General features: G+C 43.1%; 2 protein-coding genes across 9 annotated transcripts; one reads left to right on the top strand and one right to left on the bottom strand.

Moving 5' to 3' along the window:
- The first annotated feature begins 4,271 nt into the window (after positions 1-4,271).
- Positions 4,272-22,941, top strand: khk (ketohexokinase). Of its 7 annotated transcripts, none has more exons than XM_063473254.1 (9): positions 4,272-4,482; positions 5,357-5,473; positions 6,632-6,766; positions 6,919-7,053; positions 20,716-20,788; positions 21,123-21,269; positions 21,385-21,473; positions 21,549-21,706; positions 22,603-22,941. In XM_063473254.1, exons 1-9 carry the CDS (start codon positions 4,388-4,390, stop codon positions 22,722-22,724), a joined length of 1,071 nt encoding a protein of 356 aa, XP_063329324.1. In that variant the 5' UTR covers positions 4,272-4,387; the 3' UTR covers positions 22,725-22,941. The 7 variants fall into 7 exon arrangements, with proteins under 7 accessions (XP_063329324.1, XP_063329326.1, XP_063329325.1 ...); XM_063473257.1 differs by having other exon boundaries at positions 4,430-4,540; positions 22,603-22,935; XM_063473256.1 differs by lacking the exon at positions 6,632-6,766 and having other exon boundaries at positions 22,603-22,934.
- Positions 22,942-28,581: 5,640 nt separating this feature from the next.
- Positions 28,582-60,678, bottom strand: pltp (phospholipid transfer protein). Of its 2 annotated transcripts, none has more exons than XM_063473262.1 (15): positions 60,582-60,678; positions 57,541-57,670; positions 54,459-54,558; positions 54,241-54,369; positions 53,959-54,114; positions 53,794-53,857; positions 53,437-53,592; positions 53,186-53,362; positions 53,006-53,065; positions 49,008-49,172; positions 47,580-47,647; positions 32,362-32,404; positions 32,150-32,213; positions 31,988-32,064; positions 28,582-29,569 (listed from the first exon to the last, which is right to left on the bottom strand). In XM_063473262.1, the coding sequence occupies exons 2-15, from the start codon at positions 57,647-57,649 to the stop codon at positions 29,450-29,452; spliced, it is 1,488 nt and encodes a 495-aa protein (XP_063329332.1). In that variant the 5' UTR covers positions 57,650-57,670; positions 60,582-60,678; the 3' UTR covers positions 28,582-29,449. The 2 variants fall into 2 exon arrangements, with proteins under 2 accessions (XP_063329332.1, XP_063329331.1); XM_063473261.1 differs by lacking the exon at positions 60,582-60,678 and adding an exon at positions 60,409-60,547.
- Between the last annotated feature and the right edge of the window lie 270 nt (positions 60,679-60,948).

Genomic DNA, 60,948 nt, shown 5'->3' on the forward strand with positions numbered 1-60,948 from the left:
TCAGTTGCTCTTACGATGTGCTGTTTTATGATCTTCTCCATGGCCTTCATCACCAGGGAGGTGAGGGCCACAGGACGAAGATCATTCACAGACTTTGGGTTGTTTCTTTTGGGGATGACTGTGGAGTGTTTCCACAGCTGGGGGACGGTGTGACTGTCGACTGAGTGTTGAAATAGAGTCCGGACACACTTCCTAGTTGCCCTGCACAGTGCCTCAGAGCTCGACTGCTGATGTTGTCAGGGCCGGGTGAGCTCCTCTCCCTGGTCCTCCTGAGGGCTCTCACCACGTCCTCAGTCCTGAAGGTGAGTGCAGAGCTGCCAGGTTTGAGTGAGGATCTGGACTCCTCAAGCTGGGTGATGTTGTCCATCTCAAACCTGGTGTAGAAAGCGTTGAGGTCATCAGGGAGGGAGGAGGGGTTGCTGCCCTCCACCTCAATGGTTCTGGAGGTGATGACCACAGTATTCACAGTATTTTTTCAACAGTGTATTTATACTCCAGTTTAGCAGTTTTTATGGCCCTCTTGACCTCCCTGTTGACCTCATTTTTATCCAGTGCAGAGCCAGTAAAGAAAATCCTCTTTTTTTTTTTATTAAGGATTTCCTTGAGTTCCTAACCCAGGGTTTGTTGTTGGGGTAGATGGAGACTGTTTTTGAGAGGATAATGTTGTCAACACAGAAGGAGATGTATGATGTCACCATGTTGACTTGTTCATCGATGTCATCAGAGGGAGAAAGAAGGCTGTCCCAGTCAGTGGCTTCGAAACATCCTTGTAGGGTGAGGATACTTTCCGCTGTCCACTGCTTGATGTTTTTGGTGATGTAAACCAAGATGATGAAAAGCTGTGGGAATTCTCTGGGAGGTAGTAGGGGCGCAGGGAAACAGCCAGAAGCTCGATGTCTGTAGTGCACAGCTTCTCCCTCACAGTGACTGTAGAGCACCAGCTGTTGTTTACATACAGACACACGCCGCCGCCATGTTGCTTCCCGGTGCATTCGCAGTCTCTGTCCAGACGAAGAGATGGTGAAAAGCCATCAATGTGCAGCGTGCTGCAGTCGTCACTGTTGTTTAACCACAATTCCGTGAATGCCAGAACGGAGGCAATTCTGTACTCATGCAGGTGGTTGACGCAGGCTTGCAGCTCGTCCAGCTTGGAGCGGAGAGACCGCACATTAGCAAGGATAATGCACGGGAGCGCTCGTTGTTTGTGTGTCTCCCTCTTGAGTCTGGCTCTCACCCCACTCTTCTTTAATTCCCTCCTGGTTACTTTGTTTTTGTGAGTTTTTCGATTTCCGTGTCCACTGAGTATTTACTCGGGAAAGTAGTCCGTGGAAGCGGAGCGGAAAAGCTGGAGGCCGGGCTGCAGCTGCAGCCGCAGCTGAATGAGGAAGTCTCTGGTGTAGGTGAGCCTTGGGGTCATGTCGAAGTGTCGGGAACAAGTCAGAAAATCAAAGAAATGAGGAAAAGGAGAAGAATACAAAGTTTCCCGAGTAGACGGCGAAAACAACAACAAAAAAGAGCATTAAAGTTAGAAAAAGAACGTAAAACTGCTCAACTGTTTCAGCATGCAGGTGTCATCCTTTGGGGAGTGTTGGGTCATGTGATCAGCTAACAGGAACTTGTGAATGTGACAAAATGGCGGGTGGACCGCTGTGTGATCAGTGTCCGGTAGGCCACATCTCTAAAATAAGTGATTTACACTTTAGCTTCCTTTCATCCTCACTAAATTTAATTGACAATGGAGCTGGGGAATAATTCAAACCAAATAATAATCCCAACCTGAGTAACATAGTGTACGCTGTTAAGTGCTGATTTATACAACCAAACAACCTCTGGCTGAGCAGATGCCACAACACAGAGGAGCTACCTGGTCAGCCCAGGACTCTGCAGTCTATTTACACCTACAGGCCAGTGGACACTCTTTCAATGATGAGGATCAAAACATCCTGGACGGAGAGGAGCGCTGAGTCAAGGAGGAAATTTACAAAACTGACCTCACAGCCCATTGTTCATTTGGTGCTGCTGGTTTCGGTCATTGTGCAGATGAACTGTTTATAAGGTTGGAGACCTGCAGTCAGCTGAGACTGAAGAAGTCACCTGATGATGACGAAATGTTTCTCCCACTGAAAACATCCATATAAACAGAATCAAATTTCTGGATTTCTAGAGTTGGTGGGCCCCATGAGATTTTCTGGGGTCACAGCTCTCTTGACCTTGGAAATGGCAGTCATACAAAATAGATTGATTGCTGTTGAAACTGCCCCCTAGTCTTAAAAAGAGAACTGTGATACACAGCATCAACAGGCGCTGGCAGTTAAAGACTGCACAAAATTTTTAATATACAATATTCAACCCAGTATTTAGTTTCCTCATCAGGTCCGCAACAAAAGTACTAAAATATCAGTTTTCATCTAAGCAGATACTGAAGAACTAATATCATTAGTTACTGTCTTCCAGTGAGAGTATTTTCCATCCAGGTGACACGGATGTAGGAAGTGATAACGATGGAAAATCAAAAACCTGAATCACATTAAAACTATTTAAAACTACCTGAAGTCCATCGAGCAGGTTGGGGAGGAGAGGATGTTTTCTAACATCCATCATGGACAACACCTCCCACCCCCTGCATTTTACACTTTTACACCCACAGTGTAGGAAGGAGTGCTACCGCAGGTCATTCTTACCAGCAGCTGTCAGACTCTATAATGCAGCGTAATATTCTCTGTAACACCAAAATTTCTCATCCGTGGGATAATAAAGGTTTATTCTATTCTATTCTATTCTATTTAATTAATATAATCCTTTGGCCATTCCTGAAGCAGCAAGAAGAGGAAGAACATAAACTGTATGATTTGAAAGCACAATAAACTTCTCTGTTCATAAAAACTCTGCAAACAGAGTCTGAATTTTCAAAATACCATCGCAGTCGCGCCCCTTGCATCTTCTCTGTGATTGGTGCAATGCCCAGCCGCTTTTGGATGTTGATGTTTGTGACGTGGTCCCATCGTGTCAGGCCCAGGCACCATCCGCATTTCTATTATGTGAAGGTCCTGTTCGTGCTTTGTGGTGGCTGGCCAACACTCTGATCCGTAAAGGGCCACAGGGCGCACTACGCTCTTGTAGATCTTCGCCTTGAGGCAGGTGGGCCTTCTTTAAAGCTAACAGGAGTAAAAATCTGATCATTTCAGGTTTTTAAAGCTGAATATGATCCCGATGAAGATGAATGAGTTTTAAAGGATAAAACAGTGTTTCAGTAAAATATATTTTGTCACTGTGTTTAAACTGATCGCCTGAACACAGTGATCATAAAGCAAATATCAGGAACATTTTAGCCACTCTGAGTGAAAAAAATAGTCTGATTTTAATGTCTTATAATGTGTTTGTGTTCAGCCAGGTTTCTGGGGTTTGGAAAACTCAGTGTTCAGATGCTCACCTTGTAACTGTGATATTGGCAGAGCTCACGGCAACACATATGTTTTCTTTCTGTCTTTATTTTGTGTTTGTGCGTGACATAATAAAAAGTACTGAATAAAGATCGACAAACAGTTTGATCGATTCAATCCAATTCAATTTTATTTATACAGCGCCAAATCACAACAACAGTCGCCTCAAGGCGCTTCATACTGTGCAGTCGATACTACCTACAATGCAGGCACTACAATAATACATTCAGAGAAAAACCCAACAATCATATGACCCCCTATGAGCAAGCACTTTGGCGACAGCGGGAAGGAAAAACTCCCTTTTGACAGGAAGAAACCTCCAACAGAACCAGGCTCAGGGAGGGGCGGGGCCATCTGCTGTGATTGGTTGGGGTGAGAGAAGGAAGACAGGATAAAGACATGCTGTGGAGGAGAGACAGAGATTAATAACAAGTGTGATTCAATGCAGAGAGGTCTATTAACACATAGAGCCTGTTTTGGAAAGCCGGAGGAACTCTCATCTATACAGTTTTATATATAAGGCAATACTTGGGTTGCTGCCTTCTTATATATGTTCCCTGCTTGCAATGAAACCTGGTCCGTATTCTCTTCGTCCGCATGGTTACTTGTTGCTTTCTGTTCCATTTGCCTGAACTGAATTTGATAATAGACCTTTTGTTCATTTAGCACCCTCGGCTTGGAACAAACTGCAGAACGATGGGAAAATGACTGAATTCATTTCATTAAGTGCTTTTAAATTCAGTCCACACTCCACACCAGTTGGTGGCGGTAATGCTGTTTGCCAACCACCAATAAACAATATGAAGAAGAAGAAGTGACGCAGTTTGTTGCTGTGACTTCACTCTGAGGGAATCATGGGAGGAAGTGTTTCAAAGTCCACTTGAGTGTGCGTTTCTAACACCCTCGGATCACAGAGAGTGTGTGTGTCTGTCTTTGTGTGAACCAGCATGGAACAGCAGAAGAAGATTCTGTGCGTGGGGCTGGTGTGTCTCGACATAATCAACGTGGTGAACAAATACCCTGAAGAAGACACTGACAGCAGGTTAGCATCCAGGCTAACTCTGACAGCAGGTTAGCCTGTAGGCTAACTCTGACAGCAGGTTAGCATCCAGGCTAGTTCTGACAGCATTTTAGGATCCAGGCTAATTATGACAGCAGGTTAGCCTGCAGGCTAAAGCTGAGAGCAGGTTAATATACAAGCTAACTCTCCAGGTTGGTACAGCTTATATTGAACCAGCTGTTTAGAGAAGTGGCTCTCTAAAAATTGATTGACTGTGACATTGTATACAGTCAGGATTAGGGGTTTACGGGTAAGGGTTTTTGGTGATGTTTAGGGGTCTGGGTTGGCAGTTTTTTTAGGTCAATGTGTGGGCAAAGGTCACACTTTCATTACGTAACAGATTTCAGTGCAACAATATCGACATTTGATACTCAGTTTAGTTTTTTATTTTAAAAAAAAAGCGTGGTCGATAACTGTAGCAAGGATCCCAGGCTGAAAGTTTCTCCAGCACATGAATGTTTTTATACGTGTAAAAGAGCATACTGAGTGGCAGGCTTTTCAGCCCCACTCTCTCGAGCTCAGTGCTCCTCACTTCTCCTGTATAGCACACACCTCACTTCTCTGAGATCCTACTCACAGGGGCGACATGATTAGGCTATGGGGAACAGCTGTGTGCGTGAGGCTCCCCTGACACTGTGAACCCACTGCTCCGCCACAATGACTTTGTCCGTGATGCACTGGTGCTTGTTTCTCATTGGGGATGAGAAACACACTCCTTTGATCTTAACGTTAGCAGCTTCTTTTTGTTTCTGTGTGTAATGTTTGACTCCATGAAGCCTTTCATCACTCCTGCCATCAGTGTTGAAAATTAATGATTGCCCCTCTGATGGATGATGTCATCACTTTGTACCTGCAGATGTCTGTCGCAGCGTTGGCAGCGGGGAGGAAATGCTTCAAACTCATGCACAGTGCTGTCGCTGCTCGGAGCGCCCTGCGCCTTCATGGGCTCCCTGTCAGCTGGTCCTGTAGCCAAGTGAGTCCTTTTCAAATGCTCATCAATAAATCCATTTGTTCAGAAATACACAGTCATCAATGTTTGAGGGCAGAATCCAGAATGTTAATACCACAGTTTTTTACTGAAACTGTGGTATTTTGAAGATTCTACACACACACATACACAGAAATGAACATTATCAACCTACTGAAATAAAAGACTTTCTGCTACTTAACTGAGCAGATAAATATCCCAGATGTTTAACTGACTATATTCTGATTAAAAAGTATTTCTTTAATTTTTGAGCAGTATAAATAAAAAGGATACTGGCAGCCTTAATTAGGTGTTTGTATGATGACATTTTAAAAATTCAAAGTTGATTCCTCCTTATTGCATTGACAAAATTCATTAAACTTCACCTCATACTTTAACCTCCATATCAAGTCGGTGAGACTGGAAAGCGTTCACGATGTTTAATAACTGCACCAGTGGCATCAGTTTGAGAGTGACTTCCCTTTTTATTACATTCATGAGGAAACTTGACCTCGTACCTTAACCTGAGATTCAAACTTGTTAGAGAATTTTAGCAAATGCACGCGAGATATGAATTTTAAAATCTTACGATGCCTGATTCTCAAATTATCACGTTAGCAGACCTGGGCGCCCGTGCTGCCAGCCTGGCAGGGTGACAACAATACCCCATCAGCCTTTAATGGCTGAGGAGTAAAACCTGTAAACATCTGTAAACCATAAATTCTGTTATTTTACCAAAATATTTTTAGGTTATATTTTTAAGTTTCGAGTTCACATTCTATCACAGGAAGGTTGGACGAAAATATTGTAGCTGCCAAGAAATCAGTCATTTTTGCGCAAAGTAGTAATAAAGTAAATGAAGCAGGTTAAAGGTGTGGAGATGGTTCTTGATGTTTGAAGCTGTGGTGAAGCACAAAGGGGGAAACCTCTGGTGCTCACATTTACAAAGTGCTCTTCAAAGGGTAAAAAAAAAAGCCAGCTCTTTGTTCACCATCAGTTTCACCTGAGCACTAAAAAGAGATTTCTCATCTTTATTTAACATACAGTCAGAAAGTGCATTGCTAACATACTTGTTACCACCTCTGACTTTAATTATTCTGTCTGCCATGTGGAGGATCTGTGTTTCAGGAAGCCAAGTCAGTGTAAACAGTTACCTGTCTGTAGTTTTATTTTGGAAGATTTTCAGAAGTACTGCATCGATGTATCTCTGCTGTCTGAGCACCCTCAGTGCTTCCTTCCAGCCTCCATGGTCATCAGCAACATCAGCACAGGAAGTCGCACCATCCTGCACATGAACAGGTGTGTTTGTGTGTCTGTGTCACTAACGGCATCTGTTTCAGGGTCATCGTAGAGGAGCTCCCCCCCCTCCCGTTCTGCCAGTCAGAGTTTGGGTTTCTGTCAGAGTTTTATTTTAGAGGGGACATGATCTTTCCTGTCTGTCTTTCTGTCAGTTTCATCATGGCTGACTTCTCGCAGCGGGCCATCGACGTGTCAGCGGTGGTTTTGCAGGTCGAAGGTCAAACTCCATGTGCTTGTTGTGTGGTTTGTCCATCCACTGGAACTCGAACCGTCGTTCTCTCCGATACGTAAGGCGTCAGACCGTCGAAGAGCTGCGATTTTCACAGCTCACGTTAGATATTAATTAATAATAATTATTACAATGATCGAGCCTGTTTGATCAGTGTGTTATTTCTCACATCATGCCCGGCTAATCAGCACTGCAGTGAAATAATCAATCTTCCCTTTGTCAAAAATACATTTTTAAATGAAATTCTGCAGAATCTTTCCCGTTTCTTTTGATTCTCTTTCTGGTCACCTGAACAAACCCATCAGTGGTTCAGGTGAGGCTTTACTGATTGGATTGCACCACGTCCTCTCAGACTCTAAGCTCCACCCATTGGCCGCTGGAGGTGGATGAAACAAATACACTGATGAGTTCAGTGAATCTGCCATCAGGAAGCATGAAAACCTAAATGTCAGCCTAAATCTGGTCTAATGACAACTGGGCACATGAGCCACTGCAGAGCAATGGCTCCACCAATCAGATGAGGTGAATATCAGATGACTTTTTATCAGGTCAGAGGCGAAGTTGGAAAAAGTGGACCAAACTCTTTAAAGGAGTTTCCTAGAGCAGTTTGTGTGAAGGTCGTGTAGAGGAAACTGATGACGTTGGTATTCTTTTCGTTTTGACCTCAGCAACCACTGTAGCTCATTCATTTCCAGTTTCTGTTAAAAAACGTCCTGGATTGTTGAGATATCCACATCGAATGTTAGGTGAGCAAAAGAAAAGCATGAAGCAGTCAGTAAAACCTTCAGGTAGGTAAACTGTTTATAAAGCAGCTTTCTGTTTGCTCGCTGAGCCTTGTCACAAACTTCTCTGTTAGCTCTGCAGTGGTTTCTGGGGATAATTCATCATAAATTATTTAATTTCTGCCAAGTATAAACAAGTTTATTAATCAAAAGTCAGTCTGTATGCGTTTTCTTCCACTATGAATAGAATAAGCAAAGATAAGCAAAACTGTGCAGGTGTTGTTGATCACACTTGAAGCCTAATATGGCGCCTTGTTACAATAAACACCAAAGTTTGCTTTTCTACAGTGGGCACCAGAGATGGGCAGTAACGCGTTACTGTAATCCGATTACTTTTTTCAAGTAACGAGTAAAGTAAGGGATTACTATTGCAAGAAAGGTAATTAGATTACCGATACTTTCCCGTAAGCACGCTGCTTTACTGCGTTACTAAAACCGTGATTTTTTTTGTGAGTGTCTCATGACAGTGACGTAAGCGAGTGCGACGTTCGTGGCAACAGCTGTGTGCAGATCAACAATGGATACTATATCAAGTGCGGGAGCAATTATGAGCGTGCAGCGTTTAAAGCGTGGAAGTACTGACCTTATTTGAGTTTAATTCCGTAAAAAGTGACAAAAACATTAGCGTCCGCTGTTCACTGCGTGGGAAGAAAACTTCTTTTTACAGCGAAAAATACCCAAAAAGTACGCTGCCACGGGAATGGGAAGGAAATTCACAGACAAACTCGCGGATTCTTCCACTGACCGCTGCGACACACCTGCACCAGGACAAACCTCCGCCTGCCCCACTCCTGCTATACAGGTGAAAATAGAGCAACAGGACCGCTAGTCTTTGATTTTATTTATTTTTTGCTGTGTTTTACTTGCATCTATTTAAAAGACTGAGTGTAAACACAAAAACCTATTTTATTTTATGTGCAGGAATGTGCAGAAAATAGGTTTAAATGTTAAACAAGTTTCTTCCAGTCAGAAAGTGTTGCATATAATTTAATGTTTGCTTGATGCATAAAGTTAAAAGATTAAAACTAATAAAACAAGTTTTAAAAAGAGACTTTTCCATTTGATTACATTTTATATGATGGATTAGGCAGAAAGTAGAATTGGGCTGAAAGATCTATCGCTTTATCACCTATTCAGGTTGTAAATCATGTTTTTAAAAAGTAACTAAGTAACTAATTACTTTTGAAAATAAGTAATAAGTAAAGTAACAGGATTACTTTTGGGGGGAATTAATCAGTAATTAGTTACTGATTACTTTTTTCAAGTAACTTGACCAACACTGGTGGGCACTGAGGGACAAAGGCCTGAATATAAGAGATATTAATGGTTTAATGGTGAAATTTCTTTACATTGTTGTAGGAAAATACGAAAAGAGTGGATTGATTTATTGAAACCTGTGCAAACATATCCACGATTCCACTGAGTTTTCCTATCCAGGTATAATTTTATTGAACTGCCAGTGTGTTTGGGCAGATATTACTGCATGCTGGATCAAGATTCAAGATTCTTTATTTGTCACATGCATAGTTATACGAGTACAACACGCAGTGAAATGTGTCCTGAAAACGCTCCTGGACTGTGCAAAAAGAAAACATTATACACAGTAGGTAAATATGTGCAAGGAGGACCTTATGTGCAGTAAGTGAGTGAATTATATACATTAAGTAAATTTAAATAAAATAAAACAATCTGGAAATTTAAGTTGAAAAACTGAGAATGTACATTGTGTGAGAGGGATGCTGAAGTGTTTGCCGTAGTGTGGCAAGAAAAATCAGGCATGATATGAGGATGTGGTAAGAAAAAGTCCTGTCTCAGTCACTTATGGATGCTGTGAGTGGGGGGGCATGTCCTGATTTAACACCCGGATGGCTTGGGGAAAGAAGCTCCTCTTGAGTCTCTGTTTTTGCCTGGATGGTGTGGAACCTTCTGCCTGATTGCAGAAGTTGGAACTGTTCCTGGGATGGGACGAGTCCTTCAGTATCTGAGCTGCTCTGGACCAGCATCTCCTTGTGTAAATGTCCTGTAAGGAGGGGACAGCAGCCTTGCAGCAGCGTTTTGCCATACGGCTCACTCTCTGAAGAGCTTTTTGGCCTTGACAAAGCGGTTCCCATACCAGGATGTGATGTTCTGTGTGAGGATGCTCTCCACAGCGCCTGTGTAGAAAGTCCTGAGGATCACTGGAGAGACTCTGAACTCCTTCAGTTGTCGTAGGTGGTACAGGCGCTGCCTAGCCTTTTTGGACTCGACTTGAATGTGGGCAGACCATGTCAGGTCTGAGGAGATAATGATAATGAACTTTAATGAACTTTATTTATAAAGCACACTAAAAAAACCAAGGGTATACCAAGGTGCTTGACAAAAATAAAATAGGAAAAGGGAGATGGGAGGGAAAAGAGAAAGGACCTGGCACGTATTAATTATAAAACCTTGACAATCATAAGATATAAAAGTAGTTCACAAGCATAACGGATAAAAAATGTACCAACGCACACCAAGTGTTAACTAGGAGGAAAGGCAAGATTAAACAAATAAGTCTTCAGCCGTGATTTAAACAGAGGCAGAGAGTCAGACGCCCGGATAGACACAGGAAGGTTGTTCCATAAGACCGGGGCAGCTACAGCAAACGCGCGGTCACCGCGAGACTTCAGCCGAGAACGAGGTTGCTCCAGAAGAATTTGGGTAGCAGATCTAAGTGCTCTGACAGGAGTGTGTAACCTGAGAAGCTCATTGAGGTAGCTCGGCACCAAATTATTAATGGTTTTGTAGGTGAAAAGTAATATTTTAAATTGAATACGGTATTTAATTGGAAGCCAGTGCAAGCCAGCAAGAACAGGAGTGATGGAAGAAAACTTCCTGCTACCTGTCAAAAGGCGTGCCGCTGCATTCTGGACAGTCTGCAATCTAACGAGAAGGGTGGAGGAAAGGCCAATGTAAAGAGAGTTGCAGTAGTCCAACCTGGAAGTCACGAATGCGTGAATGAGTTTTTCGAGGTCATCGTGCGGAATGTAACGCTTAGCCTTAGAAATGAGGCGCAGCTGATTAAAACTAGACCTCACAACAGCAGACACTTGCTTGTCAAATTTAAGCGAGCTATCCAGTAGTATGCCCAAATTACTGGCACAATCAGAAGGAGAGCTAGCAAAAGGCATCAGAGCAGCACACAGTTGGTCGCGGGGGATTTTACTATCAAACACCACGATCTCCGTTTTCTTTTCGTTCAGGACAAGAGAATTACTCTTGAACCAATCTTTAACCTCACACATGCATTCACGAAAATAGTGAAAAGACATAGCAAGATTGTCAGTAATCTCAAAATAAATCTGTATATCATCAGCATAGCAATGAAAGGCAATATTATACTTCTCAAAAATTGCTCCAAGAGGGAGCAGATATAGCGAAAAGAGAATAGGGCCTAATACAGATCCTTGAGGCACACCACAGCGTACAGGTACCGAGGAAGATGAGAAGTTGCCCAAATTAACCGAAAAAGACCTGTCAGCAAGATAAGATTTAAACCAGTTGAGGGCAGTGCCTCTTATACCCACAGTATGCTCAAGTCTTAGTAGAAGAATGTTATGATCAACCATATCAAAAGCAGAGGAAAGGTCCAATAAACCAGGACCACAGAGCGTCCAGAGTCAGTGCTTACAAATAGGTCATTGAGAACTCTAAGCAAGGCCGTTTCAGTGCTGTGCCGTGGCTTAAAGGCAGACTGAAATTTCTCTGCAATGTTGTTCGCGTCTAGGTACGCCTGAAGCTGAGAGAGAACTAGTCGCTCCAGGATCTTGGACAGAAACGGAAGCTTAGAGATTGGTCGATAGTTCGAAAGATCATAACAATCAAGATTCTTTTTTTTCAGTATAGGCTGGACTACAGCATGCTTAAAGGCCAGTGGGACAGATCCAGAGAGTAGAGAAAAATTCATTAAGAATAAAATGCTCGGTCCAATTACATCAAAGCAGCCCTTAACAATGCGTGATGGGAGAGTATCAAACACAGCATTAGTGTTTTTCAGTTGATCAACCAGCTGCTTCAGATTCGAAAGCGACACGGGCTCAAATTGATGAAAAGTTGAATTACACTCAGAGGAAAAGACCGGATAAGAGGCAGACGAAGAGGAAAGCTTAAGGGATGAAACCTTATCTAAAAAAAGAATTTGAAAACGCTCACAAAGAGCTTGTGAATACAGTAAAGGCATATCAGGACAGGGATTAACAACAGAATTAAAAATTTTAAATAGCATACGGGGGTTGTGACCATTAGCCAAAATGACTTTGGAAAGAAAAGATGCCTTAGCCATTCTAGCAGCAGTTTGAAACTGTGAGCGGCTAGTCCGTAAAATATCATAAGAAACCTGAAGTTTATCTTTTTTCCACCTCCTCTCATCACGGCGACAGACACGTCGTAAGGCACGTGTAGTATCATTTAGCCAGCAATGAGAGTAGGTTCTAGGGCGCTTCATTTTGATGGGAGCAACAGAATCAAGAATAAAAGAACAAACAGATAACAGTATATTAGCACAACCATCAACCGAACAGAGAGAACAGTCGTCAGGTACAGCCAAATCAGAGGTAGATGAAAATAATGATAGCAAAGTATCCGCATAACCATCAGATGAGCGAACTGAGCAACAGTCAGGAATTATAGGCGCCAAATCTAAAAAAGACACAGCAAACTTTGACACAGCTTCAGAGCTGAGTACGCGTAGCGGACGAGAAAGAGCTCCAGGGTGCAGTCCAGCGGCAGATAAGCCAATATCAAAGGAAATTAGAAAATGATCTGAAATCCCAGCGTCATTTATATCCTTAATACAAATATCCAGGCCATACGTAAAAACCAAGTCCAAAGTGTGGCCTTTAACGTGGGTTGGTTCATTTACCCATTGAAGGAGGTTAAAAGAGTCCATTAAAGCAAGAAAGTCTTTAGCAAGCAGGTCATCCTTACAACAGATGTGTATGTTAAAATCACCAAGAATAAGAACAGAATCATATTTAAAAAGAACGGAACCCAAGAAGTCGGCAAAGTCCGAGATAAAACACTTGTTATATTTGGGCGGTCGATAGACCAACACACATAAAGTGGTCGAGGAAGCAGTCATCTCCAATAACTGAACTTCAAAACTAGCAAAGTTAGGTGAGGAAAGTTGCCGAACATTATATACGTTTTTAAAAACCGAGGCTAAACCACCTCCCCTACCAGAAAGCCTCGGTGAACTAAAAAAGGCACAGTCCAAAGGAAGAAGTTCAGAGAAAGGAATGAGCTCACCAGGGCGAATCCAGGTTTCTGTAAGGAATAAAACATCAAGGCCACTAGTAGAGAATAAGTCATTTAAAACAAAGGTCTTATTTACCAGCGACCTGACATTAAGCAGTGCCATCCGTGGCCAGGGTACTAAGTCACCTCTAGAAGCACGACGCAGAGTGCATAGATTGCTTCGACAAACTCCCCGTCGGCGCGATGTTATCCAAATCCGAGTAGGAAAGCGTGTCGCAGAGCGGACAGATGCTTGGTGATCAGCCGGGTAAATCCAGCGACAAGTAAGCAGTTTAGCGTCCGGGCAATCCAGGGAGGAGGGAAAAAATGATGGCGTATCCAGATTAACATGTACATGGTCCGTAATTCTGGCTCTGAGAAAGGCCCTGAGACGGACGCGACGGCCACTCCGTCTTCCCCGCTTCCTGTAGCGTTTCTTGTGGAGACTAGGAAGCGGTAGGTAGGAGAAGCCGCAGGACGAATCCAGTTGTGGTAAGTTAGCGCTGCCCACACTCCAGCAGGGGTCGGCCCGAAACGAATGGAAAGTACGAAGATTTAAAAGTGTTTGCCTGTCATATGTTATCAGTCCACAACCACTAGATAAACATAAGACTAGAAAAATAAAGATAAAAAACACAGTGCCGAGGTCCATAAGGGAAGGTAAGGGAAAAAGGGAGGGTAAAAAGCGGCGAGACGGACGGCAAGCCAAGTACACCGGCGCCATCTTGAAGGCGCCGGTGTACTTGAGATGTGGAGACCAAGATACTTGAAGGACTGCACCCTCTCCACTGGAGCTCCTGATGATAATGGGCTTATAGTCTCTGTGCTGACTCCTGAAATCCACCACCAGCTCCTTGGTTGAGCTGGAGATGGTTGTCCCGGCACCATGATGCCAGATTCTTCACTTCATCCATGTAGGCCGCCTCATCGTTGTTGGAGATGGCGCCCAACACCACTGTGTCGTCAGCAAACTTCACAATGGTGTTGGAGCCGTGGGAGGCCACACAGTCTGAAGTGTAGAGGGAGTAGAGCAGTGGCGAGAGGACACACCCCTGTGGTGCTCCTGTGTTGATGGTGATGTTGTCAGAGACACACCTACCCACCCTCACCACCTGAGTTCTGCCGGTGAGGAAGTCCAACACCCATGCACACAGACGGCTGTTGAGTCCTGGATCACTCAGCTTTGTGAACAGTCTGCTGGCCACTATTGTGTTAAACACTGAGCTGTAATCAACAAGCAGCATTCTCACATAGTTACCCTGTTTCTTGTCCACGTGGCTGAGAGTGGTGTGCAGGACTTGGGCGATGGCGTCCTCCGTGGATCTGTTGGGTCGGTAGGCGAACTGGAGCTGATCTGTGGTGTCTGGGATGGAGGAGGAGATGATGTTCTTCAGCAGCCTCTCGAACACCTTCATAACCACCGAGGTCAGTGCAACTGGCCGGTAGTCATTCAGGAATGAGGGCTTGTTGTTCTTGGGGACAGGGAGGATGGTGGATCTCTTGAAGCATGTGGGGACCACTGACTTAGCCAGGGACTCGTTGAAGATGGAAGTGAACACACCTGCTAGCTGGTCAGCGCAGCAGACGGCCAGTGATGCCGTCTGGCCCCGCTGCTTTCCTTGTGTGTTCACGCTCTTCAGCCCCACTCAGATGCTCCGCAATGCTGATCACTGGTCTCTCTCTCTCTCTCTGATGATGTCACCGTCCTCAGTTGTCAGGCAGTAGTTAGCATTAGCCACCTGGCAAACCTCGAAGCGGGTGTAGAACTCATTCGGCTCGTTGGTGAATGCAGAGTCAGCATTGATCGGTGCAGTATCTATGGCTTTGTAGTCCGTGCCACATGATTCTTGTGTTGCCCTGGTGAAAGCGAGATTCCACGTGCTCCCGCTACCAGCATTTGGCATCCCTCACCACGTGCCGCACACCATATGAAGCAGCTTTGTAGGCGCTCATATCCCCAGTGGTGAGACTGGTGTTGTAGGTGGCGGTCCTGGTGTTTACTGTTGTGCAGATCGATCTGCCCACCCATGGTCTCTGGTTCAGGAATGACACAACTCTTGCAGTGGGGGATGATCTCCTCCGCTAGTATGCTAGCGAAGCTAACTGCTACTTCCGTCAACTCGTTGATGTGGACTGCGCATGCTCTGAACATGTTCCAGTCTACGTCGTTGAGTGCGTCCTGTAGCGTAGCTTCTGATTGGGCAGACCAGCGTTTCACCTTCTTCGTGGTTACTTCATCCCTCCATATGTTTTGTTTATACTGAGGAATGAGGAAGATGGCGTTGTGGTCAGACTTTCCAAAGGCCAGGTGTGAAACAGCTTTTTAGTCCCCACCTGTATGGCGTGTAGCAACGGTCCAAGATAATATTAGGACATAACATGCTGGTAAAAGTTCGGCATGACTTGTCCGAGGTTTGATTTGTTAAAGTCTTCTGCTACAATGAGGTCCTTGTTTTGAAATGCACTCAGCACATCATGTAGTTCAAACAGAGCCATACCTGTGCCCGCTTGGGGTGGGATGCCGACTACTGTGGCCCTTTTTACTTGCCCCGTGAGGGGCAAGTAAAGAGGGCCACACTTAATGCTCAGGTATTCCAGATGTGGCGAGCAGCCGATGGAGAGAGTAGAAATGCTCCTGGCATCGCACCACTTTCTGTTTACCATGAGACACACTCCTCCACCTTTGGTTTTGTTTGACTCTGCCGTTCTGTCCGTGCGGAGCACAGAGACCGAGTTATGGCACAGTCTGGCACGGTGGGGGTCAGCCATGTCTTAGTGAAGCACAGAATGTTGCAGTCCCTCATGTCTTGTTGGAAGGTAATCCTTGCTCTCAGGTCGCCCAGTTTGTTCTCCAGTGATTGTATGTTAGCAAGCAGGATACTGGACAGTGGTGCGAAGTGCACCTGCTGTCTTAGACTGTTTCGGACGCCAGCACATTTCCTCCAGCGCTTCTTTGTTCTTCGACTCGGGTGAGCATCCTGTCCATTGTTGTTTCACGCGCCGCGTAGTATCTCGGTCAGCCAGGACTACATGTGCAAACTTGTTACAGATGTTGAGGAGCGATCTGCTGTCGTAAACTATAAAACCAGAAGATTTTGGAATGTAAAACAAAGCAATAAATAATTAAGCAGCTAAAAAAGTGCATAGTCTGTGTGGAGCAGTCAGGAAGGCGTCTGGACGTGGCCACGCCATCTTCCATCTGTCTCTGATGGAACTTTTCTAAGTTTATAACTCATCAGTTTATCAAAGATCTGAAACACCACTGACTAACCTGCAGCTGAAACCATGACAGAGCCTCCTTCATGCCTCAGATGGCTGCAGACTCTGACTGTCGGACCTCCTGACCACCTCGTACATACTGACCATGATGTGGATCCATCACTACATCAGACCTGTTCCTCTGATTTTCAGTCCAGCTCTTGTGTAATTTTCATGCCTTGGCCATTCCTCCTGAGTCCCTTCATTAAGAATAATTTCCTGACAGTTGCCCTTCCACTGAGACCATTTCTAATGAGACTTTAATGACAGTAGATGATCAGCTGAAGTTCCAGATTATCTGTCAGGTCTTTGCTTTTTTCCCCTTACTTAAGGACGTGACTTTCAGATACTGTTCATCTTCTCTGAACAGCCTTCTTTTGTCCTCCAAGTTTCCTCAGCTTTTTAACACTAGTTATTTTCACTCTGTCCTGCAACAGCAAGGGCAACAGGCCTTTTTTTTTAAAGAGACTGAGTTCTCAGTATATTTTTATTTTGACAACATTTTGAAACTGACCTTACACCTGCAACAAAACTAATGAATTAATTATTGTGACATGATAGGGTGGGGCAAGGTCTCACAATGGGTTCACCCAAAACCTTGGCTGATGGTGACCCATGCTCATTTTTCACCTTGGCTCATGTGATTGCATAGATGATCAACAGTGGGTCCATCACCCTTTTAGGGACACTACCAATAGGTCTTAAAAATCTGGGATTCCACCAATTGCTCTTAGAACTGAAGAGGCATCTCGGATGAGAGGTGAGACGTGTTGAGAAACGTAAAGAAGTCCACACGGTTTTCTTTCCAAGCTCTTTAAATTATTGTAAATGTACAAGAGTGAAAGTTTATCACACCATCCACCTCTGCCTGTAATCCAGCATTCCCCTCAGCTCAGCCTCAGTCTGCAGCCGCACCTACTCAGCTCTGATTTTTAGGACTTAACCCTCACCCTCCCAAAATAAAATATTTGATGAATAAACTCATTTTTAAGTCAAAGACATGAAAGTTGGGGTAAAAATGTGAGTTTAAATTTAACACATACTTGATTTTTAAAATGCAAAGGGGTCAAAATGACCCTGTAGCAGAGATGGCAAGTTTTCAGCTTGGTAGCAGAGTTAGTCCCTGTTGACTCCCATGTTAACATTTTCCAGCAGATATAAACATGTTTACAGACAAATACAAAAATTGTTTTGGTATATTTTGTCTTCCAGGGGCCAGAGCAGGCAACATTTAAAACTGCTGGCTAAGCATAAACATGAATTCAGTAAAATTGTAATTCACTTCAGCAGTAATGACACCCGGTTACGTCGTTCGGAGGTCACCAAAATCAATATTGAATCGGTGCGTAACTTTGCCAAAACAATGTCAGACTACAGACTGTAGTTTTCTCTGGTCCCCTCCCCAATCAGACCAGGAGTGACATGTTTAGCCGCATGTTCTCCTTAAATTGCTGGCTGTCTGAGTGGTGTCCAAAAAAAGATGTGAGCTTAATAGATAATTGGCAAACCTTCTGGAGGAAACCTGGTCTTGTTAGGAGAGACGGCATCCATCCCACTTTGGATGGCGCACCTCTCATTTCTAGAAATCTGCCCAAATTTATTAAACCCCCCAAAATATGACGATCCAGAGTTGGGACCAGGAAGCAGAGTTGCAGTCTTACACGCCTCTCTGCTAGACCCCAGTGCAGCCATTAAAGCACACTGTCGGTATTACAGGTACTGCGCTGCAGTGGTTTGTATCATATCTATCTAATAGACTCAAATTTGTGCATGTAAATGGAGAGTCCTCTTCACACACTGAGGTTAATTATGGAGTTCCACAGGGTTCAGTGCTAGGCCTTCAAGGCAGGAGATCAGACAGAGTATAAGAGAGCCCACTACGAACTGCAGAAGTCCATCAGAGTAGCAAAGTGAGCCCACTCAAAAAACAAACAAACATTATCTTGTCTTTATCTTGTAAAAAGTGTAACTTAACCTGGAGAGCTCTGCACAAGAATTGCAATGTGCATGGACTGTTAGTCCTGTGCGCAAATGGCAAATAAAAATCTTGAATCTTGAATCCTAGAGTATTTAAAAGTAGAATGGGAGGCAGAGCCTTCAGTTTTCAGGCCCCTCTTCTGTGGAACCAGCTTCCAGTTTGGATTCAGGAGACAGACACTATCTCTACTTTTAAGATTAGGCTTCAAACTTTCCTTTTTGCTAAAGCATATAGTTAGGGCTGGACCAGATGACCCTGAATCCTCCCTTAGTTATGCTGCAATAGACGTAGGCTGCTGGGGGATTCCCATGATGCACTGGGTGTTTCTTCTTCACTCACTATGCGTTAATAGACCTTTCTGCACTGAATCATACCTGTTATTACAGTTTTTCTCGATTGCTTAAACACTATAACCAATCTTTTGAACTAAAATTTCAAAACCATAATGCTATTTTTCAAAAACCACACCCGTTTCCCTGAACTATAAACACTATTCCCCTGCTTTAACACATGAGTCAGATGTGGTGAACTGTTACTGCAAAACTCTACACACAAATCCCTACATTTTCAGTGCTTACACCATGTGGCCATTCAGAAAGCACTTGCATTCAATAATGTTAACTTAAGTCAGCACAGCTTGAGCTCAATTAGCACACAATTAACCAAGTGGAAACACTACGAGTCAAAATTTATCACACATCAATCAGAAACTCATTCAGGTTTGAAACAATGGATTCAAAGAGATGCAAAGGAAGAGGTTGAGGAGGAAAAGGAGGTCTAGGACACCAAGGAGGAGGTGGAGGAACATAATTGGCCATTGGGCTATTGTAAATGTCCCTGGTCAGCGTGGAGGGAATGTCACTCTGTGCGCAGCCATCAGCCAACGAGGGGTACTCCACCGCCATGCCATTCTAGGACCCTATAACACTATGCTTCTCCTTGCTTTTCTTGATGGTCTAAGACAACATATGTTCCAGCGGGACTACAGTGAACCAGCACAGCCAGAGCAGCCTCACTATGCTGTTGTTTGGTGTAATGTCAGCTTCCATCACACTGCTCTGGTTCATGACTGGTTTACCAATAACCCAAGGTTTTCTAACATCTTTCTGCCTGCATACTCTCCCTTTCTAAACCCAATAGAGGAGTTATTTTCGGCGTGGCGGTAGAAAGTGTATGACAGAGAACCTTATGTCCGTGTTCACCTCCTCCGGGTCGTGGAAGAAGCCTGCCTATACATATCAGTAGATGCATGCCAGTGGTGGATCAGGCATGCAAGAGGATTTTACCCCCGCTGCCTGGCCAGGGCCAATATAGCCTGTGATGTGGATGAGATTCCCGGGCCTGACCCAGACCACAGACAGGATGCTGAGGTGGAATAATGTTTTTGATGTGTGTTGTACTGTATGGTACATGAATAAAAATGTGCCACTGTATGTACATTGGATCTTTTGTGTTCATGATGTGAAAAGGTTTTTGAGGGGAAGAACCACAAGCAACATAACTTGCCAGTTTTTGAAATATTGTTTTAAATTTATTGCACCAATGTGTAAGACTATGTTGTAGTGTGTGTGTTTTTGAGGCCTTGTGTGTGATGTCTGTGGGCAAAGTTTGTTTTTTCAGCAAGAGTGAATGGTTTTGAGTGTAGAGCTTAATTTTGACCTGAAAATACAGTGTTTGGGAAATTGGGTGAGACGTTATGGATTTGTGTTTACTGTTTTGAGAATACGAGTCATAGTTTCAAGAAAAGTGTTTAAGCAATCGAGAAAAACTGTAATCTCTGTCTCTCTTCCACAGCATGTCTTTATCCTGTCTTCCTTCTCTCACCCCAACCAATCACAGCAGATGGCCCCGCCCCTCCCTGAGCCTGGTTCTGTTGGAGGTTTCTTCCTGTTTAAAGGGAGTTTTTCCTTCCCACTGTAGCCAAAGTGCTTGCTCACAGGGGGTCATATGATTGTTGGGTTTTTCTCTGTATGTATTATTGTAGGGTCTACCTTACAATATAAAGCACCTTCAGGCGACTGTTGTTGTGCTTTGGCGTTATATGAATAAAACTGAATTGAAAGTCTCTATAGATAATTTCCCCCTTTGAAACAACTTTATCAGGGGAGGATGTTTCTATGACTGTTTCAACTGTATTAAGACTAAAAGTTTGCATTATAAAGGCGGGGCCTCTCTGACTGACTGGTGGATGGCAACACAGTCAGCTTTATAGCAGCTTGCTGTCTGATAGGCTGCAACTCAGCGCCCGTGGTTGTTCCATAAATTTTATACAGCAGAGCAGTTTACCAGTCCTGCTGGTTTGGTGTCATAATGATGTGATAGGAAGGTTAACATGAATCTGCTAAATGCAGGGAGAATCCAGAAAATAATGGTTTGACCTGAGTTTTGAAGAGATGGAAGTGGTTGTTTTAAAGGACCATAAGCTCTGACCTCACTTCCTGTCTGTCAGGAACCTTCCAGATGTCACAGCAGAGGATTTTTCAAAAGTTCACCTTCATCAGTTCAAGTGGATCCACTGGGAGGTGAGTAAAGTCCAGTAAACGAGCCAACCCAACCTAGCATTAAACTGACATTGGTAATCAGAATTTTAAATTAAGATCATAAACACAACCTGTTAATGATGAGTAACCAATCAGAAAACACCTGTCACCATCTGAACACCTTTCCAGCCTGCACTCCTCAGAGGTTTGTGCTCATTTAGAAACGATATTTTCACCAGAAGACTTTAAAAAAAACCATTAATTTGAAATTGATCAATGATGATTAATTCATTAAACAAAAGTGCACTCTAACCCACTGGAAACCGTTTTGTCTCATAAATCTTGTTTGTTTGCTGTCACACTTTAACTCCCGTAGGGCCGAAACGCAGAGGAGCAGGTGAAGATGATCCAGCAGGTAGAGCGATATAACAGCATGTTGCCACAGCAACAGAAGATCACTATTTCCGTGGAGATAGAGAAGACCAGAGAGCCGCTGTACCAGCTGTTTCCTCATGGCGATGTGGTGAGAGCTTCTGTGCCAGAACCAGGAGAACATGAACTGCCCACTCTACCAGATAAAATGTTATTGCATGTTTTCTGTCACGTGTTGCGAGTTCATCGCGGTTTCATGTCTTTAGGTGTTTGTCAGTAAGGACGTTGCTCGTGATTTTGGGTTTGAGTCAGCTGAAGCTGCCCTGAAAGGACTTTACAGTCGAGTCAAACAGGGGTGAGCGGTCACAGGTCAGCAGTGTAACATTAGTAACAGCCATAGAAATAAAAATATGACGCCATCCTTCCTCAGGGCCGTCCTGATCTGTGCCTGGGCAGAAAAAGGAGCTGATGCTTTGGGTCCTGATGGTGTGATCATTCATTCTGATGCATTTCCTCCTGAAAGTCTCGTTGATACGCTTGGAGCTGGGGACACCTTCAACGCCGCTGTCATCTACACACTGTCCAAGGGTGAGACTTTTAAACATCTATGTAGCAGGAAGCCAGCAAAACCTCAGTATTCTGTAGCAAAAAGCTTCATTAATAAAGTGCTGATCCTGATACACGCCAGAACAAAACCTGTTTTAACATATATCCGTTGTTGTAAACGTACATGGATTGGCTCTTATATAATCCTTTTCTACGCTACTTGAGCACTCAAAACCTTATACAACATGCCTCATCCACCCATGGACAGACAGTTTTCTATCCACAAGCTGTGCGACTTGGGGTCCTATTTTGGCATGCACACTGGAGCAGCTAGGAACCCAATCACGACCGTTCTGATTAGTAGGTGACCTGCTCCCATGACCCCACGGAGGAACAGATGAGATGGAAACACAACACTTAAAACACAAATCCAAAGCTTTTCCAAACATTTCGACACATGACCATCACAATAAGACTGTTAATTAAATTAAAACTGTTAATTAAACTTCCCTTTAATTAACTTTTATTTATACAGCGCCAAATCACAACAATAGTCGTCTCAAGGTGCTTTATACTGTACAGTAGACCCTACAATAATACATACAGAGAAAAACCCAACAATCATATGACCCCCTATGAGCAAGCACTTTAGCGACAGTGGGAAGGAAAAACTCCCTTTTAACAGGAAGAAACCTCCAACAGAACCAGGCTCAGGGAGGGGCGGGGCCATCTGCTGTGATTGGTTGGGGTGAGAGAAGGAAGACAGGATAAAGACATGCTGTGGAAGAGAGACAGAGATTAATAACAGATATGATTCAATGCAGAGAGGTCTATTAACACATAGTAATGCCCTTTAATTCCCCTTTACTTTTAAATAAAATAAATCAGTAACACCTGAGGACTGATTAATTTAAAAGATCAATGTTTTCTGTCTATAGGTGGAAGTTTGCAAGACGCCCTAACCTTTGGCTGCAGGGTCGCTGGCAGGAAGTGTGGTTTCCATGGTTATGACGACATCAGCAAAGTCTTCGATGACATGCAACCACAAAGTTTGTTTTAGGGAAACCCAGTCCACAAAAGCACATGACCACATGAAAAACAATGTGTAAACATGAACATGTGTGTTAACGTGAAAGTGTTTGAAGTCACGACTGAAATTTTATCTAATTTTCAGTTTAAGGAAAATCATCTGTGGTATAAGGGATCTGCATAATTACAATCAGTAACTGACATTTAACATCCATTAGTTCGTTCATTCACAGATCAATAACTGGATTATTGTTCAATAAATTATTAACTGAAGTGACAGAAGCAAAAGTTTCTTTGGAGTGTTTTTTACTTGGTGGAATTAAATTTCACTGATCAATGATCGGGTTGATTGTTTTTAGTGTCCTGATAGTTTGTTTTTCATTAAAACAATCACCACTCGATGCTCAGACACAGCTTCCTTTCATTCTCTCCACAAATAACCGTGTCAGGGTACTCACTCGCAAGGTCTGGTTTCCTGCGCAGAAAGGAACAAAAAGCCAAAGACAACCAACGTGTTTTTATTGAAGACCCAATTCTACTAACGATTTCCAGTTTAACAATCAGGCGTCAAACGACTGTTTTACTCCAGCTTCTCACAGGTGAGTTAAGCATCCCAGGTGCAACTGGCAGTGGCAAGCAGGAAGGCCCGCCTCTAAAACACAAGGCATAATTGGCACACATACACATGAGTGAGAGCGATGGAGAGAGGAAATTGAGTCATCAGAACCACAACAATAGTAGAAAGCTTGCTGGGCACCAGTTCAGCTCACTGGGATGAGCATGTGACCATATGCCATAGCTGAGAGCAGCTGGCCTGTGGCTCTTTGCCACATGTGTTCCCCTCTGTCTCCCTCCACTTTACTGTCAGGCTTCACTGTCCCGATCTAATAAAGCTAGAAAAACGCCATGAAAACAGGAAGTTAGCTTTAATTTTAGCTGATACACAAGTCAAAAACAAAGCCCAGGAAGCAAAAAGCCTTAGCTCAGGAGGTTACAGAGGGAAAAGACATGGGGATCCCAACAAACACTGAGTGGATGACATGACAATTTAGACCACGTCTGTCAAACTTGCCCTTGAGGCCTGGTGTCCTCAAACTTTTAAATGTGCCCCTGCCGCAATACACCTGGATAAAATTATTAGGTCATTAGCAACACTCTATAGAACTTGACTACATCCTGAGGAGGCATTTCAGCCGTTTTGATTCATGTTACAGCAGCTCATGAATGGATGAACACGGTGCAATGAAAGTACTGTTAGAACTAAATATTTGGAAAACAAGGATATGATAAGATAACATTTATTAGTCCCACAAATGGGAAATTTGTTGTCTCACAGCAGAAAGTAGACAGTGCAAAGTTACAGTAGCAAAATTTAGCATAAGAACACTCAGATTTACTTGAGTGGTCCTCCTTGGGTTCTCGCACTCTGGGGGCCTCTGGATGTCTCAGGCCTGGATCTCCTCCATGCCTGCTTCATGCCCTAGCAGACGGGGCTTTGGCTCCCCACACCCTCTAGCAAATCGTTACATGGAGAAACCTTTTGAATACAAGCGCACTCATCCACACAGGTGTGCACACAGGTGTTCAGAGACACAAACTACACTTTTCTTGGCTGTTACCTCAAAGCATATTGTGCGCTGTCGGTCTTGCGTGCTGCACAGTGTGACAGCCAGTGGGCAGGCCATTTGTTCTTGTTTTCTTGTTGCCTGTTTCTTGCAGTTAAGTCACTTTTAGTCACTTACAGTTATTTATTCACCTATTCAGTCACTTTAATTTTAAAACTGTATAATTTTAAAACTGTGTCTATACTGTATATTCTGTGTATTTATCATCTCACTCTTACTGCCTGTTTATGCCCTGTCCTTATCTTCAACGTCATGCTGCTCTGTTGTATCTTAATTGCCCCTTGGGGATAAATAAAGTCTCTCTGATTCTGATTCTGAAACCTTTAGTGAATCGCATAAGAAGACCAGTGATGCCAACATTAACCACTTAAAGTGAAGCTTCTCCAGCTGCACCCAGGTTTGCTCAGCATAGCAAAGCAATAACATGGAAGGTCTTGATGCATGCTCAATCATCCAGGTAAGGACATCCCAAAAGGTTGATTCTGTTCATCTGGCCATTTTCATTGGGAGAAACGTTTCGTCATCATCAGGTGACTTCTTCAGTCTCAGCTGACTGCAGGTTTCCTTTATAAACAGTACATTTGTACAATGACTGAAACTAGCACAACTGATGAACAATGGGCTGGGAGGTCAGTTTCATGGTTATTAATATGGAATCTGTCATGGCCAAGTGGATCATTATGGTCTTTCCCTTTTCACGTAAATGGCCTCCCTGACTCCGCCCTCAAAACAGCGTTCCTCCCTGTCCAGGATGTGAACTTCCTCATCATTGAAAGAGTGTCCACTGGCCTGTAGGTGTGAATAGACTGCAGAGTCCTGGCCTGACGAGGTAGCTTTTCTGTGTTGTGCCATCCGCTTCGCCAGAGGTTGTTTGGTTTCCCCGATGTATAAATCCTGGCAATCCTCCTGGCAGCGTACACTATGTTACTCTGTTTGTGTCGGGGGACCCGATCCTTGGGGTGGACCAGTTTTTAGCACAAACATACTGTTTATAGGGTTGGGAAAACCTGCAGTTGGCTGAGACTGCAAAGTTATGATAACGAGATAAAATAAAATGACCATTTCATCTGGTTTTATTTAAAATAGTGTGGGCATTTGTATGACCTAAGATGCAGAATGGCAGTTTAGTTTTTTGTTTTTGCCTAGAAACAAAAAAAACCCAAAACAACAAAATACTAGAAAAAAGTCAACGAGAAAAAGCAAATTAAAAATTTAGTTCAGTGTTGCATTTTGTGCATTCGCGCATATCGCGTCTACCGCTCGAGTTGGAAAAATCTGAACTCCAGCGTCAATTCACGCCGCGACAACCAATCAGCAGCCTGGTGACGTGGCTCTGACCTAGGTCAAAGGGGCAGGTCCAGCCAAAGCCCTTCATACTTCATTCAATATGGAGGAAAGGCTAATCAACATGGTTGCTAACCACCCGGAGCTGTACGACACCAGCTGCTTTGTGTACCGAGACAGGAAGAAAAAGGACCGAGCTTGGAGGAAGATATGTGAAGAGATCGGGGAACCTGGTAAGCTCATTCATTTCTCTTTTGAAATTTTTGACTGACCCGGGGAAGCCGCACAAAAGCTAGCAAGCCCGCCTACTGCCCCGCTATTTTCCCACTGATGTACAAATACCTTTCTGCTCTTATGCATGTTGTCATATAGGAATACAGTGGTCCTGCTGTTCATCCGTCACTGCCTCGCTTTTTCACTGATTTTTTTATTGCACAGTACAGCTTTCAACAATGTGCATTACATTCTGCAGCCTGATTGACAAATGTCCTCCGTGTCGTGTCTCCTGCGCTTGCCAAATTTATCATGTTTGGTTTTGATAACCATCACGTCCAATAGAAAAAACAGCACAAAAACACCCATAACTATGACCTTCATTCGGAAATACACACCTGCACCGGGAGGGAAAAAGGCGCATGAAAGTGGCAGGCAGACGAAGAAAAAGCGCGGCATAATAATAGTTTTACGTTTTGAAATCTACAAAGGTTTGCACTTTGAGAATCAACTTGTGAGAACTGTGACTAATGCTCATGTGTGTGACTTTCTCTATGACTATTGTTCTCAACCTGTTAACATTTAATATTGTCTTGACAGAGTCAACTGATGCTGCAGCAGAGCCATCCCCAGTTGCTTCTCCTTTTCCCCTGGTCCCTCTGCTCCTGCTGCTGCATCCACAGGTATGTACAGCAAGCACTGATAGCTTTTTACTCGGTGGGATTCCCTTGTGATCACCTTTACTGAATATCTACAACCAATCTGATTATATCCTGTTTTTTTTTTCAATGTTGAAAATGAAAATCTAGTAGCAGCCTTCTCATTTCTTTGTGTTTTGTGCTGTTTTACAGGCCCACAGAGGAGGACAGCTCCGAGGCGGATGAGGGACAGGTCCCAGGACGGTCCATTGGCGGTGGAGCTGGCCATCCTGGAGTCCCTGAAGAGGCCACGCCAGTCTCCAACGGAGCATTTCCTCCTCAGCCTTGTTCCTGCTCTGGAGAGCATGCCGCCTCAGATGAGAGTATTAGTGAAATTTCACATTTATAAATTAGTTTTTGAAAACAGCACAGCTGTGTTAAATTTGGAAACATTGGAGCAATCAGTAGTTTTCTGATGAGGCAGCAGCTCTCCAGGGCAGAAACAATGTTCTTATCTCCTCCTTCTCCCTGAGGCTCTTCCACTTTAAGCTGGCTCCTTTTTATTCCTGTCTCTCTGTAAATACTTATATTTTATATATTTATGTTTAATGTTTTTCTGTTTGAGAATTTTAATATTATTTCAAATAAATTTTTGTAAAAAATATACTACTATATAGGAACATAGTGAAGACCAATTATTTAAGAGAATAAAGAGAGGTTAGTTTATTTTGGAGTAGAGCTCCATTTATTAAGAATATTTTTAAAAAGGCAGGAACGCTCTTTAGAGGTTTGTGGGTGGCTCAGAGCCGTTATGGGGAAGTCGCTGGGACTTCAAATAGGCTTTTCTTTTGGCTGCCAAGACGCTGCTCCCTCCACCGAGAAGTGGGCCATGAACTTCTCCCTCACCAGGACAGCCTCTCTGGAGGAGTTGTTGGCTGCTACACGACCCAGGCCTTTTTTGAAAAATTAACCTGTAATAAGACAGCATATCAAGATAGAATTGTTATTATCATATAACTAAAGATGAACCAAACTGTTCACAATTTTATCTAGCTCTCAGTTTTAAGAAAGGCTGGTGACCCCTGTTATAGAGTCTGACAGCTGCAGGGATTATATACAAATATTCAACTATACCAGAATTAAACCAGGTCTAAATAAAACAAAAGGACTTTATAAGATGGACCTTCTGAGTATCACTACAAAGATTACCCACAGTGATCCTCATACCACAGTTTGATATCAGCAAACACCGAGAGCATACACTGATATGACACCACAGCCATGCTATCATTGCTAACACTGATAACAGCATAAATCGAATTAAATCGGGACTTTATGAGACCTTTCGAGTATCACTAGCAATATTATAAACAGTCGTCTCCATACCACAGTTTGCTATCAGTAAACACCGATAGCATACCACATCCATGTTATCAGTGTATAAACTGATACTTTAGCATATATTAGCACAGGTATCAATAAAGGACTACCGTATTAAACACTTTTACTAACCGCAGGCAGATGGACAGGCGCTCTGCAGGTGGGATTGAGCGCCTGTAGTTGGTGTCTAGGCGGGCGATGCTTGGACCGATGCCAGACAGCAGCTCCTCAAACTGGGCGAGGGAAAGACGGTGGTACCGCTGAAAGCGGCCGTCATCCAGACGCAGCTCCTGGAGCAAGTGGTGAAACTCACCAAACTGCTCACGCTTCTGGAGGACCTGATGGACCCAGGTACGGCGAGCACGTCCTTTACGCCGCTGCTCTGCTCTCCACAGTAAATAGAGAAGGGGGGACTCTCTCTTCAAACGCTAGATCGACAGCTGCCATCTTGCAAACATATCGTCTGGCACTACTTCCTCCCACATTTCCGCTTCACGCGGATAATTTGCGTTGGACACGCGTCGAGGTGCGAATGTGCACGCGTCAAGCTAGGGGCGTCTGGCACATTTTGGTCGCGTCTATCGCGTTCGGTGTGAACACACCGTAATGGCAGCTGGTTTTTATGAGCGGAAGTTTTAATTCAATTTTATTTATATTGCTCCAATTCAAAACAAGTCACCTAGAGGCGCTTTATATTGTAAGGTAGACCCTACAATAATCAAAAATAAACTGCTGACAGGTCTCAGGTTTAGCTTTCAGTTTATTTTGAACAGGTCCATAATCTTTAATGTTCAGGTAAGTACAGGTGAGACAGGTTTGCCAGCAACAGCACATATGAAAAATAAAATCTCCTGAGTGGTTTCCAGTATTATCATGTAGTTTTAACCTGTTTACACTTCCTAATGAGACAAAAAGTGAAAGATTCATCAGGTTAAAGACATCTAAGTACATCAGACAGCGAAGCGTTTTTTCCCCGATCGGCTTGACAGTGATGAATCGTGTTTCATGTGTAAACTGAGCCAAAGAAGAGGCTTCCAGCTACCTGACATTCAGGTGTAAATAGAAACAACATGAATCAACATAAAGTGAGAGGTTTTAGAGAGAACATGAAATATAAATTGATGTTCTCGGGCAGAACGTCAGTTCTTTAGAACAAACTAACAAAAGGTTAAAGAAATAAACCTTGACAGTTACCACGTGATCACTTTTCTGCCCACTGGAACAACGCCCTCAGAGAAGGGGCAACTTTAGAGTTGTTGTGACACAGTGTTGTCATGGATACAAGTGTTTCCCTTCATGTTTGATTCAGTCCTTCGTATTTATATTGTTTGACCTTCACAGCATCAGCGTGCATGTGACCTATGGTGAACAACACTGTCTGAACTATAATTACCTGTAATCTTGAAGATAATCTACGAATAATACATTAAACTGTGAGAAGGAGTAATAGTGTCTCTAACTGTAACCTTGTTAGTTTGGACTCATTACAAGGTGTAAGGCTCACTGTGCTGCTGTCAGTTCTTTTCTGATCTGTTCATCATATACTCATCCTTTTAATGATGTGCTGTATATATTCACATTAATCGTAGATCTATGTAAACCCTGCGTATGAACATTTAGGCAGTGCTGGTGGTGGCGGTGGAGTTGGCAGTCTGTTGCTCCATCTCTGAGCTTCCTGCTACCATTTCTCTCAGCCCTTTGCTGAAGTGAAGATTTGCCCCAATCACGATGAAACCCTGCAGAGATGGAACAGCTCCTGTCAGCCAGGGGGCAGCACTGAGTTTATTTCTGCATAAATCTGACTTTTAAAAAAAGAAAGTCATAAAAACTAAAACAAATTAAATGATAATAAAAGACTTTATTATGGAAAATGTGTGACGCCCACAATTGTATGGTCACAATTGTAATTTTTTTGTAAATCTTTTTTTATTTTATTTAAAAGACCTGATTTCATGGTGGTATTGCACTTTTCATTTAGTTATGTAGAATGTAATTGCGTGGCATGGCCACAAGGGGGAGATAGTGGTGAGCGCGATAGGCCGTTGCAACGCTCCTGTGCCTCAGACGAGGAAGAGCCTGCAGACCGAGCGCAACCATTGACTGTAGAAAACAGTCAATGAGCGCAACTCATGTCTCCTGTCTCTGCTTTTCTGTTAAAAAAACAGGTTAGTAGCTCAAGTTTTCTCACCGCAATGCACACATAAAAGCAAGAAACCTTTTTCTGTCTTAATTTAAAGACCACGAATGTTGTGAGAGAGTGTGTTTTCACAGATTGAGAAAAAGCTAATCTTACCGCCATTTGTAATGGGAAGCCGCCATTTCACTTGTATTCTAAAGAGGTAACTGGTCTTATTACCTGTTTTATTTTATGACAAATGTAGCTCCTAGACACATCTCTTCTATACTGACATTATTGGAAGTTACAGTTGATTAAGATTATTCCAACCTACCCAGTTATTATGTGTCAAATGTAAATAGTCTGATGTATACTGTTTGTGGACGATTGTAAACTGTTTGTGAGCAATGGTAGAATATTTTTGTTTATTGTTTACAAATGTAATATATGGTTTGAATCTGTTAAAATATAAAGAATGTATATAAGCAGGTTAATTGCAGTGTTAATGGTTCTGCACAGAGATATTATTGATGATAAACAGCAGTAGAATTTGGTTACAGATTTGTTGTAAAAAACCATACTCATATACAATGATTATTTTGTAAGTTTATTCTTGCGAGAAAGCAAGGTAACCAAAAGGGTTTAACCTATGGACCTGATTGAATGTGTTTTTGATGTTAAAAGAGAAATGTGTGCGTCTAAATGAAAAGAAAAGAACGCTGTTTAATTCTTAATAAATCAGACGAGGAAGCGCCTGCAGACCGAACGCAACTCATGTCTCCTGTCTCTGCTTTTCTGTTTAAAAAACAGTTTAAAAACGGACCCTATCGAAGGCCTGTAACAAATGCACCAATCTTACATCTCTGAGGTATGTTTTTGTTTTTTCTTTAATATGGCAGTTGGCAGTGCACTTACATCAGTCACAGGATTTTCCTGTTTGGGGGAGTATCTGTCCTGAATGCAGAGCTAGAAAAGAACTAATCAACAGTTTGAAGAAGTTGGGTTGTTCTCAGTTCCTTCAGAGTGTGTTGGATCAATTAAGACTTTGGAAAAGTTCGTGAGGTCTCACAGTTCACCATCACTGAGCAGAAAACGAATTCTGAATTACAGCTGCAGAGCATCAACTCCAGAACATCTGAGGACTGAACTTAAGAGATTCAGTAAGACAGCAATCCTAAGCTCACAAACTGTTCCATCCCAGAAGAAGAAAGAGTCCAAGTCCTGAAACGCTTCTGTGAGTAAACCACAAACATCTCAGTGCTAAAGTTGTCGAAGGAATTAAAGTCCTCACAACTGATGTTCAACAGTTGAAGATGAGAAAATCCAGCAGATCCAGAGGTTCACACACAGAAATGTCATATCAGGTCATTTATCTTATTTAAATCACAACAACAGTCGCCTCGAAGTGTTTTATATTCTAAGGTAAAGACCCTACAATAATACAGAGAAGGATCACCACTGCATTTGGTAACAAGTGCACTCGTGGGTCAAAATGTTCACCAGTACTGAATATCCAGTGACATGGGAACAGTAAAATAATTCTATTTAACCTCAGACACACACAGCTAGATGCTCTTCGGGGTCAGTCGGCTCACTGAAATGATTTATCTGCCACCTCAGTTGTGGTCCCAACTCGGCCAACAAGAGCTCAAACTGCCTGACTGACATCCTGAAATATGACCGAAAACTCCTGGGTCAATCCAGGACATTCTGTTGCCTATTCCAAGGAATCGGATGACCCAGATTCTCTGTTTCTTCCTTTTGTTTCTTAGCAACATCAGGACCCGCTCATCATCACTTCACGTGTACTCTGTGTTTGTCAGTGCATTTTTCAGGACAAATTTTCCATAAAAGCACTTTCGATGTGCATCTATTTACACAACAGATTTGCATTCAAAATATTTGAAAATTTATTCAATTTTTTTCGCAATCCACTCAATGTGTTACAACTAATCAAAATCAATTATATGTTTTATTTTCATAAATATGAAAAAAGTCTAAAACTCCTCAAATAGTCGAGGGGTAAAATCACACTCACGTTATGATATTCAACCACCTCCTCAATGAAATCCATCCCATCAGCCAGCGGGATCCGAACGCCTCTCTTTGTCCAGTCTAAGAGAGCACACACAAACAGAGTGACACTGTCACAGTGTGTTCAGGGTCTGTGAGTTTTTTGATTGATGAATTAGGTTCTTACTGTTGATCAGTGGGACTACAGACATCTGCAGCATTGTCTTTAGAGGAGCCTGCAGAGGAATCAACTGCAGACACACACAGAGGTTTTAGGGTGTATACGCTTCATGTTTTGGTCAGAACATGTAAAAATCAGGGAGGAAGTGTTTGTTCTGTAGTTTTGTGTCTCCTTGCTGTCTCATTGAACCAATTACTGTAAGATGAAAACAAACTTACCGCCAGAGACTCGAGAGCTGACTGGTTGGAGAAGATCTTAAACCTGAAAGGTGAAAAACCTCAATAAATAATCAATAATCAAGTTGTGCCATAAAATGGTGGATCATTACGAAGCCAGTTTTAACCAACATGGCGATGGTGTTGGTGATGAGTTAGTTCTGTTGGAGAACCGGTGTGAGAGCGTTTTGTGGTGGGTTAGAGTTTTTCCATTCCTGTGGACGGTGAGCGATGACAGGTGTAGTCCGTGGTGTCAGGGGTGTGTGTGGATGAGAGGAAGAGAGGACCCAAACGCAGGACTAGCAGGTAGGTGAGGACTGGTGATTTAATGTAGACAATGGAGAAATGAACAGAACATGAGATGGCTGACTGACTGGACGACTGAAAGACTGAATGGCTGACTGAGCACAGGGCACACACGGGAACGACAACATCAATGACAAGACAATGACCAGGTTGAAACTGAGGGCTTAAATACACCGGCTGAATAGTGACTGATTGGAGACTGGTGAGTGAACAGCTGAACACAGAGTCCAGAATGAATCAGTCCTGGTGGGCGGCCACGTGGCCAGCGGTGACGCTGGAGTAGATATGGCAGAAGGCGGCGGCGGCCACTCAGCAGGTCCAGAGGCCGGCCGCGAGGAAGGCGGCGGCGGTCACTGAGCAGGTCCGGCGGCCGGTGACGGCGAGGAAGGCCAGTCAGCGGCCTGGAAGGTGGCTGCCGACGCCAAACCCGATGTGGACGAGGCGGTGGCAATCGCTTGATCAGGCGACGGCGTGGGAACCTGCCGGTGGCAGAGCAGCTGCAGGCAACGGCGTGGGAGCCGCTGAGGCAGGGCCAGCAGGTGTGGAAACCTCTGGCTGAGGAGAGAGAGCTCACAGCTGCCTCTGGGTGCTGTGACTGCAGATCGGGGAACAGAGCTAAAAACTGACTGGGAGACTGACTTGGAAGCTGAACAGCAGGAGACTGGACTGCAGACTGGAGGACAGGAGACTGAGCTACAGGTGACTGAACTGAGGATGGTGACAGTGCTGCAGCCTGAGACAATAAACCAGGAACATGAGATGGAAACAGATCTGCTAATTTACTAAGGGAGTGAGCTAGGGCCTGAAAAGCTGGATGTGGATGAGGTGGTGAACGGGCAGGTCAACATGCTAGCTCTTCCAATCCTCCAGAGCGCGAGGGCAATGCCTGGAGAGCCTCAGCTGAGTCTCTAGGGAGGTCAGGTTAAATCCTGGCTGCCCTCACCTTGGGTGCTGGGACAGGCGTGGGAGCTAGCTGGACATCAGTCACCCCCACCCAAGGTACAGGAAGGGGGGCAGGAGTGGACTGAGGTTCAGCTGTCCTCGCTCTGGGAGCTGGCACGGAAATGGGTGTTGGCTGGGCATCCACTGCACCGCCCCGAGGGCCTGGCACGGGTCCAGCGACGCGCTGAGCCCTAGCCACCCGAGGAGCTGGGACAGGCTGAGCCTTAGCAGCCTTCAACTGAGCAGGTAGAACAGGTGAAGGGGAAGGCTGAATCTGATCAGTCTCTTTGGAAACAGAATGATAATGAGTAATAATTGGATAGTCCAGAATGTAATCACAGTATACAGTCTTTGATTTAGATGATTGGCGAGCAGTCCCTGAGTTGTGGTGAGGAGAAAAAAAGTCAGTTTTGCTCACCACCGGATCTTGCTGCTCCAAACCGGTAACACGAAGGCTGCATGAGCCTCGCCTCCACTGAGCATAAACAGCTGAGCCACTGAGCAAGGGAGCCTCCGTAGAGCCGAGGTGGGAGGTGGAGCCGTCGTGTCACAGCGAGGTTGTAGGTCCGGTGAATGAAGCGGCTGGCGGGCGAGCGACCGAAGCTTGGCCAGTGACACCCACTCTCTGCGGTGAATGCTCCGATGCAGGTGAGGCAGCAGGTGGGGGACCACGGCGTCTCCGAGGGCTGCCCAGAGCCAGGCGAGACCCCTTGAAGACGTGCTGTCTTTCCAGAAAGAGCCGCTGTTTCCTCTGGAGCTTCTCCACCCAAAAGGAAAGCGCTGCCTCCTGCCGCTCGAAAAGGTCAGTCCGCTGGGTCACAAACATGTCTTTGTGGCACGGGTCTTGTCATTCTGTCAGGGGTGTGTGTGGATGAGAGGAAGAGAGGACCCAAACACAGGACTGGCAGGTAGGTGGAGACTGGTGAGTGAACAGCTGAACATAATTGAACTAACACACAGGGAAAGGCTGGCACAAAGAACAGGGAGTGAAAACAGAGAATAAACCGGACATGAGACAAACTGAAAACGCTGAGTCAACGACCCAGGAACCCTGACACGTGGGCAGTGGACATCATGCTTGTAGAAGCCACTCCCACACCATATCACATCAGACAGAACTCATCGCCATGGTAACCCAGAAATGGAAAGAGTACGCCGTCTCAAACTCAGGAGAGTCTACTCCAAGCACAACATCCCAGTGTACCTCAGACCCAGCCACACACTCAGACACAAACTTCACAACGTAGTGTAGCTGTGCAGTGTACCGAGGAGTGCTCAGACCTCTACACTGGAGACACCAAACAACAACCTCATAAACGCATGGCACAACACACAAGAGCCACCTTGGGACAAGACTCGGCTGTTCATCTGCAACTAAAGGCCAAAGGTCACTCTTTAGAGGATGACAAAGTTCATATGGATCTGAGCTGCTCACATCACGTGGACGTCATCATAAAAGCAGCAAGCTCTTCCTTCTGCGCCGGCTGAAGAGGTTTGGAGGTTTGTACTCTGGACCCCACAGTACTCACCAGTTTCTATCGATGCACCATCGAGACTATTCTGTCTGGCTGCATCACAGCCTGGTACGGCAGGAATGCTCTGTAAACAAAGATCTATGGAGGAGGTCGATGATCCCACCATAAAATAATAATAACATTTTATTTATACTGCACCTTTCTAGACAGAATCACAAAGTGCTGCACATAAGATAACAAATAATAAAAGGGTAAAACAGACAATATAAAACAGGCAGAAATTTAACCAAAAACAGTTTTAAAAAGGTGAGTTTTGAGTTGTTTTTTAAAAAACAAATACAAAGTCCATAGTTCTTAATGTATGAGGGAGAGAGTTCCCTAACCTAGGAGTCACAGTGGCAAAAGCTCCATCACCCTTAGTTCTCATCTTAGTCTGTTTTATAGCAAGTAAGTCCTGATCAGATGACCTCAGGGACCTGCTAGGGACATAGGGCTGTAGCAGATCGGAGATGTAGACTGGTGCCAGTCTATGCAAGGCTCTAAATGTCAAGACCAGGATCTTAAAATGGACTCTAAATTCCACAGGAAGCCAGTGTAGCTGAAATAGCAATGGTGTCACATGAGAATACTTGGAGGATTTTGTCAACAGCGTAGCTGCAGCGTTTTGCACAACCCTGCAGACTATCCAGAGAACCTTTGCTTAGACACATAAACAAAGAGTTACTATAGTCCAAGCATGAGGAAATAAATGCATGTATAGCTATCTCCAGTTCAGGGCGAGATAAAATAGGGCTTAACTTAGCCACATTTCTTAAATGATAAAAACAAGACCAAACCAGAGATTTCACATGCCCATCCAATTCAATTCAATTCAATTTTATTTATACAGCGCCAAATCACAACAAAAGTCGCCTCAAGGCGCTTTATATTGTACAGTAGATCGCACAATAAATACAGAGAAAAACCCAACAATCATATCATATGACCCCCTATGAGCAAGCACTTTGGCGACAGTGGGAAGGAAAAACTCCCTTTTAACAGGAAGAAACCTCCGGCAGAACCAGGCTCAGGGAGGGGCGGCCATCTGCTGCGACCGGTTGGGGTGAAAGAAGGAAAACAGGATGAAAGACATGCTGTGGACGAGAGACAGAGATTAATAACAGATATGATTCGATGCAGAGAGGTCTATTAACACATAGTGAGTGAGAAGGTGACTGGAAAGGAAAAACTCAATGCATCATGGGAATCCCCGGCAGCCTACGTCTATTGCAGCATAACTAAGGGAGGATTCAGGGTCACCTGGTCCAGCCCTAACTATATGCTTTAGCAAAAAGGAAAGTTTTAAGCCTAATCTTAAAAGTAGAGATAGTGTCTGTCTCCCGAATCCAAACTGGAAGCTGGTTCCACAGAAGAGGGGCCTGAAAACTGAAGGCTCTCCCTCCCATTCTACTTTTAAATACTCTAGGAACAGCAAGTAAGCCTGCAGAGCGAGAGCGAAGTGCTCTAATAGGGTGATATGGTACTACAAGGTCATTAAGATAAGATGGGGCCTGATTATTTAAGACCTTGTAAGTGAGAAGCAGGATTTTGAATTCAATTCTGGATTTAACAGGAAGCCAATGAAGGGAAGCCAATACAGGAGAAATCTGCTCTCTCTTCCTAGTCCCTGTCAGGACTCTTGCTGCAGCATTTTGGATTAACTGAAGACTTTTCAGCGAGTTTTTAGGACATCCTGATAATAACGAATTACAGTAGTCCAGCCTGGAAGTAATGAAGGCATGAACTAGTTTTTCAGCATCACTCTGAGACAGGATATTTCTAATTTTAGAGATGTTGCGCAAATGGAAGAAAGCGGTCTTACATATTTGTTTAATATGTGCCTTGAGGGACATGTCCTGGTCAAAAATGACTCCAAGGTTCCTCACAGCATTACTGGAGGCCAAGGTAATGCCATCCATAGTAAGGATCTGCTTAGATACCATATTTCTAAGATTTTCAGGGCCGAGTACAATAACCTCAGTTTTATCTGAATTAAGAAGCAGGAAGTTAGCGGCCATCCAGGTCTTTATGTCTTTAAGACATTCCTGCAGTTTAACTAATTGGTGTGTGTTACCTGGCTTCATGGATAGATAGAGCTGCGTATCATCTGCATAGCAGTGAAAATTTATGCTATGTCTTCTAATGATGCTGCCTAGGGGAAGCATGTATAATGTAAATAGAATTGGTCCTAGCACTGAACCCTGTGGAACTCCATAATTGACCTTAGTGGGTGAAGAGGACTCTCCATTTACTTGAACAAATTGGAGTCTATTAGATAGATATGATACAAACCACTGCAGTGCAGTACCTGTAATACCTACAGCATGTTCTAATCGCTCTAATAAGATATTATGGTCAACAGTATCGAACGCAGCACTAAGGTCTAGCAGGACAAGCACAGAGATGAGTCCACTGTCAGAGGCCATAAGAAGATCATTTGTAACCTTCACTAAAGCTGTTTCTGTGCTGTGATGAGCTCTGAAACCTGACTGAAACTCTTCAAATAAGCCATTCCTCTGCAGATGATCTGTTAGCTGTTTGACAACTACTCTTTCAAGGATTTTTGATATGAAAGGAAGGTTGGATATTGGCCTATAATTAGCTAAGACTACTGGGTCTAGAGATGGCTTTTTGAGTAAAGGTTTAACTACAGCCACCTTGAAGGCCTGTGGTACATAGCCGATTATTAGAGATAGATTGATCATATTTAAGATTGAAGAATTAATTAATGGCAGGACTTCTTTGAGCAGTTTTGTAGGAATGGGGTCTAAAAGACACGTTGATGGTTTAGAGGAAGTAATTATTGAAGTTAACTCAGAAAGATCAATTGGAGAAAAAGAGTCTAACTTAACATCAATGGTACTAAAAGTAGCTGTAGATAATATTACATCTGTGGGATGATTATTGGTAATTTTTTCTCTAATGATAAAAATTTTATTTCTGAAGAAGTTCATGAAGTCATTACTAGTTAACGTTAAAGGGATTGTTGGCTCAGTAGTGCTCTGACTTTTTGTCAGCCTGGCTACAGTGCTGAAGAGAAACCTGGGGTTGTTCTTATTTTCTTCAATCAGTGACGAATAGTAAGATGTTCTGGCTTTGCGGAGGGCTTTCTTATAAAGCAACAAACTATTTCTCCAGGCTAAATGATGATCCTCTAAATTTGTGACACGCCATTTCCTCTCCAGCTTACGAGTTATCTGCTTTAGGCTACGTGTTTGAGAATTATACCACGGAGTCAGGTACTTCTGATTTGAGACTTTAGTTTTCACTGGAGCTACAGTATCCAGAGTCGTACGTAGTGAGGAGGTAAAATTATTAACAAGATAATCGACCTCTGTTGGAGTAGCGTTCAGGTAGCTGCCCTGCTCTATGTTGGTACAGGGCATTGAAGATGATAACAATGGGTGGATTATATTCTTAAACTTAGTTACAGCACTTTCAGAAAGACATCTACTTTGATAAAGTCTACTCTCCACTGCTGTGTAATCAATCATTGTAAATGTAAATGTTATCAGGAAATGATCAGACAGCAGAGGGTTTTCAGGAAACACTGTTAAAAGTTCAGTTTCTAAGCCATATGTTAAAACAAGATCTAGAGTGTGATTAAAGTGGTGGGTGGGTTCTTTTACATTTTGAGAGAAGCCAATTGAGTCTAATAACAGATTAAATGCAATGTTGAGGCTGTCATTTTTAGCATCTACATGGATGTTAAAATCACCCACAATAATTATTTTATCTGAGCTGAGCACTAAATCAGATAAAAAGTCTGAGAAATCAGAGAGAAACTCTGTGTAAGGCCCAGGTGGACGATAGATGATAACAAGTAAGACTGGTTTCTGAGTTTTACAGCTGGGGTGGACAAGGCTAAGCATCAGGCTTTCAAATGAATTAAAAGTCTGTCTTGGTCTTTCGTTAATTAATAGACTGGTGTGAAACATTGCTGCCACACCGCCCCCTCGGCCTGTGCTTCGAGGTTTCTGGTAGTTAGAATGACTCGGGGGTGTTGATTCATTTAAACTAACATAATCATCCTGCTGCAACCAGGTTTCTGTAAGGCAGAGTAAATCGATTTGTTGGTCGATTATTAAGTCATGTACTAACAGAGACTTGGAGGAGAGAGACCTAATATTTAATAATCCACATTTCACTGTTTTACTCTTTGGTTCAGATGTGGATTCTGTATTGTTCTTTCTTTTTGATTTTTTATGTTTAAGTTTTTTATTGCTGGTTTTTGGTTTGTTTTTTGTCTGTTTGGGAGCTGACACAGTCTCAATGGAGATGGGTTTTTGGGGGGGTAGCAGGAGGAGAGAAGCTGCAGAGAGGCGTGTAAGACTGCAACTCTGCTTCCTGGTCCCAACTCTGGATAGTCAGATTTTGGGGGGTTTAATAAATTGGTCCATATTTCTAGAAATGAGAGCTGCTCCATCCAAAGTGGGATGGATGCCGTCTCTCCTAACAAGACCAGGTTTCCTCCAGAAGGTTTGCCAATTATCTATGAAGCCCACATCGTTTCTGGGACACCACTCAGACAGCCAGCAATTTAAGGAGAACATGCGGCTAAACATGTCACTCCTGGTCTGATTGGGGAGGGGACCAGAGAAAACTACAGAGTCCGACATTGTTTTGGCAAAGTTACACACCGATTCAATATTGATTTTAGTGACCTCCGATTGGCGTAACCGGGTGTCATTACTGCCGACGTGAATTATGATCTTACTGTATTTACGTTTACCCTTAGCCAGCAGTTTTAAATTTCCTTCAATGTCGCCTGCTCTGGCCCCTGGAAGGCAATTGACTATGGTTGCCGGTGTCTCTAGCTTCACATGTCTGAGAACAGAATCGCCAATTACCAGAGTTTGACCCCCGGCGGGTGTGTCGCCGAGTGGGGAAAAACGGTTAGACACATGAACAGGTTGGTGGTGTACCTGGGGCTTCTGTTTAAGACTATGCTTCCTCCTCACCGTCACCCAACCGCCCTCGTTCCCCAGCTGCTTGGGGTCTGCCGGGGAACAGCTAGCGGGGCCTACGCTATCTTCGGCTGCACCAGCTACAGGGGCCTGGCTAGCTACGGGTGAATGAAGGGTGCGAAGCCGAGTCTCCAATTCAGTAATCCTGGCCTCCAGAGCTGCAAATATGCTACATTTGTTACAGGTATCATTACTGCTAAAGGAGGCCGAGGAGTAACTAAACATCTGACACAATGAGCAGGAAAGTGCAACAGGGACAGGTGAAGTAGCCATGGTGCTAACGAGTCGGCTACGAGCTAAGCTAAGCTAGCGAAACAGTAAAGAGACAGTGAGTGAATACTTTGGCTATAAATTAGGTAGTGAGTACACAGAAAGGGTGATTCAGATGAAGCACGTTAAGATTATACTATAAAAAAGGGATGTATCAAAAGATTTCAATTAAATTGCTAAGCAGAAAAGCTACTCAGAAACACCACTGTGTTTGAGCAGGAACAGGAAGTGATACTCTACCACAAAGCGAGCGAAACACCAAGTGACAGCGCCACTGGAATGTGAGATGTGAGAGTCAAGTCAAAAGTGACACCTAAATTCCTGATAGAGGATTGAACATAGAGTGAGAGAGGACCAAGGTCTTTCACTATCTGGGATAAAAATCTGTCCGGAGCGCATACGAGGACTTCAGTTTTCCCCTCATTGAGTTGGAGGAAATTTGCAGCCATCCAACGTTTGATAGAATCTAAACAATCATTCAGAAGCTGAAGCTTAGATAAATCCTGGGGCTTAAAAGAAACGTACAACTGAATATCATCAGCATAATGATAAGAAATGTCCTCAAAAGAGCCCATTATATGCTGGAGGGGGAGAAGATATATTAAAAACAATAAAGGTTCCAAAACCGAACCCTGAGGGACACCACAAGTAAGGGAGGTAGAAGATGACCTAAAATCGGAGACCGCCACAGAAAAGGATCGGTGATGTAGATATGAGGAGAACCACTCCAAGGCAGTTCCACAAAAACCAACCCAGTGTTTAAGCCTTTCAAGGACGATGTGGTGGTCAACAGTGTCAAAAGCTGATGTTAGGTCCAACATAAGTAGGACCGAGCACTTTCCTGCATCATTATTCATCAAAATGTCACTTAAAGCCCTAAGGAGGGCTGTTTCTGTGGAGTGAGCTCTGCAAAAGCCGGACTGAAACTTATCGCAAATGTTATGTTTGTCCAGAGCCGCTATAAGTTGCTTAGCCACAGCCTTTTCTAGAAGCTTAGCAATTAACGGTAATTTAGAGATAGGTCTGTAGCTGCTCCAAAGAGAGGGGTCTAGCTGAGGTTTTTTTAAAAGTGGGAGAATAGCAGCATTTTTAAAATAAACCGGAACTATACCAGACGCCAGTGAAGAGTTGATTAGAGTGAGCACAGATGGACCGATAACCTGGTAGAGGAGATGAACATTTAGGTGAGTTTTCCTCCACCTGCGCTCCGCTTTACGACAATCACATTTTAGACAACGAATACTGTCATTTAGCCAAGGAGGAGATTTGCAAGCAGAAACTCTCCTCGTTTTAACCGGACAAATTACATCTAAAATAGAAAGGCAATAATTCCTGGAAAGCCACAGCGAGACCACCACCCCGACCAGAAACCCTAGGCTGGGTAATAAAAGTATAGCCATCCGGGCAGAGTTCAACAGATGACGAATAGTCTACGTCCCGCTGCCCGATCTCAGTCAGGAATAAAAAATCCAGTTTTTTAGATAGTATAAAATCATTCAACAAGAATGATTTATTAGACAGAGATCGAGCGTTAAAAAGTGCCATATTCAGCGAAGTAGAAGCCTCCGTATTTGCGGAGACTCGAGTTAAAGGACATAGAAACTCAGGGTTCGAACCATCACGCTCGTAGAATCCGCTCACCGTGGGAAGAAAAAGCCAGCCGGCAGAAGAGTCTGGATAAACCCTCCTCAGGCAGGCCGGTCTCAAAGAGCCGGGCCCAGCGTATCCAAACAGGGACGTGGAAAACAAGTCCCCCTCCATGAAGCTTCTCTGAGCTCAGGAGACAAGGCACGCTCGGCGTCGCTTACCAGCCGAACCCCGCCGCCAGTACAGCCTGAGCTTTACCTGAATACCTCCTCTTCTCCATCTCCTTCGCCGTGGTCAACAGGATCCGCCAAAATTGCCTGATGAGGATCCAGCTGATGGAGGAGGGTGGAAAATGCCGAAGGAGGACAAAGAGACATCGTGAGGCATCATAGAGGATCGGATGGATAGCAAAGCCAGATGATCATACACCGAGGCAGCCAATACATCATTAAAACTAAATGAGAACAGCAGAGCAGAAAAAAATAATACAAAAGTAGTGGAGCACGACAAACTGCACCCGGCAGCGGCAGAGCCAAACACAGGCGCCATCATACCAGAAGTTCTTCAACAGCTTCCGGAACATACTGGAAGTTCTATGCACAGCATATCACCAGGTCTGAGCTGCTGGTCATCCAGGACCTCTACAGGCCCAGAGGATCCTCTCTGCTCCCAGCCCACCCAGCCTTACACTCTTCACAGGACCAGATTCAGGGACAGTTTCTACCCACAGGCCATCAGGCTGCTGAACTGCAAAACAGGTCAGAGAGGTATAACAATGGAAAATGCACAACATGAGTAAAGACGAGGAGAAAAAAGAACTCCCTCCAGACTGAGCTCCAACAGGGAGATCAGTTTGAGAACAGAAAAAAAACCCTTAGCACATGAATCATCACATCTCACAACATAGAAGACAGAAGCTTCGAAGGCGTTTGGAGGGGGTGGGGGGCTGAGTGTAGGTCTGTGTCAGTGTACATGCGTGTGTGTGTGTATGTATGTGTGTTCCTTGTTCAGCCGAGAGAAAGTGTCCCTTCGCCCGGTTAAACAAAAGTCAACAATCTTGGTCGACGCGAGTGGCCTTGAATGAGGAGGGAGAGAGTCACAACACAGTCTTATTATCTAAGGGAGAATTGTTATTCCCGTCAGCTTTTGCCTTGAGCATCCAGCTGGCGCCAGGGGGGGCCACATGAGATGAAGATGGCAGTTGTTTTGGTTAGTGCGAACAAACTGTATCCAATTTTACAGTTGGTCTAATGTCCGTCATTGGTCACCAGGTCTCAATTCCCATTGTTCTTCTTCAAGATGTTATCCGTATAGCAGAGCCATGAGCTTCTCCAAGATCTTATCCATATTGCGTTTAATAAACACAGTCTAACAGAAGAAATAAAAGAAAGTAAAAACATAAACCAGTTTAAAATAAAATATAAAAAAATAATTTTAAATAATTATAAGAATGAAGAAAACAGGGTTAACCCAGGACGGTAATGTTGCTGGTAATGGTGTTGTAGTTCTTTTTGGTTTTTTTGTTTGTTTGTTTTTCCATAACTTGTGAATCTGCAAATTTACACATTCTGTCTTTTTCATATGAAAGAAACTATACTGTGGAGGGGCTTGCTTATTTCTTGTTTTTGATTTATGTATGTTTGTTTTGTTTTGTTTTGCTTTACTTTTGCTTCATATGTTGTTTGTTTAATTTAAGACTAAAAGAAAATTAAATGAATGAGAGGTAAAACTTGAGGGGGTAGGGACAAATAAGTATATACTTCTGCCTACTCCCTTTCAAGCAAATAATGGAATGATATTTTGTAATGATTGTGAAGGCACGTGTTTGAAATGTTTAAAATAAAAATGAACTGAACTGAACAGTCTGAGTACTCACAGCTTTGCCCATCGTCTATCATGTCGGCCAGCCTTGTGGGATTTTAAGCAGCTGTAGCCGCTTCTTGTTCTTCGATAAGCCAATCAGCCAGAACTCTTTTATCGTGGTTCCGAATTGGTAAATGTCATTCAATGTCCTCCATCGAGAGTGTCGCCAGACACACGACTCAACCGACCATCGAGTATCCAGCAGCAAACGTCTCCGCAGGACAATCAGACTCTCCCCAGCCCAGGAGTTTGTCAGTTTCGTTAAGGGACCAATTAATCAAATCCATAATTCTTCTTTAGGTTTTTAGATAACAACTCTGGGAGACTCTCTTAGGGTTAGAGCAGGGGTCAGCAACCCCGGGCACACATGCCACAGCTGGCACGCGACGGGTTAACTGATGGCACGACCATAGCTGGACTGGCCATCGGCCCACTGGGCCGATGTTTTTTTTGTTTTGTTTTGGGGGTTTTTTGTTTTAGTAATGGTATAAACAGTGAAAGGTGGTGGATTGGCCAGATGCTGGCCAATGTGTAAAAATAACTCAGTTGTTTGGTGGAGGCTATGGTGGAGCTTCCACAGAGGCCAGCGGGTGGATGAGGGAGAGGGGAGGCAGGAGGAGGAGAGACCCGAGGGCCGCTGGTCTGAGTGTCAGGTGAACTGAACTTCAGGTAAGAAGTTATGACCTGCAGTCTATCTGGGTCAGATAAAAACCAAGTTTAGGTGGAGTTTATTTTCGTTGTGCTGACTTTTTACAGTCAGTTACAATAACTCGTACTGCGTACTAGCTAGCATGACGGAGTTTCAGCTGGGTGGTGCTATGATGTTACTGATAATGAAATTTATTTTATTCATAAGGTTAGTTAGTAGAGTTGCCAACCGTCCCGTAAAAATGAAATCGTCCCGTATTCAGAGAAAATATTACGCGTTTCGTATTGAGCTGAAAAGGAACACAGTTTGTCCCGGACTTCAGCTAGAATGAAAAAAGACACAAAGCTGGATTTATTCTGTCTTTACGCTGCAGCTGCCTCTTCTCCTCTCATTCTCTCCCCCTCCCTCTCCTGTTGCTACCTCAATCATGAAACTGATCAATGATCAGCTGATCGGCGTTTCTCTCTTGTTTGTTTATCGCCCAGAAAGAGGAAACCAGCGGATGTCGCGCTAAACAATAGCAGCACGTTTAAGCTTGATCAGCTGTTGTTAGAATTTATTTAATATTAATTTCTAGTATCAGCTGATGCTTGCTGGAGCCACAGCTGTAAAAGCTGCTGGTCATGATGTCGGTTTGGATATGTGGTGAGAGGCGAAGATGAAACCAGGAGATGTCCTTACTGAATCATCAGAGCTGAACAGCTGATGGAGAAACAGGTTTACCTTTTAGGTGACATGAAGGAGTTGAAGTTATGAACTGTTTCTGAGAGACAAATAACACCAGGATCCTTTTCTACGTAGCTGACAGCTGGTAACTGTGCAGGGGCGGATCTAAGTTTTGCCAGGGGGGCCAGGTAGGGCATTAACAGGGAAAGGGGGGCACAAAGAAATACCTTTCTTTCTTATTCCCAGTTAAAATGTCTCGCTTTTATTTTATTTATTTTTTTATTAAACAATATTTTTTATTGCTTTTTGCAACAGCATACAAAGGTTTTCACAGTAATATGCCGCACTAATAAGAACACCCCCCCCCCCCCACCTCCCATCCCTGCTCTCTCCCAAACCTACATCAAATAAAAACAAATGAAATATGCATACATTAGTACAATATGAAATGTCTAGCTTTTAATAAATAATTATCTGAATCTTACAACCAAAGTGTTTGATGTAAAATGTATAGAAATCATATATATACCAACAGGACAGTGTACATCACTGTCACAACAGCGTCTGTTTTCATTCAAAGGCTTTATGGCTTTAATACCTGGGGGGCCGGTCTCTAGTCAAAATGCCCGGGCTGATGTTTTGTCCCAGTCCAGCCCTGGGCACGACACGCAGTGAATTAATCTGAGAAGGTGCATCAAAAAATAAATGGCCGGGCCAGCGATGCACATTGCAAATTAGCTTGCATAGATACATTAGTTGTGCCTCTTCTTAATGACGGTATCTTAGCTAACAACCCCGACTACCAGATTCAACTTGTAATTGGCTAAAAATAACTTCGCCTACCGGTGAGAGGGACGTTGCTAGCTGGCAGTTTTTTCAAGCGATGTTGAAATTTCCACATTCAGACACTTCAAATGCTTCAGCAGCTGTCCGCTTAGCGCAGCATCAGCACCACGGAAACACACGGATACATCCGTAGATTTGAGACTGATCAAACCAGAAAGCTTTAATGAGCAGCTGGATTTGTCTCGCATTAACTGGTTGGACACAGAGGACATCGAAATGCAGCTGATTGAACTGAAAAGCTCGACTCTGTGGGGGTCAAAGTTTGCAGAACTACGAACACAGCTGTGTGTGTTCATGGAGCTTGCATTTTCACCTGCTGGACATCACTACCTGACAAGTTTAACTGTCTTCAGAACGTTGCAGAGGCCTTATTGACAGTATTTGGCTCTACATATCTGTGTGAGCAGATTTTCTCTCACATGAGTGTCCTCAGGTAGCTGTCTGAATGCTGGACACTCGGAGACCTGTGTCTCTGAGTGGGAGACCAGAGATCACATTAACATGTGTGTCTCTGTATTAACAAACATGCCATATTGGCCCAGTTTATTTATCTTATCATTGTTGTGAGGAGACCATAAATAGCATTTGCATTTTCTGTTGTACAGTTCATTTGCTGTTATGGATAAAAAGTCTTTTTTTGTTTCAAAACAGCTGATAACTATTCGCTGATAGCTGCCAACATCTGTGAACAAATATAATTCTATAAAGTTGTTCTATATAGTGTGTAACTGTTCATATAGAGCGTTATTAAACTTATTGCTAATGCAATCATATGGCACATTGACTTCTGAGGAAATTTTAGATGGCACTCATCATCAGAAAGGTTGCCGACCCCTGGGTTAGAGAATAAGCGAGACTATACAAAAGACATGAGAAGCCAAGCAGGAAAGATAAGGGAGAGGGAGAAAGTGTGGCCGCCTCCCTCAAGAGCCAAGGAGTTACAAGGATATACTGTTTTGTATTAGTATTACCTTGTGTGCAATTTTGCTTTTTTTCTACATGAAATATTGAGGGGGCTCTGAGCTTAAGAATTTCTTTGCTGGTAGTGATGTGCCACTCTTACATATATACGATAAAATAAAACTTGAAACTTGAGACTGATTGATTTTCATGGTAAGGAAGATCAGTGGAAATTTCGATTTTAAGGTTTTTGAGATATTTGTATTCAAATATTGCTACAGGAAAAAAAATCTTGCTACAGATTTCAATGTGCAAACACAATGGAGTGATTGTGGGGTGACTGGGTTAGGGCCAATCTGATATTTAACCTCCTAGGACCTGGCGTCCACATATGTGGACATCACATTTTGGGTTATTTAGACCAAAATACTCAATTTTGCTCTGCAAGGGCCTGATATCCACTTACGAGGACATTATACTGCTACTGTTCTATCGAAATTTTAAACGAATATCCTCATATGTGGCTCTCATTTTTCTTAGAAACAAAAATTAGGTAAAAAAAAAAAATCTGGTAATTCTTTGTTTTTACATTCATCGGGTCCCAATCAGCCCAAATATCAAAGAGAAATTAAAAATGCATGTCGTGGAAGAGTTCAGGTCTTAGGAGGTTAATGAACATGTTGCAGAAACAAAGAAGTGAAACGTGCAAACCTGCGTAGGTCAGCGTGAACAGACAGACGTTTTCCTCTCATGGAAACTTTGGCATTGAACTTGGTCTCCTGCAAGAAGGGAAAAAGACACTTTTAGTTTCCACCTCAAAGTCTGTGAGTTTTTTCTTGTTGAAAAGCTCAAAGATCATAAATGACAAGAAGGCGCAAACACTGAAGCCACAGGGATGCTTCAACCACATTTCAGAGTTTGTTTAGGGTCTTCATCTTCATTTCTTTGCCTGGGACAGATATATTCTCTCTATGATGTTATATAAGTAAAGCTTAGTAACTTTTAAAAGGATTCAAATCAGTCTTTACAGCATGAACCGAGTGTGTGGGGCATCGACCTGATGACCTAGGAGCTGACCTAGGAGCTGACCTAGGAGCTCAGGAAGAACGATGGGGTTTCAGCAGATCAGAGATATACTGGGAAGCTTCACCATGTAGGGCGCTACAAGTTAAAACTAGAATTTTAAGGTGAAACCTAAACTACATTTAAATTGGGGTGGTTGTAGCTCAGGTGGCAGAGCAGGTCAGCCATTAACCGGAAGGTCAGTGGTTCAATCCCAGGCTGCATACCAAATATCCTTGGCATGCATATCCCAGGGCAGCTGTGGCTATAATGTAGCTTGCCATCACCAGTGTATGAATTTGTGTCTGAATGGGTGGATGACTGAACGTGTAAAGCGCTTTGGGGTCCTTAAGGACTAAGTAAAGCGCTATACAAATGCAGGCCACTTATTTTACATTGGCAGCCAATGAAGAGAAGCCAAAACTGGAGTGACATGTGAGCTTCAGCTGGTGACAGGTAAAAGTCTTGACGCAGCATTTTGCACAGTCTGAAGACAAGTCAAAGCTGATTTGTTAAAACAGAAGAAAGAGGACGGTCACAATAATCAGTAAGAGCAGTTCAGCCTTTTGACACCAGCAGTCTGAGTTTAGAAATATTCATTAGATGATAAAGAAGTCATGAGAGGTCCCGTGAGCCTGCGGTGTGTTTTTAAAGAACAGCTGTTATCCTCCGTCCGGTTAGGGTGGATTTGGAGTTTGTCTTCTGCCTCAGATTAAAAGCCATCAAACACAATTAATCAGCCTTTTAAAAGGACCAGTGCAGCCATCCAGTCTTCACCAGATTATCAGGTCACCAGCGTGGCAAAACAGACCAGCCCAGCTAAGACAATTTCTATCAAAGGCAGAACTGTTATTTCAGATATCACTGACTCATACAAACAGTAAAAGATCTGTTAGATATGACATGACCCATTTTAAAACAACACCAGTAATCCTAAACAAGTCCTTAAGAACATTATCATGACGCAGTGATCAGCAGTATCAAACCAGACCACAGTGTACAGTCTTTAGAGTCTGCTTTGGTTGTGTCCAATGTGTGTGCGTCTGTGTGTGTGTGTGTGTGTGTGTGTGTGTGTACCATGGTCATGCTGCTCAGCTGAACCGGAGGCTGACCTGGAGGCAGCACCATCACATTGACGATGGCAGTCATGACAACCGTGGCTCCAGACGTCTTGATGGAGGTTTTGGGCGGAGAGTTGACGGCGAGCTGGAGAGACAGTGGAGCATCCACCAGTGCCGGGTTCTACCCAGAGTACACAAGGAGAACATGGAGAAAATCAGGCTGGTGTTACACACTGAAAAGTTGAACTTTATTAACTTGTTAAGCCCCGGGGTTATTTCTAACATTCCTGCTTGAAAATGACATGCCCAGAGCTAACTGACTATTTCTCAGCAATTACAAACTGTGTAAATCATCTTGATATCAAAATAAAGCTGACACTTGTGAGACTTCATCAAAAACACAATGATATCACAGCAGAGGCCACTGTTTCAAAGTAATTGAGGATAAAACACAAAAATATAAAGCCGAATATTGTACCTGTGTTTGTTATTGGTGATGTTTGGAATTTGTCGGCCGGCAGCTAGGACACTGCGGCCGTTCATATGTATTTTCCACAACTGTATGTGCAAATAAAGTATGCTGCAAAGCACAAATATGGCTTCGGGTCTGCTGTGGTGTTTCACATAAGCATTTTGCAATTTTGCAGTATTTGGGAAACGAAGCACACTGAGAGATACAGCTAGGCAGGAAGTTTTTAACTTGACGGAAGCAAGACAGCAAAAGTAAGAGGGAATTGATTTCAATGTTTTTCACATGTGTGTCAGGGTTCCTGGATCGTCGACCCAGTGTTTCAGTTGGACTTTGTCACTGTTCAGTTCCCATGTATGTTTCCTGTTTTGTTGTGTTAGCCTTTTTGTCCGTGTGCATTATGTTTTACTTCCTCTGTGTCAGTAGTTAGATTTAGTTCAGCTGTAATCTCACCTGTTTCTAGTCATGGTGAACCGTTGGGTGAACATGGGATCCATGCTTTGTGTTTACATCTTTTTGACTCAATTGGCTTCTTTAGACTCAGTTGGCTTCTCTCAGAATGTAAAAGAACCCACCCACCACTTTAATCACACTCTAGATCTTGTTTTAACATATGGCATAGAAACTGAACATTTAACAGTGTTTCCTGAAAACCCTCTGCTGTCTGATCATTTCCTGATAACATTTACATTTACAATAATTGATTACACAGCAGTGGAGAGTAGACTTTATCACAGTAGATGTCTTTCTGAAAGCGCTTTAACTAAGTTTAAGAATATAATCCACCCACTGTTATCATCTTCAATGGCCTGTACCAACACAGAGCAGAGCAGCTATCTGAACGCTACTCCAACAGAGGTCGATCATCTTGTTAATAATTTTACCTCCTCACTACGTACGACTCTGGATACTGTAGCTCCTGTGAAAACTAAGGCCTCAAATCCGAAGTCCCTGACTCCGTGGTATAATTCTCAAACACGTAGCCTAAAGCAGATAACTCGTAAGTTGGAGAGGAAATGGTGTGTCACCAATTTAGAAGATCATCATTTAGCCTGGAGAAATAGTTTGTTGCTTTATAAGAAAGCCCTCCACAAAGCCAGAACATCTTACTATTCGTCACTGATTGAAGAAAATAAGAACAACTCCAGGTTTCTCTTCAGCACTGTAGCCAGGCTGACAAACAGTCAGAGCTCTGCTGAGCCAACCATCCCTTTAACGTTAACTAGTAATGACTTCATGAACTTCTTCACAAATAAAATTTTATTCATTAGAGAAAAAATTACCAATAATCATCCCACAGATGTAATATTATCTACAGCTAGTAGTTAACTTCAATAATTACTTCCTCCAAACCATCAACGTGTCTTTTAGACCCCATTCCTACAAAACTGCTCAAAGAAGTCCTGCCATTAATTAATGCTTCAATCTTAAATATGATCAACCTATCTCTAATAATCAGCTATGTACCACAGGCCTTCAAGCTGGCTGTAGTTAAACCTTTACTCAAAAAGCATCTCTAGACCCAGCAGTCTTAGCTAATTATAGGCCAATCTCCAACCTTCCTTTCATATCAAACATCCTTGAAAGAGTAGTTGTCAAACAGCTAACAGATCATCTGCAGAGGAATGGCTTATTTGAAAAGTTTCAGTCAGGTTTCAGAGCTCATCACAGCACAGAAACAGCTTTAGTGAAGGTTACAAATGATCTTCTTATGGCCTCTGACAGTGGACTCATCTCTGTGCTTGTCCTGCTAGACCTCAGTGCAGCGTTCGATACTGTTGACCATAATATCCTATTAGAGCGATTAGAGCACGCTGTAGGTATTACAGGTACTGCACTGCAGTGGTTTGTATCATATCTATCTAATAGACTCCAGTTTGTGCATGTAAATGGAGAGTCCTCTTCACACACTGAGGTTAATTATGGAGTTCCACAGGGTTCAGTGCTAGGACCAATTCTGTTTACATTATACATGCTTCCCTTAGGCAGTATCATTAGAAGACATAGCATACATTTACACTGCTATGCTGATGACACGCAGCTCTATCTGTCCATGAAGCCAGGTAACACACACCAATGAGTTAAACTGCAGGAATGTCTTAAAGACATAAAGAGCTGGATGGCCGCTAACTTTCTGCTTCTTAATTCAGATCAAACTGAGGTTATTTTACTCGGCCCTGAAAATCTTAGAAATATGGTATCTAACCAGATTCTTACTCTGGATGGCATTACCTTGGCCTCCAGTAACACTGGGAGGAACCTTGGAGTCATTTTTGACCAGGACATGTCCTTCAATGCACATATTAAACAAATATGTAAGACTGCTTTCTTCCATTTGTGCAACATCTCTAAAATTAGAAATATCCTGTCTCAGAGTGACGCTGAAAAACTAGTTCATGCCTTTATTACTTCCAGGCTGGACTACTGTAATTCATTATTATCAGGAAGTCCTAAAAACTCCCTGAAAAGCCTTCAGTTAATCCAAAATGCTGCAGCAAGAGTCCTGACAGGGACTAGAAAGAGAGAGCAGATTTCTCCTGTATTGGCTTCCCTTCATTGGCTTCCTGTTAAATCCAGAATTCAAAATCCTGCTCCTCACATACAAGGTCTTAAATAATCAGGCCCCATCTTATCTTAATGACCTTGTAGTACCATATCACCCTATTAGAGCACTTCACTCTCACACTGCAGGCTTACTTGTTGTTCCTAGAGTATTTAAAAGTAGAATGGGAGGCAGAGCCTTCAGTTTTCAGGCCCCTCTTCTGTGAAACCAGCTTCCAGTTTGGATTCAGGAGACAGACACTATCTCTACTTTTAAGATTAGGCTTCAAACTTTCCTTTTTGCTAAAGCATATAGTTAGGGCTGGACCAGGTGACCCTGAATCCTCCCTTAGTTATGCTGCAATAGACGTAGGCTGCTGGGGGATTCCCATGATGCATTGAGTTTTTCCTTTTCAGTCACCTTTCTCACTCACTATGTGCTAATAGACCTCTCTGCATTGAATCATATCTGTTATTAACCTCTATCTCTCTTCCACAGCATGTCTTTATCCTGTCTTCCTTCTCTCACCCCAACCAATCACAGCAGATGGCCCCGCCCCTCCCTGAGCCTAGTTCTGCCGGAGGTTTCTTCCTGTTAAAAGGGAGTTTTTCCTTCCCACTGTCGCCAAAGTGTTTGCTCATAGGGGGTCATATGATTGTTGGATTTTTCTCTGTATCTACCTTACAATATAAAGCGCCTTGAGGCGACTGCTGTTGTGATTTGGTGCTATATAAACAAAATTGAATTGAATTGAATTGCAGAATCTGTTTACCAGTTCTTTAATTGTTTGTTATTTTAGCTGTTTGGTGGTTGTTGAAATGCTTTTGTGAGTTTTTGCTGGGATTCTGACATTTCTGTCACTCTATATTTACCCAACATCTGGTGGTGCATCCCATTAAACAAACCTCTTTTTAAATGAGCCTTTACTCTTGCACTCCATCTCTGTTCTGTTTCTATTGTGTTGCTCTTGTGTTTCAGTCATGTTTCTGCTGTGTCTGCTCACCAGCATCATGATGAATCCAAAGTAGGTGGTTCTCAATAACATCTCCAGATCTTTGGGCATCTGAGCAGGTACAAGAAACAAACAGCAAACAGGAAACTAGTGACTTTTGTGATGGTTTTAGATGATCTGGTTTTTATGGTTCTGGTTCTAAGTCTAAATGTTTTGTTTATGCTGGTTGACCTTTTCATTGACAATGTGCATCTGAAAGACTCCGGCCGTGTAGTAGGAGAACAAGCCACTGTCGAAGAAGAACTCAGACAGTGCCAAGTATACCATCCGGTCATACTCTTTGATGACGGGTTCCACAGCGTAGTTCACCAACGAGACATTCTGGTGAGAAAGGTCGAAGAACATCCCCTGAGGAAACAACAGACACAATTCATTTATGGCCTCTATAAAAACTACATCAGGTAATCTCAGGTAATCTTCACCCTAAAGTGCATGTCGAGGCTCCGGGACGTCACCACGGGATCATCGATCAGCGAATAATCGATTCCAATAAACTGATCAACTTCTGTCCTCACTGGGATCGTTTCCAACAGTGAGTTCACAAGAACCAGAGCGGCATGATCCAGAGCCGGGCAGATCTGAGCGAAAGAGATAGAGGAGACAGGTGAGAGAGAGAGAGGGAGTTATGGGACAGGTGACACTAGTGACACAAAGGAGACAGGTGAGGGAGATGACACAGGTGAGCGCAAGAGGTGAGAGAGAGAGGGATGGGGAGACAGGTGAGGGAGGAGAGACAGGACAAAGACAGACACGTCAGAGAGCGACAGGTGACCAGGTACCTTTTGGTTGAGGAGGAAGCGCATGCCTGTTGTCAGAAATCTGGCCAGGAAGCCGTAAACTCTCCTTTAAAAAAGACACAGAGGTTCCTGATTGGCTGATACTGTCACATAAGCCACATCATGCATGTATTGTTTATGGTTTATTGAATCACTGTAATTGATTACCCCAGCGTTCCACTGAACTTTGCACTCATTTTGCTGATTTTGGCATCACAAGTGATGTTATTGATCTTCAGCCGTCCCTCCTCGTCTCTGATCAGGTTCAGAGCTGTGTTGATGTTCACGCCCTCAGCCGACGCGTTGATGTTTCCTGTGTCGTAACTGAGAGGCAATAACATTATCATCAACAACAACATCTGCAATTAGGGTGACAGCTCTAGTGGAGTGATTTGGTTCTCTATGGTGGAACTGCTTGGGTTGAACCATGTGTTCTGGAGGAGAACTCACAAGAACCAGTAGAGGATCCGTCTGTTGAAAGTCAGTGAGATCGATGAGTTCTGAACGTCGAACAGCAAACCAACATCAGGGATGAACCGCAGATCAGCGTGAGTCAGATTCAGCTCTGTAATCTTCACACTGAGAACAGAGCCGACAGAGAGGTGATGTTACTAAAACACATGTGGATGGGTCTAAATGATCACTTCAGATTTTGTGGGGTCATGTACTCAGTGATGGTGTACTGGAATCGTCCTTCTTCCCCCTTCATCTCCGGCATGCTGATGTTACTTAGCTCCTCTTCAACAAATTTTTGAGTTTCATACTTTACTGTAAACACAAAACAAACCTGATGATGACATTTATAAAGTAGACATTTAAAGAGCTTTGGCAGAGAAAGTTCTTCAAACTTCCAAATAAATAACTAAATAGATAACTAACTCATCAGTAACTCTCTGGAGTTTAGAAGGACTTAGCAGCTGAGCTCAAAAATGTCCTGAAGGTTCCCAAACTCATTTAATCAGAAGAACTTTTCAACCTGACCAGGGATGTTTGGGAGTGGCAGAAAGAGCACTTTGACCAACATGTCCTCCATGTCATCCATCAGCTCCTTGTTTCTGTCAGTGATGGCCTCTGTGATTGCTCTCCTTTCTAAAATTCTGCTCACTGTAAACTTGATACAGTCCCGATCAAAAGATGCCTTTAAAAGGCAAAATCTGTGCAAAAATGTGGATTCATTGTCATTTTCTGTCAGGTAGTCAGACTGTCATGACGTTCTGACGGCAAAGACAAAAAAGCTTTCCCTTTGTGAACGTGGTCGGGTTGTTGAACTGCATAAGCAGTCACAGCACGCCGTCACTGCTGAGGTGGGACGCCGTAAGACAGTCATTTGGAATTTCTTAAATGATCCTGAGGGTTATGGAACAAAAAAGTGAAAGACCCGAAAAAATGTCACCAGCACTGAGCCGGAGGATCCGATTGGCTGTCCGTCAAGACACTTGACAATCCTCGACCTAAATTAAGGCCGTTTCTGGTGCCGACTGCAGCCACATAACCATCAGATGGCATCTGAGACTGAAGTGCTTCAAAAACAAAAACACTTCCTCAAAGGCCTCGTCTACTTGGACGTAATACGCTGGTCAACTCAGAGTTGTCACTAGCTGAATAAAACATGGTGGACTCATCGGTGTACATTACAAGATGAGATTTACCCAGGACATACGGCAGATCATTCATGAAAACAGAGAAGTGGACCGAGGCAGCTGCCCTGGGGTAGACCACAGCTCAACCTTTTGCCTTCTTCCACACAAATAACTTTTCATCCAGCAATCAAAAGATCACAATTTATTAAATCAGATGCAGCACTGAAGTCCAAGAATACCACCCAGACCACTTTCCCATCATCTAGCTCTTTATACCAGTTATCTGTCATGTGAATGAGGAGCTGGTGGAGTGACCAGGTTTGTAAGCATGTTGAAACTTAGTGAGTCAATAATTTTCTGTTAAATAATACTGAATTTGTCCATATACAACTCTCTCCATGACTTTACTTTAAACAGGGAGTAATGGGTCTGCTATTGACACAATTAAAACCAACATTCTTATTTTTTGGAATGGGAATTATTTTTAATTCTTTTCACTGCAGTGGAAATGAGCTGCATGCCAAACATCTATTAAATATGTGACATACAGGAAGAGACACAAACTTGGCCTTAAATGATTAGTTCTTAAATGGGTCTTAAATAATCAGGCCCCATCTTAATGACTTTGTAGTACCATATCACCCTATTAGAGCACTTCGCTCTCACACAGTGCTGGTCCTGTTGGATCTCAGCTCTGCTTTTGACACTGTAGATCACAGTATCATGATAAACAGACTCGAGAACTTGTTTGGGATTACTGGTGTTGTTTTAAAATGGTTCATATCATATCTGTCTGAGAGATCTTTTACTGTTTGCATGAATCATGTCACATCAGAATCAACAGTTTTGCCGTGTGGGGTACCTCAGGGATCTGTCCTGGGTCCAATTCTCTTTTTACTTTATGTATTTCCCCTAGGCCAAATTATTAAGCGCTATAAATATATCTCCTATCATCTCTATGCTGACGACATCCAACTGTACTGTTCCTTCAAAATGTCTGAGTTTTATAAATTGTCTAATTTAAGTAATTGCCTGACAGAAATTAACAAATGGTTATATGACAATTTTCTCCAACTAAACTCTGATAAAACAGAAACTCTAATTATTGCTCCAGACCACATGGTCCCAGAAATTAGACAGCATATCAGCTTCTTAGACCCTTATTTAAAATCAAGCCTTAGAAACCTCGGTGTCATATTTGACAGCTCGATGTCGCTCGAGCAACATTCTAAGCAGCTGGTCCGAAACTGTTTTTATCATTTACGGAATATTTCTAAACTCAGACTAATGGTATCAAAGCTTGAACTTGAGATGATTATTCATGCTTTTATTTCTTCTCGTTTAGACTATTGTAATGGCCTTTTTACTTGTTTTAACAAATCAGTCTTAAATCGTCTTCAGACTGTGCAGAATGCTGCAGCACGTCTCTTAACAGGCACCAAGAGAAGGTCACATATCACTCCAGTCTTGGCCTCCCTTCACTGGTTGCCTGTAAATTTTAGGTTTCATTTTAAAATTTTAGTTCTAACCTTTAGGGCCCTACATGGTCAGGCTCCTCAATATTTATCTGACCTGCTGAAACCACATAAATCTTCTCGGGCTTTAAGGTCATTAGATCAGAGACTGCTGGTGGTAGCGCGCACTCGTTTTAAAACTCGTGGTGATCGGGCCTTTCAGACTGTGGCACCACAGTTGTGGAATTCTCTCCCACTGTCTCTTCGCTGCACGGACTCCATTGATTCTTTTAAGAAACAGCTGAAGACATTTTTATTTAGAAAAGCATTTGATTAATTTCTTCTTATGCTGTTTTTATATTTTATTGTTTTACATTGTTTTATTTACTGTTATATTGTTTTTATATTCCCATTTCCTGTGTTGTAAAGCACTTTGTGATTTTTATCTGTGAAAAGCGCTATATAAATAAATTTTACTTACTTACTTACTTACACTGCAGGCTTACTTGTTGTTCCTAGAGTATTTAAAAGTAGAATGGGAGGCAGAGCCTTCAGTTTTCAGGCCCCTCTTCTGTGGAACCAGCTTCCAGTTTGGATTCAGGAGACAGACACTATCTCTACTTTTAAGATTAGGCTTCAAACTTTCCTTTTTGCCAAGTGCTTGCTCAAAGGCGGTCATATGATTGTTTTAGGTTTATAATGACTCATATACTCACACATGTCCAGTCCTCTGTCAGTGATACGTATTTTACAGCCTGCAGGTTCAGCAGAGGCCATGACAGACAAAGACCAGAGGAAGAGGAAGTGCACGAAATAGGAAGTCATCCTGAACCTGAATATGCCAACCTGAAACAAAGAAGAGTTCACATAAAATAATCCCACCTTTGTATTTACATCTGTAAGAACAATAATACAGGTTTTGTAAGATGTCCTGAACATGCCATTTTTAATGTTAAACCCTTGAAATAGAGCTGAAAGAAAATGTTTGGACCTACAGTGGGGGAAAACCTAAAATAAGAACTGTGGACTGAAAAGTGCTTCTAAGGTTCTGGTTCTGGTTCTTGGTTGGACTGTTTGGTAATTGAGTTTAGATGTGCACAGATGTTGTTTTCATTGTTAAATGTGGTTTTCTGGCCTTTTTAAAGAGTCACAGTCATGCTTTACAACAACATTTGTAGGATCATCTATTTCTGGTCCATCATTTCTCCACAGCAGACTGTCTACCATCGAGTCAGGGTTGAGTCATCAGGAAAAGGAGGCAGGAGGTCATTTATGAGGTCTTGGGGGATTTTTTTTAATAGACTGTTCAGAGGAGGTTTTTGTACCCTGAGCTGTGACTTACAGACATCCTCACTTTATTTTTTTCTCACTCAGTTTTTTTCTCAAGCCAACTGCTCAAAGATAACACAAAGTGTTTTATGAACGTCATAACCCGTTTAAAACCTGAAACAAGAAGCTGCAGTGGGGGTCAAAGATGATGATGGCCACACAGATCTGTGGGGTGAACACATTTCTAACACTGTGATCTCCATACAAACACAGTTCAACTTGAACTGCAGTAACCTCTGTTCCTCTGTTGCAACAACAACCCTCCCCCTGCTCCGAGCGCCTCTCAGCAGCTCCTGGCCTGATTTCTCTGCTTTTCTGACAGGAAGTGAAATTGTTGACTTTCTGATTAGAAATGTCCACTTTGTGGTTCCTTCTTTTACTTTATTTTAGATTTAAACTGTTTTTAGACTGCAGTCAAGCAGTCAAAGGTCTTCAGCATGAAAGCACACTTCTTGGTTTCTCTTTAAGCTGAAACGTTCTCTCTAATCCCATTAAAATGTCCGCCTATAAAACCAAAGTCACAGCTCCACAGCTGTTAGAAATAAACACCTCTAAATCTAAAACACTGAACCATCCTGAGCTCTCTCTACTCACATTAATTAACTTTTTGAGTTCTGGTCTGATGTTGGTCTGTCTCCAGATTCCTTGTACAAAGAGTTGCCATAAATTACAAAATTCTGATGTTGTTATCATGGGTTGAATTTCCTTCTTTAAAATGTGGACTAAATCCTCTCAAAGATGTAAACAGAGCAACTTGGACCGTAAAAGCGTTCCTGACATGAGAAATTGTAGGAGCACTTTAAGAGGACAAAGAGTTTCCTCAGCAGCGATCGGTGGAAACAAAGTGTTGTGCTACAGGAAAACCTGGATGGCAAATAGAGCTCCCAAAATCCCATCAGTTTGTTTTGTCAGGCTTTAGAGGATCCAACCCTCTCTGAAATGTGACATGCAGAGCCAGTAAAAACAAACTGAATGGACAAAGTGTTGATATTAAAGGTAGATGGACTCATCAGCTCACTGGCTAACACACAAGAAAACCTTCAACCTTAAAAGCAGCTGCTTGTCTCCTACAGTCCATACAGGCTGGTGGAAGCAGGTGGAGATGACTCACTGACTTCATGCACTCAAACATGTTATCGTGGGCTTACAGTCAATTCATATATATAAACATGAGTATATAAAATGTTTGATGGTACAAACAGCCCCAGCAGTTACAGCACTTTCAGAAAGACATCTACTGTATTCAAACGTATTCCCCACTGCTGTATGATCCATTATTGTAAATGTAAATGTTGTTAAGAAGATGGTTTGAGGTAAGTTATTTGGAACTAACTTCTACCTCACAAAGCATCAGTACCTAAAACCCAAATTCTCTTTAATGGCCACCAGGGGGCGATGCCTGTGGTTTCCAAGACCCTTCCAGTCCTAAAGAAAGTCCACAGATGCTCTGACATGTGTAAACACTTTGCTGATGAGTTCGTAGCACATCTTGACAGATTTTAAAAGATTACATGTCATGATGAGCCTTGAACAGAGAACAAGACCTGAAAGACCACACACACATTACTCATCAGGTTTGAAGCTTCCAACAAACTTCCAAAAAGCAGAGCATCCTCACAAATGTTGACACAAGCTCAGTCTGTAATCAGTGTGTTTAATAACAGCTCAGTGCCAAGAGCCAATCAGCATCCAGCTGCTGCTGCACCCACATCTAAACATCTGGCTCACCGCTAACTGCTAAGGGCTAACCTTTAATTACACTCCTTCAGAGTCCTCCTCATTCATTCAGCTACTGAAGCTCAAACACAGACTCCACACCCAAACGCTGACCTCCAACCTCTGACCTCCCAGTCTCAGAGGCAAACAAAGCAGCAAATTTTCCCCAACAAACAATGAAAGAGTTAAATCAGTGACCTCATAACATTTTATTTCAGCCTAATAAGTCCAGCAGTTTCAGTTTAACCCTGTCCTGTCCTGCAGTCTCTCAGTGGCGACGGGCGAGCTTCCTCCTGCTCTAAGAGTCAGAAGCTTTTTAAGGATCTCACATCTCATTAAAATCTCTCCACCAGACACACAAGGTCCGTTTTTTAAACGTTTTCCTCAGTGAGCTGAAAGCCTGGATGAGGATTATACTGGAACAGGAGGTTATGGGGGGGTACAGTTTAAACCTCCTCTTCCTCAGACCTGCATCCACTGAGCTGCAAATTCAAACTAACAATCACAATAATAAAAAACAAACCTCAGATGGGGCTCACCTGTCCATGATGTCACGCTCTCTGTTTGTTTACCTGCCTATCTGGTGTCAGCTGACCTCTGTCTGTCTGTCTCTTCTCTGAGCTGAACTCTTCCTTTTGTGTCTCCCTCTCTGATGTCAGCTGTTTTTCCTGCCTCTGAACTCTGCTCTGAATGTCTGAGTGATGAAACTCACAGATCAGCAGCTGGAGGATGAAGAGGAGGAGGAGGAGATCACGTCGTAGTTTCTGGTTTTCTGTCCCTGTTCACTCTGAGCGCCGATCTCTCTGTGGAGACTTTTATCCCGAGGGAGTCACTGACTCCTCCCCCTACCCCTCACGCTTCCCCTTCCTCCCCCTCCCCCTCCTCTGTGTTTCTCTTCATGTTTTAGCTATACATTTTCTCTTTTTCTTTTAGAGAGGTCTTGAGTGAGCTGAGGGGTTTTTATTGTCTAAGGGTTCAAACCAACAACAAAACAAAAATACTGTCATGAACTCATCATTGGTGGTTTAATCTAACAGAAACTGACTTTAAAAAAAAATCAGAATGTGCCTCACAGTAAA

The sequence above is a fragment of the Pelmatolapia mariae genome, linkage group LG5 (genome assembly GCF_036321145.2).
Source record: "Pelmatolapia mariae isolate MD_Pm_ZW linkage group LG5, Pm_UMD_F_2, whole genome shotgun sequence".
NCBI classification, from domain to species: domain Eukaryota; kingdom Metazoa; phylum Chordata; class Actinopteri; order Cichliformes; family Cichlidae; genus Pelmatolapia; species Pelmatolapia mariae.

Coding starts and splice junctions, on each gene's coding strand:
- pltp (XM_063473262.1), bottom strand. CDS start 57,649: ATGACTTCCTATTTCGTGCACTTCCTCTTCCTCTGGTCTTTGTCTGTC. Junction 32,405..47,579: donor GTTCACGCTGACCTACGCAG/GTTTGCACGTTT, acceptor TTCACCTTTCAG/GTTTAAGATCTTCTCCAACC. Junction 29,570..31,987: donor AGGTGGTTGAATATCATAAC/GTGAGTGTGATT, acceptor CCATCTCTGCAG/GGTTTCATCGTGATTGGGGC.
- khk (XM_063473254.1), top strand. CDS start 4,388: ATGGAACAGCAGAAGAAGATTCTGTGCGTGGGGCTGGTGTGTCTCGAC. Junction 6,767..6,918: donor ACCATCCTGCACATGAACAG/GTGTGTTTGTGT, acceptor TCTTTCTGTCAG/TTTCATCATGGCTGACTTCT. Junction 20,789..21,122: donor TCAAGTGGATCCACTGGGAG/GTGAGTAAAGTC, acceptor TAACTCCCGTAG/GGCCGAAACGCAGAGGAGCA.